Genomic DNA, 72,089 nt, shown 5'->3' on the forward strand with positions numbered 1-72,089 from the left:
GGAAGTGCGCGGACGCATGCTGGCGGAGTTGGCGTCCACACTGGGCCTCACCCTCCACACCGACCCGGCATTTCCTACTCGCGTAGGCAACTCGGTGACCCGAGACACATGCCTGGACCTCACCTTCACTCGCAACATAAGACACGCAGACTGGATCAACACCGAGGATACCCTCGGCAGCGACCACTGCATCATCAACACCACTGTTTATACACGCCCCTAAAGCGCCCTACCACACTAGCACGCATCCCCAATTGGACCACCTTTCGCCAAAATTTCCCGTCCGACACCAACACGAACATCACAGAGCAGGGATACGCAAACTGGTCCCGGTCAGTCATATCGCACCTTCGCTCCCACGAGAAGCAGATACAGCTCACCGAGGTGGTCACGGACGTGGACAACCACCTCCTCCACCTCTGGGAAGCGCGCCGCGGCCTCACGCGCCGCTGGAAGCGCCAGAAACACAACAAGAAGCTCAAAGCGCGCATTGCGGACCTCACCCGGCAGGCAGCAGAGTACGCGGCCCAACTCGCTGACTCAAACTGGGTAGACCGCTGCAACACGGCGGCGAGGCAGATGTCGAGCCGCAACACGTGGCGGCTCTTCCGAGCCCTCATCAACCCAACACATACCCGTACAGAAACGCAGAAGCAACTACACAAAGCCATTCACTCATTCCAAGGAAATACAACGCAGTTGGCACAGGCGCTCCGGGATCGCTACCTGTGCACAACTCAGGACGCCCGCAGATCGGCCTACTCCTACGCTGGCAGAGAAAACTCGGAGTTGAATAAGCCTTTCCAGCTTCACGATCTGCGGGCGGGTCTGGCCAAAATGAAGAGGGGCACCACACCGGGCCGGGACAAGGTCACCGTCAAACTTTTGGCGAACCTTCCTGATTCAGCATACCAGTGCCTTCTAGAACACATCAATGCGATATGGACGGGGGAAACCCCGCTCCCCATTGACTGGAAAACGGCCCTTGTCACCTTCATACCGAAGGCCGGCAAACCGATCGACACGGACAACCTCCGCCCCATCTCTCTCACCTCGTGTGTGGGCAAATTGATGGAGACGATGGTGCGGGATCGGCTGTCCGAGTACCTCGAACAACACAACACCTTCGCGGACACAATGTTCGGATTTCGCCCACATAGATCCGCACAGGATGTCCTGCTTCAACTCGACCGCGAAATCTTGAACCCCATTACACACCCCCAAAACGACAAAATAGTCCTTGCGCTCGACCTGAAAGGAGCGTTCGATAGCGTAACTCACGAGATCATACTCACACATTTGAGTCAAACTCACTGCGGCACCAATACCTTCAATTACGTTAAACAATTTCTCACGGACAGACTATCCTACATCAGAATACAGGACGAAGAGCACGGACCTTTCCTGCTCGGCACGAGGGGGACTCCACAAGGCGCGGTGCTGTCCCCTCTGCTATTCAACATTGCCATGATGTGCCTACCCGCCCTACTGGGTGCGGTCGAAGGGGTCCAGCACGCGCTGTACGCCGACGACATCACCATCTGGGCTACGCAAGGGCGCCTGGGGGATATGGAGACCAGCCTTCAAACGGCCGCCAGCATAGTGGACCGCTATGCTCGAGACTGTGGTCTGCAATGCTCCCCGCAGAAATCGGAATTCGTGCATTTGCGTCCCTCGCGCACATGCTCGACCCAAATCAATCTCTCGTTGCAAAGCGGTCCCATTCGCGAATCCAAGGAAATCAGAGTCCTCGGACTTTTCATACACAACCAGCGACGCTGCGACACAACACTCGCCAAGCTCCGGCAGGTGGGGGACCAGGTGGGCCGCATGGTCCGCCGGGTTTCCAACAAGCGCGGTGGGTTACGATGCAAAGACGCCTTGCGGCTGGCGAACGCATTCGTGACCAGTCGAATCTTGCATTCGACTCCCTATCTCCACCTGCGGAAACAGGAGGAGGATGCCCTCGAGGTCATCCTCCGCAAAATCATGAAACGAGCGCTGGACCTCCCGGTCTCTACCTCTACCAGCCGCCTTTTGGCACTGGGGATGGTTAACACTTTTAGGGAGCTTCGGGAGGCCCACCTCAACAACCAATACACTCGTCTCACAAAGACAGGGTCGGGTCGCCGCCTTTTAGCCCGACTTCACATCCAGCACACTCAATTCACAGAGGAGAGATGCCGCCTTCCCGTACACTGGAGACGCGCCCTCCACGTGCGGCCTTTCCCCACCAATATGTCCAAAGAGGATCATAATGGCAGGCGCCTGGCGCGGGCGGAAGCCTTGGACCGCCATTTTCGGAGCAAACCAGGAGTCTTCTACGTGGACGCGTCCGGCCCGGACCCCAGGGGATGGTACACGGCCGCGGTTGTCCACGAGGGTAAAACAGTAGACGCCCTTACTTTCAAAGCCCAGTCAGCAATTCACGCAGAAGAGGTTGCCATTGCTTTGGCAGCCTCTCACACCTCCTCCAAATACATAATCACCGACTCGCGAGGGGCTTGCCGTAACGTCACGCAAGGGTGGGTTACTCCCCTAGCTTATCGCATTTACCAAAATTGTAGCCGAGACTCGGATCCCGCGCACCGATCTCTCGTTTGGGCTCCAGGTCACCAAGGCGTCCACGGAAATGAGGCAGCCGACGCCGCCGCCCGCGCGCTCTCTCTCCGGGCATTTCCCACGGGACCCGACGCCGACCAGGACACTGATTTCAATCCGATTTATACTTTTAAAGAAATATGCGAGTATTACAAATCCACGCACCAAACTCTTCCCACCCCGTGCAAAGGGCTGGGGAAGGTCAACGAGCGGGTACTCCTGCGCCTGCTCACCAACACGATGTTGTGCCCGGCAACTCTGCAACATTTCGATCCTCAATTCGACGGGCGGTGCTCACACTGTGGGGAGGTGTCTGACACTTACCACATGGTGTGGGCCTGCCAGCAGAACCCATCCCTACCCCCTATCCCAAACCCCACCCGAGAGGACTGGGAGGCGACCCTGTCCGGTTGCTGCACCCTCGAGGCCCAAAGGGCCTTAACGCAGCGCGCCCGGGCTGCGGCAAACGCCAATGGGGTACCTGTCTAGGCATCCCACCTAGTGGTTGTAATGGCGTGACCCTTCAGGTCACGACCCCCAACACCTCTCCCTATGATTTAATAAATGTTTTCACCACCACCACCACCACCACACTTATAATTGGCCGTACGCCGCAGAGCCGTCGCGTAGCCGTTGTGTTGTGTCGCCATCTAGTGACAAACACTGAAAGCGCTGTAGCGCTCGGCTGAACATTTTTCATTTTCTGACAATATGAATAGTATATTATTGTTTTTAATGAAGGAAAAAATGTATTATGTTTAAGGAAGCGCAAAAGTAGGCACATGACTAAAAAACATTATTCGACAGCTGCGGTTGATATGACGATAAACGTACACAACCTTAGTTAGGCTTAAAAGGTCAAAAATCTCCTCATTATCTGATAAACAAGGGGCATTTGTCCCTAATATTTTGGCGTGTGGGTGAGAGTAGACAAAATAAAAGCTAACAGCACAGTTTAGAGCGAGCCATCGCATTGAAGAAAGCAGCGGCGAAGTGAAATCGGTCCGAAGCGGGCGAGATGGTCGCCGCCATGTTCTCTACGCAGCACGTAGCGTCCCGCGTTGCGTACGCTACGTTATGCTTTACAGCGGGCGGGCGTACGCAACGCGCGGCTAGATACGTTGCGTTCTGCGCATGCGCATTCGTTACCCGCGGTGTCGTTGCGTACGCAAGCTCACTGCGTACGTCCAACTAAAAGTGTCTAATGTCTTCTTTCCCGATGCGGGGCGTGTGCTGCGGCCGCCACCGGGGCTGTTTGGCTTGTTGCACGGCTGAGCACGGCGCGTTCTCGCCCTGCGCGTGCGCAGAGCGGCCCGCCACCAATTTCTGGCCGGCGTCCGCGTTGGCTCCCCTGAAGGCCTTCGTCTACTTCCGTCCACGCCATGCGCAAACCATATCTTGAAGACATTCTTCCTCGCTTTGAAGAGGCTCCTCAATCTTCGCAGTTTCCATGTTTATGAACCTTAGAGAGGGAGGATCGTAGCCGGTGACTTGGCCTGGGACCGCCATAGCCGGGGAATTACCGAACGCGGCCGGCGCAGGCCTTGCACCGTTAGGCTTAGCGCCGCACAGGCATGGCGAAGTTTTCAAGACGCTGAAAATTGCCCAAACTTCAGCGCACCTTGCCAAATATGGTGTCTACGGATGCCGCTTACGTTGCCGAAGACGATGGTGACAAGTTTATTTGGGGAAAACGTTGGTGGCCTGCAAATAACAGCGATCATTGGGACAACGACGTGGCATAGGACTGCTCCTGCTGCCGACCACCCGGCGTCCTGCCTCAGACCTGCTTTCAGAGAAGGGGCAAGGTGAGAATGAAATAATATAGAAAGAAAGAGGTGGTACATTGGAGGACTCCTGAATACTTGCGACCACCTGAGAATATTTGAAGTGCACTGACATCGCGCAACATACGGCCGTTTTTTGCGTTCCGCCTCCATCGAAACGCGGCCGCCGCGGCCGGGTTCACGCCCACGTACTCCTTCTCACTAGCCGAGCACACTAGCCCTGAGCAACCGCGCTGGGTCGGCCGAGATTGAAAGCTATCATTGCCGCGAGCAGTCTGAAGGAAGGTGAAATAGAAGTAGGGCCTAATTTAAAGGCACCCGCGGCGGAAACCGCGTCCACTGAGTCGCCCACGACAGCTCCTTCAGCAGGGAATACCCTAATTCCCCCTGCCCTGTGGAATGGTGGTGGTGGTGAAAACTTTTAATTACTGAAATAGAGTTTGGGAGCCAGAGTGGCCCCGCTACATGGTCGGCGTCCCTAGTCCGGGACACCGCATGACAATGCCCCGTCTCTAGCCCGTTTCACCAGAGCCCTTTGGGACTCAAGCGAGGAGCAGTTGAGAAGGGCAGTCTCCCATGCCTCTCTGGAAGGGGTAGGGGAAGGGGGGAGGTGGGGATTTTGAGTACATGCCCACACCATGTGGAAGATATCACAGGTCTCCCCACAGTGTGGGCATCGCCCATCCGTGTTAGGATCGTAATGCTTTAAGATTGCAGGACAGAGTAGAGTACCTGTCTGCAGGCGCCTTAAAGTTCGCTCCTCCGTCTTACTCAGCCCCTTTGCAGGGGCCGGGAAAAGGCGGTGGATGTCGCTATAATGCGTGATAATTTCCTTGAATCGCAGCAGCGGCTGGTTAGTCTCCGAACCAGAAGAGCTGGGATGAGGAGCCCGGTGAGTAAGCGAGCTGCATTCCACAGTACCGCTTACACATCCAACACTCCAGTACTGTGGAATGCAGCTGTATGTTAAAAAACCTCTGGCAGCCGAAGTCGCGGCCGGTCAGACCGGAAAGAAGAGGAAATTGTGGCGTTATCGCTCCTCGTGTCATAGTATTAAGGCGGAAGCCTTTAATGCCTCATCGTTGCAAGCAGGAGTTGTCGACAGAAATGTCACGCTTTTCAATTAACCTAATTAACCATTCTAGTCAGACCAGAAAGATAAATAAAACCGAGTACGAAATTTTTCGAGTTGGGGAATCGAACCAGGGTCCCCGGAGTGCGAGACAAGCACGCTAACCACTCCGCCATGCCAGCACGATGGTTTTGAATGAACAAAAGCGCGTCTAGTGAATACGGTGTCTTCGTTCACTCCCATCTTCCTTCCTTACCTTACGGCGAGGTTCAGGTGTCCACCGAGATATGCGAGACAGATACATTTCCTTTCCTCAAAAACCAATTTACCGACGAGCAAGGCGTAGAGCCGAACGGGCGTTCGGTTTGGTTTGGTTTATGGGGTTTAAAGTCCCAAAGCGACTAAGGCTATCAGAGACGCCGTAGTGGAGGGCTCCGGAAATTTCGACCACCTGGGGTTCTTTAACGTGCACTGACATCGCACAGTACACGGGCCTCTTGAGAATTTCTTTTCCAAAGAAATTCTAGCCGCCGCGGCCGGGATCGAACCCGCGTCTTTTGGGTCAGCAGCCGAGCACCATAACCACTGAGCCACCGCGGCGGCCGAACGGGCGTTCTGTGGACTCCCTGGCATTGTTGCTAGACGCTGTCGAGTTCCACTCTTAGAGGCGAAGCTTGACATCTTAACCACACATCAGTGACACAAGCAGCAACACCGCGCTTAAGGCTTCCGCTTCACCGCAATTTAGGTCAACAAAGTGCTCCCTGAATTTTTTATCGTAACAAGTGCCCGTGTATTCTTGTGATGCTCGGCGCACGCGTAACGTACTCAGTGTCTGTATATATACTTGTCATGTTTCAATAAAGGAGGCTTTTTCCTTTGTACGTGGGCCTGGGGGCCACGCACGAGTCTTCATCGATGTGTCGTCCTGCGAAACACCACATGGTGTAAGAAGTGGTTGTCCAGCTTATACGGGACCCACGGCAGACTTCAGGCTACCGCCTGTTGCCAGCCGCCAGCAGCATCGTATACCAGCCGGATAACAGCCGCCAGCGAGCTTCAACTTTGACAAGACGTCCGAGTGGCCTCAGTGGACACAAGAATTCGATGACCACCGATTCGCCTCTGAACTTAATGAGCGAACTCAAGAGGTCCAGGTGCGTACGTTGCTGTACACGATGGGATGACAGGCACGCAACATTTTCAAGACTTTCAACTTGTCCGATGAAGACTCGAAGAAATACGACGTGGTGAAGACACGGTTCGATACCCATTTTGTCGCCACAAGGAACTTAGTCTACGAACGTTCCTGCTTCCATCGCCACCACCAAAAACCAGGTGAGTCTGTAGATCAGTATGATACAGAGTTACATGCGCTGGCCGATAGATGCGACTACGGGGAGATGAAAGAGCGGATGATTCTCGGCTGGTTTGTGGTTTGACAACGGGACGCAAGGTTGTCGGAAGCTCTTCAGATGTATGCGGTGCTGACTCTAAAAAGTGCTCTCACCAAGGCACGCCTGAAAGAAGCTGTGCAGCGACAGCATCAGAATCTTCACAGCATTGCGGACCATGAAGAGCATGAATCCCTGACGAGGGCTGAAGTCGACACTGTTCAAAGGCGGACATCGAACCATAGACGCCCGGATCACCAGACATAGGCCGCTTGCGGGTAGGGACCCTCATTCGAGGTCGTCGTGCCCTGCCAGAGGAACACTGTGCTAAGTCTGCCAGCGCCGGGGTCATTTCGCGGCCTTCTGCTCACGGACACACAGGACCACATAACCCGAAGCTGGCCTTCAGAGGTATAGCATTCGCAGTCCTCGGGGAAAGCAACCGAACGTGACCTGTGTGACATTTTCCGAGGGAGATTTGGCTATGTCATCTGCAAAGGCTCGCTTTGTTCACATTGCTATTAATGGTGCAGTTGTTTCGGCGAATGTTGGCACGGCAGCCGAGGTAATTGTTGTTCCAGGGTCGTTTCCAGTGCTGCCGAAGGTACTACAGCCTACTGATGGGACTAGACGGTGACAGGTTGAACTAGAAGGGAAAGTTTACTGCTGACATTCTGTGGAAACGTGCTTCGGTTAGACAGGATGTTTTCGTTGTCGATTCCGTGAGCAATGCGATTCTTGGCTTACCCACAATAGAAGCCCTGGGAATAGTTAAATTTGTAGACGAAGCATCAGTTCATCAGGTAGTGCCGTCGCGATTTCGTTCCTTGTTCCGCGGTCTGGGGACCATGAAAGGCGAATACTGTATTCGTCTTAAACCAGATGCTGCGCCCTATGCCATTGACACTTCTCGTCGCATACCCATCCCGCTGCGCGACGGCGTAAAACAAGAGCTGGAAGAAATGGAAAACAATGGGGTCATTAGTAAAGTTCAAGGGCCTACGGAGTGGTGTGCTGGCATAGTGCCGGTCTTGACGCCGTCAGGACAAGTGCCAATATGCGTTGACCTGGCTCAACTGAACAAATCGGTGTAACGCGAACGGTTTGTGCTCCCCGCTGTTGATGAGACAGTCGGGTTGCTCAGCGGTGCCTTCAAGTTTTCCAAACTCGACGCAAACTCGGGTTTCCATCAAGTGAGGTTAGCAGAGGAACGTCAACCGCTCACAACCTTCATTACTCCGTTTGGCCGTTATTGCTTTGAGAGGCTACCCTTTGGCATAACTTCGGCTCCGGAGCATTTCCAAAGACAAATGTGCAAGATTCTTGAGGGAATTCTGGGCGTCGTGAAATTAATGGACGATGTTCTTGTCTTTGGCTCTACTCAGAAGGAACACGACGAACGGTTGTTTCGCACCTTGGAACGCTTGGCCGAAAACGGCGTGACCCTAAACAAAGAAAAATGCCAGTTCAGTTAAAAGAGCTTTTTTTTTAGTGCCGCGTGAGCCAAGATGGCATACGCCCAGATCCAGCGAAGGTTCTCGCAAATGCAGATTTAAAGCCGCCATCGAACGTTCCAGAAATACGCAGATTTTTAGGTCTTGCTAATCATTGTTCACTATTCATTCCAGACTAGGCTGAACAAACGACGCTTTTGCGTGAACGGCTGCAAAAGGACACTGAGTGGGTCTGGGCAGCGCCTCAGCAGATGGCTTTTGATAGCGTGAAGAGTGCTATCTGCCCAGATAGGTGCATGGCTAAGTTTGACGCACAACGTCCAACGATTATTTCTGCAGATGCTTCTTCGTACGGCCTAGGAGCAGTTTTACTGCAAGTACAACCGGATAAAGAAAAGTGGCCAGTTGTTTTTCTCCGAAGGTCTTTGACGCCAACTGAGATGCGCTATGCTCACATCGAAAAGGAGACATTAGCTATACCATGGGCTGCGGAACGTCTCGAAAGATATGTGCGTGGCCTGCACATTACTGTAGAAACAGACCACAAACCATTGGTTACTTTGCTAGGAAAGACGCCACTTGAGCTGGTTCCGCCTCGCATTCAAAGGTTCAGAATGCGGCTAATACGGTTCAGCTTTGAGGTGCAGTATGTCCCGGGAAAAAAATCTCGAAATAGCTGATGCACTCTCCAGAGCGCCAGTGCCAGGCCAAAAGACGAAGAACTTTCTTTCGGGCGATGAAGTGAACTGTTACGTTGCCGGCATGTTATCTGAGTTGAGCGAGTCGCAGCACGTGGGCTAGTAGCCGAAGAACAGGCGAAGGACGAGACTTGTCGTACGTTCTGTCGCTATGTATGTGAGGGGTGGCCTAGTCTACCTTCGTTATCGGCCGTTTTGAGGCCTATTGGCAGGATCGCGCCGTTTTGAGCGTATGTGAAGGCGTCCTCATGCACGACACTCGCATTGTTGTGCCACACTGCCTTAGAAGCAGAATGTTAAAACTGCTTCATGAGGGCCACCAGGGTGTTGTAAGGTGTAGAGCAAGGGCAATGGAGTCCGTGTGGTGGGCCGGTTTAAGCGCTCAGCTTGCGTTATACAAACACGCAGGTATACGGTATACCAAATACCAACACGCAGTTAAGTTCGGTTTCACCTTACAAGGCATTGAAGGTGTCGTTGTCTTATCCACAACGAAATCAGAAGTTGTACCTCCAGGAGAAGAGATTTCGCTGTGGTAATGGTGAAACTTTATTATCACCAGACACATGGGAGCGATCGGACGTCGCCCCCCGCTTAAACGACGGCCGCTATCCCTTGGGCAGCGGCGGCGTCTTTAGCCAGCTGAAGTAGCATGATCTGTGTCCCTGGGTCGGGGCTGAGCATATCCACCTCCCAATAATTAGTGTCGACAACAAAGTGACTCACGGGTAGGGACTGCGGGCAGTTCCAGATCATATGATTTAGAGCAGCTTGTCTATCAAAATTTTTGCATTTGTCTTAGTACAGTGCTTCCGAATATAAGCAACACATTTGGGGATTTGGGCACGTTTTGGAAATATTACGCCAGGCTTCAGGCTGTCTATTGGAGAATGCGTTATTTGCTGGAGGGAATCTGAGTCTTGCAAGCCTGTAGTGCTGCAGAGGTTCTCTGCAAGAAAACAACCTCTCCTTGCCGAAGTATACGGTGGGCGGGCTGCACGACCCAGCTCTGCGAGACAGTTCTCGAGCTAGGTTATGAGCCGCCTCATTACCAACAAGCGAGGCATGAACACGTGTCCAGATTAGGTGAATGCGCCGTGCGGGCTGATAATTTTGCAGAATACATGCTGCTTGTGGAGAGATTCTTCCCAATGCATAGTTTTTTTAAAGCGTTGTTGATTGCCTGAGGGCATAAAATCGCATGTAATGATAGATGAGGATGCCTGAATAAATGAGAAAAGGTTGCTGATCTAATGAAATCGAGCAGTGAACGACGATGAGGTCCTTGTGTCCAAGCTGTGTATAAAGCACTATTGGCGGGCGAAAGACCCGCTGCCGCCAGGTACCCAATTCTTGCCGGCTTCAGCGCCGGGCAAGCCCACAGCAGGTGGTGAATGTCAGCCTCAAGATTTCGGTTCTTGCAGACTGGACACCCGGGGTGGGGATGTAAACCTTCGAATTGCGGCCACTTTGGTGTAACGGCTGGAGTTAGGGCAACCCCGACCCGGATCCTCCCAATCGCAACGTCCTCTGCACCACTAAGACCATGGGGGAGGGTTTTCGTACACGGAGGGATTATAGCACGTGTGCAGCGCCGGAGGTGTTCCTTTTTTGTTAAAAGGAGGGTGGTGTCATCCAGAGTGAGGACTCGAGGCGAAGAAGGGGTTGGGGTCACAAGGCGGATCGCAGAATCTGCACGGCTTTGCGAGCTCAGGAGGCCTCGTGAGGCCCACTCAATTCGGATTGGCTGCGGGATGCGTGCCGCAAGACGAAAGATGTCCTGGCAAATGTCTGTGGTGCGACTGACGCGTCGTAGTAGGCGTATGACGTGAAGGGCGTCGGTGCGGATGACAATGCGAGCCGTAGGTAGCCGGGGAATGGCAGCCGCAGAGCAAAGTGCCTCTTGAACGGCAGGAGGAAGGACGCTCTGGGAAGCGAAACCTGGACGTTTTGTTCAGGGCAGGCTTGCAAGGGCAGTAAATTGCAATAGTGGTTTCACTGGCCTGGATGCTTGCATCAACGTATCAAACAATGCAGCCATGCGGCAGATGGGCGTCTTGTTCTGTAAATCCTTCACGAAACGACGCCGCCGCGAGGGTAGATTATGGCCGACGTAGATCAGCTGGTTTGTTGTCGCCTAGATGCAAACAATTCCAGAGAGGGAGAACTGGCGGAGGCGGCTGTAGAATGGAGTGTGATGAAGCATATGCCCTGTTTGCGCGCGTTGCGTGTGTAAGGTTAGACTTAAGCCGGCGAGTCTTGGCTGCACAAGCTGTCGGCGATTATGTATTTGGAGGAGGAGTCGGAGGCTCCCAGGGCGATGGCAACCTCTTCTGCGTGAATGGCTGACCGGGCCTTGAAAGTAAGGACGTCTACTGGTTTGCCCTCGTGGACGACGGCGGCCGTGTACCATCCCATGGGGTCCGGACCGAACGCTAAAGGCGCCCGTGTGCTGTGCGATGTCAGTGCACTTATAGGATCTCCATGTGATCGAAATTTTTCCGGAGCCCTCCACTACAGCATTTATTTCTTCCCTCCGTCTTTCACTCCATTCTTTATCCCTTCCCTTAGCCTGTGGGTCAGGTCTCCGCCGAGATTTGAGAGAGATACTGCATCGTTTCCTTTCCTCAAAGACCAAAAAACGATTAGACTTTTGGGGATATTTTGTAAAAGCAAGCCAAAATGAAACAAGACCGTGGCGCTAAAGGAATTGGCAAAGTTTACCACTTAGCCACTGCAACAGCTGTCGACGCTGTTTCGGCGACGACAAAGTTCTCTGCTCATAACACGTACCTTTGCTGTTTCCTCTTCGTTTGTTATTTGCCTTAACCTCTACTCCGGCCTTTTGCTTTCACGGCTTCCTGCGGTGTGGCTTGCCGACAGCTTTTGCTATCTTACTGCCGGTTACTGAAATTCGCTCGCTAGGTGTTGCGTTTTCCTGTTGACCGAGCTGTTAGCGAGCACAGCCACAAAAGGCGGGGCACATCCTGCGTGCTCGTAAAGGAAACATGACCCGGTCTGCACTTGTTTTTCCCGGGTTGCTCAGATTGGGTTAAGCGAGGCAGAGAAGCGCTCGTAAACAGCGAGGACATTCGGGACGGCGGCACAAGGATACAAAAGGACAAAACAGGGAGGACACCGGATTATTGAATTTCTCTCCACAGTGCGGTCGGCTCGCATCTGCTGCCGGGAAAGAAAGGTAGTGCTTGGCCAGCCCAATCTTTTCTGTTCTGAAGTATTCCTTGCGGGATGACGGTGAACTTGAAGCAGGTGCTGCCACTTTTGTTGCTATGAGGGGCGTCCACTTCGCGTGATTGTGGTAAATAGTTAGTAAATAGTATTATGCCGACGATAAGACTTTCATCCAAGTAGGCCCGAGCCAACAGGGGCTCAAACAAGCGGACATCAGCCGTCACGGAATCCGGGTAGAACTGGAAATCGGCGCACTCTACACATAGTTGATAACAAGGACTTGGGGCTACTATATTTCTTTCTGTCTTTTCTCTTTCGTAACATCAATCCAATTTCAAATTATTTTTATTAAACACAGACTGAACATGCAGCGGGTGATAACTTTAATCTGAAGAAAGCTGCAATCGAGAAGCAAAAACCTTTCGGATGTGGCTTCCTTTCTTGACTTGTACCAAATCATGACTTCAGCCCATTGGATCCGTTGCTTACAGAGAATCGATAGCAAACATGCTTAGCATTTGCTCCGCCACCTAAGCGCCAGTTCTGTCAGAGAGCCAATCAACTGAGTTTTATTACAGCTAGGAGTTATCACACTAGAATTCGGAACATGAACTCCTTCATGCACATGCGCTAGTTTAGTGGATGTGATAAATAACTTTTTCTGCTATTGTTTTCCCTCTATACAGAGGTCGCTAGTCTTCCATATTTTGCTATCGCAGAGGTCTCAAAGGCACATCCGACATACATTTTCTGCTACACATTGTTTTTTTTGAAGTGCTGACACGCTGTGGACGCCCGCCACTAGAAAGCTTTAGGCGCAGCGACATCCCAGTGTATTTACTTATTTCAGATTTTTTCCTGGCCCGCAGGCATTGCAGTAAGGAGTGGTGAATCAGAAAAATAATTATGCACAGTAGAAATAATAATAATTTCATAAAATGGCAGATAACAGAGCAGTGTCGAAGTTTTTAACTTCGCAGATGGTTGCGATAGAGGAAGGAAGAAGGTTCTAGTGAGTGCTAGCTCTCGGAATAAAAGGATCTGATACATTTGAGCTGGTAGACAAAGATTAAACATGTGATCAGAAACGAATGAAATGTAAAAAGGGCGAGGAAAAGCAATGCTTTGAGGGAAGATTATGAAGATAATTTCAGTAAATAAGACAGAGCCGTAGATAAGACAGAGTGGAGCCTTTGTGGCTTGTCTAGAGATAAAAAGGTGTTGGAAGGTAAGAAGACCCCCAGTCCTTCACTTTAACGACCATTTCAGCTTCAGGGAAACTGTAAGGGCTCCACTGTACGAGCTAGAAGCAAACCATGCAGCCTGGTTACTTTTGACAAAGGCTGTACATGTTCCCAAAGCGGTGCTCTTAATAGTCGGTAGATGCAAGTACATACACGCACCCTCGCACCTTTTTTTGTGCACGAGTTGTTGTGCATTGGTCGCTCGTACCATGCATGTTTCTCTGCTTTGTGAAGAGCGCTCATAATAACCCAAAACGGCGCCAGTGCTGCCCTATGAAGGTTACAGCCTTGTTGTGTTAATCGGTTTAGACATCGGAGGTAACGTCGAACGCGAATGTGCCGCTGGAAGGGTGCTCAGCTTCGCTGTCCGAGAATATGAGCGATATTTGTATAAGTCTGGAAATCTTCATCGGGAGTAGGGATGGGGTTTTCTCAAAGCATGATTTCAGGAGAAAAATTCGCGTTGCTCGTTAAAATATGTAACCAACGTACTGAAACCCACGTTGCAACAGTGTGTAAGCGGCCATGCTTCTCTCACGTCAACCGAATATTCCTAGTGGCAGTTGCTGTCCCTGGGAGGAGTTTTGGGGTCTCAATTTCAGTTGCTTAAATTTTTAGGAAGCATAGAGCAGATGCCAGACAGCACATTCACGACACACAAACTTTGAAAAGAGAATTGAGGTCCTGTGATGATGACTGGAATATAAAAAAGAGATGTGTCGAACGACTGTCATGTCCCTTTGGTTAGGCATTTTCTTCTTTTAACCATTCTTTTAGCACAATAATGAGGCCGCAAATCTTACACATTGTGCCGGATTTATCCCTCACACCATTGGCACACGTCTTTATTTCTCCTGGCCAAACGCTTTTACAGCGATAGGAGGGCGGTAGAATATAAACTTTTCATGGAAATTAACAGAACAGCCAAACGGGCGAGTAATAAAAAAAGTATTCTAGTGGGCCCACTGAAAAAAAGAAGTGTCTGACGTTCATTCACTCGTCCTCGTCTTTTGCGTTGCTAGTTTATTATCTTTTATAACCACCGTCAGCCTTAATTATCAGCGAGGACGTAGTGCTTAGCACTTCGCTCATGTTACGGCAATTAGCCGTTTCCTGTGACAGGTTACCGTACGCAAATGTCGAGTAACGTCTTATATGCAAATCAGAATATCTGCTTTACCTTCCGCGCGCCCTGGTTTGTAATCCCTTCATCTCGTGCATAATCGGATCACGGATGCTTGGGGGCGTAATTACGCTTGGGTATACCTGGGACACCGGGACGCTCGACCTCCCCGAGGGAATAAGAGAGAGAGGAGAAAACCTTACTGCCTTAACTATTGATGTGGCATTGTCGCCGCCAGCGCAACGTCGTAAGCAGGCGGTTTGCTTTGAATATGAAAGAGAACGCCTCCACGCACGATTTACCTTGGTGCAAGTGAACGAAATTATGGCCATAATGTTGCGAGAGGCGGTTGTGTGCATACAAAGAAGGTGCCTTGAGGATTTACGTAAATAGAAGCTGCGATATTTTGCCCTACGAGAACCGTGCCTTGTGGATGTGCGTAAACAAAAGCTGCGATATTTTGCCCTGCAAGAGAAGGTAGAACTGGAAGGCAGCTCAAGCCAGCGCGCAAGGCAACCTTGCGCGCTGGCTTGAGTTTCCCGTGTTTGCATATGATCGCTGCGTGTGGTTGGCAGGAGGGCGTTTACCGCATCCAGGAAGCGCATCCTCATTAATTTGCCGACCCGGAATTGCATAAACTCACTAGACACCGCGCTCTCTTTCTGTCCCTGTGCTTCCGCCTGTCTTCTTGGAAGCATTTCATGCGATTTTCGTTCGCGCTGATAAAACATAAACTGTCTTCATTATATCCTTTTACTTGAAGATACGGTGGTATTTGGAAGCCTCTGCAGCTAGCGCCCAGAATTAGGTCGCGCTTTCACACCACTAAGACGGCTATTAGTAAAAAAGGGAATGCCTTCTGAAGCATTCGTTTGCAATTTTATGGTTGGTTTGTTTATGGTTGTAAAAGCTTTAGTAAAGCTGCAGTTCTGGGGGGGGGGGGGGGGGGGGGGGGGGGGGGGGGTACGCATTCATTGTAGAGGAACAGCACAACAGGTGTGGAACATCGACAAGACAAGCGCTGACTGACAACTGAGTTTATTGAGGGACGGAAAGTTAGATATATACAGTGAAAGCCAACAATTAAGCCAATATTAAAAACAGATTTTTCTGCACATTAGATGAAAAGCAAATAGGATATCTTGCCACCCACTTGACATAGTATAGCATTTTTTTGGGGAGGGGGCTGAGTTTTCAAATCCATTTATAATATCTGTTTGTTGACATTCACACTCTATATATCTAGCTTTCCATCTTTGAATAAACACAATTGTTAGTCAGCGCTTTTCTTGCCTTTGTGCCGCCGCTGTTGCGCAGTTCTCCTTTGTAAAAGCTTTATACCTAAGAGTTACGCCGCTGTCTCAGTGTGATTGATTATCTGGTGAAGGAGCAAGTGTGGGACTCAGTCAATTATGAGCAGTAGACGACAAGCGAGAGCAAAGGCACTTCACAAACACCTAGAAAGCGACCGTAAAGCCGTTTACGTAGACATTGGGGCCTACCCCACGCCGGGAAAGTTCTCAGTCGCTGCGATTCAGCACCAACTAAAACCGGCTCTCCAAGCTTCTATCTATGCAGAAAACCCCTCCTCTGCAGATGCTCTGGCAACAGCTATCGCTATCAAACATAAATACCAAAGAGGAGAGTCCTCCCACGTTATAACAGACTCCCAACAAGCCTGCCGAGACTTTCTTAATGGCAGGCTTCCCTCAAGAGCAACACAGCTACTTGGCAATCTCAGCCAAACACACAGACTAACATGGACACCTGGTCACGAAGGACTAGCTGGAAATGAGGTAGCCAACGATCTAGCCCGAGATTTAGCCCACCGGGCGGATCCTCATCCCTACCCCACGCCCATGCCTAGCACCTATGGTGACAGATTAGAACATATTCGGCTGGAGCGCAGAAAATACCCACCCCCTCACATAAAACTAGACTCCTCCGCAGCCATAGACTGGAGGAAAATTCAGACCAACACATTCCCTAACTTGTTCATCCTACACAAGATTAGCCCCACTCAATATCAGAATACATGCCATTGGTGTGGAGCTTGCCCTACGCTCTACCACATATCGTGGGAATGCACAACGAAACCAAAACACTTAACTCTATCCAACCCGACATATGAGCAGTGAGAGGTGGCCCTGACCAGCGAGACCCTGGATCAGCAACTTAAGTTGGTTCAGCAAGTCCGTCAGTCAGCTAAAGCCAGTGGCGCCTTGGACTAGGGGTGCCACCCAATTTGCTCGAGCAACCTTCCTCAATTCAAATAAAAGTTTTCTCTCTCTTTCTCAAGTCATATAGAAAACTACCACGACAGAAAGCTACCAAGAGTGAGATTAGGTTCAACGACCTTGGCTTCAGCAGCTGAATACCGTAGTCATGAAGCTGCTCCGGCCGGATGGCCATGAGAAATTGATGGAACATGCTGAACATTCAAATTGCCGCCGCGATATTGAATTTAAAACAAAGGCAGGAGTATGATACCAAAAACACGTCCACTGATACAGCTGACTTTTGCCTCAGAGAAATTACGTGAGAGTTCTCGGACGAAAAAATGAACTACACATTTAACCTTCTTTATATCACTACCAAAGCACGACCACAGCGTGCATAAGCCTCTCACCCCCACCTCGTTAGCTCCTCGCCTAAGCATCGGCGCTCAGCGTCACATCCAACTGCGAAGACCATGTGTTTGTAATCCAGAGAGCAGATGCAGATGTAGCTATATTGTTTTCTTGTGTCTTTTCATGCATGCACAGTATGCCACTGGAGAAAAAAACACACTGTATTGCAGCGAACAAAACAACCGACTATACAGCACGCCGTCACCTCATCTGGTAGTGGAAGTTGAATCAATCAATGAGCGCTTGTTTCGTGAAGATTTTTTTTGCAAATTTTGCTTTGCCGTTCCAAGAACGAAAGAATTCGCCTAAGGGGACTGCATTGCGCGGTGGAATTTGTCTTTTTCCCTTTTCGGGCGACTAGAGACAATCAGGTTTGTTCTCCGCCTTTCCTCGCTGCCGTGGCGGAAGGATGCGTGCAGCGCACGTTACGCTGAGGTCAGAACTGCGCTCCTGAGGAAGATCCTTCTAGTGCGTGACTTCTCCCCTGCTTCCCTGATAAGTGCCAATTAGGAAGTGCTCTCAGATGAAGCCGCTGGGCTCAAGCGACACCATCTCCATTTTTCGACCATTCCTTGGCGACGAAGCTTAATGGACGTTTAGCTGTTCCAAAACGATATAGATATGATATCCTCTGCGTATGTTACGCCACTGTCGCGAACGATGCAAAGGGGGATTACAAATACCTTGAATTTAGCCAACAAATGGTCTTGTTGCCAGCTAATAAAATAGTTGGGTTTAAAAACGCCGTGCATGCAATTAAGCGCGTTTGTTTGAAGCGTAAGGCCTCTAGGCGGCCAAGCATCTCCGCAGCAGTAGTAGTTCCTACAATAAGTGCAATAAGTGAGACACTTTCCTGCGCCCGCGTGCTTTTGCGATCCTCGGATGGGTGTCACTCAGCGCGTAAAAAAGGCGCATTGCGACTGGCCAACATCAGGCTCCAGATTCCTGTGTTTAATTTTCTGCTCACCTACAGTGTTCTTGCGCGGCCACTGTGTTCCCAGCGAGCTATCTGGGTCAAATAATGACGGCTTCCATGACACCTCACCACAAATCGCTAGCGGCGCATTACTTCCAATTCTGAAATAATGAGAACGGGCACTTTTTCCGCTTCACATATCGCATACATATGCTCCCATTTGCAATCGCGGAACCTAATAAAGTCGCAAGTGCGCATGTGACATCGGCGATGATGGCGTAGCAACTGAAACACCAGCCTCCTCCAAAGCGATGTGCTTCCAAACAAAGTGTGCACAAGTGTACAAATAAAATGTACGCAGTTGATGGTGCAGATACCTTTAGGCAGTAGTGAAGCGTCTAGAGCGGAAACATTGTCTTCATAGATCGATTCGGTAACCTTCCAACATTGTACGCATAGCCCTCAAGTGCCCTCATACTGACTCGCTAATTTCCTTCAACTTAATAAAAAAGCATGCTGTAGCGCTTATTACACAATGGCGTAAAGAGATCGTTGTGCTGAAAACAAGGAGGCATCGTCTGCGTCCTGCGTCAGTTGGAAAAAATTCCATAAGTTTCAAATGAAGCTGACGAATTGGAGAGGGTCGAAATGAAGGCAAAACGGGCGAGGTGTACCTCTAATCGAGGTATTTGACAACATAAAAGTAATTAATTAAAGTAACTTAGCCGCCATTGGGGGGGAGGGGGGGTTCGACCTCAGTTCCTTCGTGTGCCAGGCGGGCATGCAACGCTTAGGGCATAAGGGTCCTTTTTTTAAATTGTAAGGACCGAAGGGTCGTTGGCTTCAGCGTGTTAGAGAGACGCCTAGTCAACGCGTTGTGGTGTGTGACTTAGTAACGTGTGTTTGGGATGTGTGCATGAGTATGCAGTAATGTTGTAGGTCGCGAGTATAACCTAGATAGTGATTGTTAATGTTAATTGGTAATATGTAATGTGATCGGTAATTATTATTGTAATCCACGATCATGATCATTAAAGTGGTTGTGAATTGGTAAACGGTTATTAGCGATTGCTTATTCTTGATCGATAATTGTAATCGGTAATTTTGAATTCGAAAAGTGTTAACTTCTCGTGGCGGCCGCCGGGGGAGCCAGGGGAGGGGTGTAAAGTTTTCTTCCCGAGTGAGTGTCACTAGGGGGCGCCGTCAGTAGGAGCAGCTCGTGGCGACATGCGTGAAAAGTTTACGTGAGAAAGAAGACGAATAAAGAAGTGAAAAAAAGAATAGGTGTTGAAGGCGCTATCGCGTATACTCTCAAGGCGAATCTTGAGCGACTGCGCTTTTTGTTTTCGTTAAAACGGCAACCTTCCAATGCCAAGTTCTGACGGTTATTGCAAGTTCCTTGGCAGCAACGAAGCGCTGTGCTGCCACAAAAGCAGGCGTCCCGCGTCTTGCCTCAGTAGCCCATGGCATTGCACGCATCAGTCGGCGCTTCCACGGAGTGCTGTGCCGTCCCACGGGCGAGTACTCTTGATTCGACCCGGGCACGCCCCCGTCTTTCGTTTACCCAACGAGGGCCCTCGGGAACCGGCGACCAGTGATTCAATGAAAGGGACGCGCTTCTTTTCTCTCAGGGCTGGTTCGCGTGCGCTGCGCTCAAATTATTTGTTATTCATGACTTCCCCGGACCCGTGTGTTCTCGCTAAATGACTGCAAACAACAAGAGGTTGGTAGTAGTAATTGTCCAGTTGAAGCTGGTAGCTGAAGGAACGCACTGGTTGAAGGCACTTCTCCGCCACTTTTTTGAAAACTTCACATGCAGTTGAAATAAACACGAACTGCAACTCCATGGAATTGTTCCTTTCGGCTGTTCGCGCTACCCTTTTCGCTATGGTGTAGGGCAAAGGGGCAAGTAATCCCAATCTACCACAGCTCTTCATGCCAGGAACTTACGAATGCGAAACTATCTGCATGCTCTGAGCACTTAGGTCGTCCTTGGTTATCTCACGAGCCTGGCTGCATTCCCAAATATAAAAGAGAACTCTAAAGGTTTCGCTAGGACTTGCGGCAAAGAAGTTATTGCCGCGCCCAGCACTAATATTTCTACCAACTGCCATACCACCTGTGACCACAGGTTCGAAGATTCGCAGTTCAAAAAGTCACGTCACCGGCGTCCGTCAGCTATGTACAAATTTTCAGTAGGCTAATCCGAACAGCATACATTGTGCTTCCATGAGTACGTTTTCTGACTTTCGGCGAGAGGAAGAGATGGCTGCACAAGGCGTGTCGGGGGGTATAATACGCGTGCAAGGCTTGCGGCTCAAGTAGCGAGTCTGATTATGAACATCGTCCACGTCCGTCCATGTGTAGCGTGCGTTCATGACAACAGATCGGTGATTTCACTCAAGAAAAACAGAACTTGTGTTTACAGCAAAATTTGTACAGGGATTAAAAAGAGCCGACAGATGCGCATCGAGGAACGTCAGAGAGCGATGTGTTAAAAAATTGAGGCAAATATTTATTTCAGCCTTCTAACACCCTAAATTCCTCAGCACAGAGGATTGGCTTCATACGCATTTCACCACGCAGGCTGCCTTCACAAATTTTTGTCCAGCATGGGAGAAAAACGCCAGAAGAGCGATAGTGTCGAAGTGTCGAAGAAAGCGCAGAAGGCAGTGTATATATTTTTTTTTGCCACCTACAAACCCTTCAATTCATTTACCCCAAAGAATTAGCGAACGTGGAACAGCGACTGGTAAACAGCCTGGTAAAGTACGAAGACAGAGAAATGAGTGTCCTTGAATTGCAGCACATATAATACGCAAGCACTGACTTACGAGGAAGAAACGGTGAGGAACCGGACAACGACCATGAACCAAGGTAAAAAAAACCTCCTCACGGATGGAAGCCGAAGAAAGATGTTACTGGCACAGCGCTGTCAGCAAAAATATCGAGCTTGTTCAGACCGCTCGAAAAGTTACTGCAGGCAACATGCTTGAAAACATTGGTCGAGGTAAAGTGGATATAAATCTAAGCTTTAAAGTGCACTAGGCGACCAGCGGCACGGAACTAGTGTAATATTAGAAACGAGGCGGTGTTGTTTTAGAAAGGAAAAGTATTAGAAAACGATGCTTCGTTCATTTTAGCCAGACGTTATCTGAACGCGTAAGAGTACCTTAACCGGCCTATGAGCAGTTGCATTGTGTTCATTTTTAATTCAGAACATAAAAAGAAGATACAACAATATATAACCTTCATGCACCCGCGTTCGTCTTTGCAGTGAAAACGCTGAGCATAGAAATCGAATATCTAAGGCTATATATTGTCACGTAGCAGTTGGTGTTGGTAACTCGCGCATATACGGCCGAGAAGCGCCAACACCTAGAAGCTCTGAGAAGCTGCAACAGCACTGAGGGGCGGCCGGAGCGGAACGTAAGTTTCTTCTTCAGAAGCGAACAGCGTGGCGCACGAGCTGCGTTCCGAACAGCCGCCGAGTGCCTATTGTTGTAGACGGGGCATTACACTCCCTCTCGGAAAGAGCATCAGTCCGATGTTTTAATAAAAACATAGGGAGAAGAAAAAGAAAGCAGAACTGAGTAACGCGCGGCGCTTAGCCAGTGTTTCACGAAGAGCAGGGCTTCATGCGCACGAAAAGGACGATCTCAGATCTCTGCTGACGGTGAGTTGTCCGGGAAACCCCGTCCAGAAGAACTTCACAGTTTACGTCGCTTAGCTGACGGAGAACTCTGTAGGGGCCGAAGTACTGCTTTAGGAGTTCTTTGTCTGAAGTCTGCTTGACCTTGAAAACCGAGCCTAGAACAGACACCAATTTTGAAATCGAAGTGTTGTATCACGCAATCGGGATTTGACCGAACCACGCTAATTCGTCCGCCATTTTTGTTGCGGTGCACAGAAGGTAGAACCAGTGAAAAGAGACAAAGGACAAGAAATAGGCAGCACACACAAAAGATGCTTCTGGTCCTGCGTCTGATTTCGCTGGTTCTACCTTCTGTGCAATATGAACCAACTAGCCCAGCAATTTACGCTTTTATTGCGATATCTCTGCCAGTTCCCGCTCCTACACCAACTTATTTGGGATGGTTATGACCTTGATGCGCTACCGTGAGGCGGCTTCTGGGAATACACGTGTTGTACCGTGGCGTTACTGCAGTTATGCAGCCGCAGTTTCGTGATCTGCAAGCCAGTACTGTCACGGGAACTCCTCCAAGCCCAATCAAGCCAAGTACATTTTCCTACGCACGTCCCACAGCCCACACCATGTCCCATACGCCGGCTACACCGTGCCATGTCTCACAACAACGAAAGCGGTATTTCCATCGGCTCTCTCATGACGAAGAGGCATTTTCGCGTTGGCGAGGACACATTATTACTCTTTCAGGCAAAAGAAGTATAGCCATTTAATGACCCGACAAACTAATGCATGGTGACCTTTAAACTAAATTTCGCGTCAGGTGACGATTTATTCATTCGTTTGGTTATTTTTTACTTTCTTTACAAATATCCTGCAGGTCATTTTTTTGGCCCTATCAGGCCGGACAGTAGAAGAACGACTTAAAGGACATCACTAGATAAGTAGTGTTAACAAAAGAGCAAAATGCGCAACAAAGCAAAGTACGCAAAGCACTGCATAAAAGAGGATCAAATTCTAACCAACAAAGAATAGACGCTCTACTTCAGCCACAAAATTTGTTGACTCGGAAACCGCAGGTGATCGTGAATTCCAATCAGCCACGGTGCAGGAGAAAACACTTTTTTTTAATTATTCTGTAGAAGCAAAAATAGGTGTTAAAGGTCATTTATGACTATATGGTGCAGTACTGGAATTGAGGGGCATCACATGTTTAGGGAGAACTACTTTCAATGTCACAGTCACACAGTCACGTAAGAATGAAAATCTGCTATTCTGTCTGCGTATGCCTATTGTGGGGATATTGTTAAGTTTCATCAGTGATGTCTGAAAATCTTGCCCCATATTTTTAAAATAAATCTGACAGCTTTCCTCTGAACTTTTTAGTTGCTCTATATCTTTTTTTTAAGTCAGGTTCCCACACGACTGCCGCGTATTCCTGTTTCGATCCTGTATATGTCTTGTATTCGAGAAAGTTGGTATTTATAGAGCAATTTTTTATTTCCTCTTAATAAACCAGAACTTACTTAGGGCATAATTTGAATTATAAGCTTTGTGATCGGACCAGTTGAGCTTATTTGTAAACGCGACACCTAAATATTTCCGTTTGGTTACTTCAGAAATAGGTACTATCGCGCTCAATATGAGTTGCAACGCGCGGTCATTGACCGGGGCTCGTTCCGTGGTGCGCCTCCTCCAAACAGTCGCTCGGAATTCTGGGAGAAACTTTTTCCTGGGCGGGGGTTCTGTTGTTTCCTGGAACAGCAGTTTCTCCCAGAATTCCGAGCGACTGTTTGGAGGAGGCACACCACGGAACGAGCCCCGGTCGATGACCGCGAGTTGCAACTCATATTGAGCGCGATAGTACGTAGTGTAGAAAATTTGTAAACGTACTAGGACATTTCCTCCTAGTTACTCTTAGAAACTCTGTTTTGTAAGCATTAAGGAACATGCCCAAACGTGACCACTATCCAATAGTACAAACAAGGGTGTTGTGTAATCGTCGCGGCTAGATCGATAGCGGCGGCGCGACGCAAAGCAATATGTGTATCCTCTGCCAATATTTCTCTAAAAAGAACACAATCATCTGCAAACAACCTAATGTTGACATCTTCGCGCACAGCATCAACTAAATCATTTCCGTAAATCAGACACAAAAGTGGCCCCAGTACATTGCCCTGGGGCACTCTACAGGTCACTGGAAGCGCTCCTTATGCGCATTTTTGTAGCGCGAGCTACATTGCCCGCAGTATCGCCATTTCGCGTGCTCTCTTGCACGACTATACTACGCATGCGCGAGGAACAAGTGACGTCACTACGCACAGCTGGAGTGCCTCGCCTCGAGTGCTCGCCTTCCTTTCCTCAAAATTATCGAGGCCGCCGCGGTGGTTCAGTGGTTATGGTGCTCGGCTGCTGACCCGAAAGACGCGGGTTCGATTCCGACTGCGGCAGTTGAATTTCTTTGGAGGAGAAATTCTAGAGGCCCGTGTACTGTGCGATGTCAGTGCACGTTAGAGAACCCCAGGTGGTCGAAATTTCCGGGGCCCCCACACTACGGCGTCTCTCATAGCCTTAGTCGCTTTGGGACGTTAAGCCCCATAAACCAAACCATCAAAATTATCGGAGTGTAAAATGTTGACGACGCCAACGCCAGTGAACACAATGAACGCCGAGTGCCTATGGCTTCAGCGCCGTGTTTCTGGCACAACCTTGTCAATGTCTGCAGCCCACTTCTCTCTATATAACCCACGTACCTATAAGCACGATTCAGGCGTCCACTGAACCAGGCAGCCATTATGCGCACTTCCTTTCCTTAAATTGATCGGAGTGTAAAACGTTGTGAATGCCAACGCCAATGAACACAACGAACTCCGACGGCTTCATGGCTTCAGCGCCACGTTTCTGGCACAGCCTTGTCAATGCCAAGGCATGCAGCTCTCACCTGTCACTACCGCCACTTAGCTTAAAGCACGATTGAGGTGTACACTTCACTTCACTTCACTTCACTTTATTCACCTTAAAGACCCCCTTCAGGGGGTATTACATAAGGGGTGGGTTAATATATTCAACAATAATAAATACATGTCATTGCAGTACGATACAAGTGGTTACAGCGGATAAGAATGAAGATGGGCACGTGATGGCGGCTACATCGGCGGGGAGGGCATTCCAGTCAACAATGGTGCGGGGAAGAAAGGAACCTGAAAAAGTTGCAGTGCGCGATAGAGGCCGGGCGATCTGAGACGGGTGTGCAGTGCGGTGAGAAATGTAAGGTGATTGATTCAGAGTGCTATGGAAAAATTTGTGGAGCAAACACATGCAGGCGACGCGACGGCGAGATTCAAGGCTTTCGAGACCGTAATTATTCTTTAGAAATGAAACGCTGATCGTATATGAATATGCAGAATGAACGAAGCGAATGGCGCGGTTTTGAACTGATTCGAGTGCATTTGTTAGGTATATTTGGTGTGGATTCCAGATGGGACTGGCGTATTCGAGTTTAGGTCTGATAAGGGTTTTATAAGCTAGAAGTTTCACGTGTTGCGGTGCATGACGAAGATGACGTTTTAGGAATCCTAGAGATCTGTTACCAGATGATATGATTGTGGTAATGTGTGTTCGCCAAGAAAGATCGCTACAGAGTGTTACACCGAGGTACTTGAACGATTGGACGATTTCTATAGATGAGTTGGCAGCTGTATAGGAGAAAATAAGTGGGTTGCGTTGACGGTGAAATGATGATGATGAAAACTTTATTTGTAACAAGGGAGTTTTGGACACGTCGGTCCTTGGGCCCCCGCACGGCCCCACTGCACTCAAACGTTCATGTCCCGGAGGCTCATGACGCTGGCAGCCCGGCCGGTGGCGATGGCTTGCTTGGCGGGGTCCTCGGAGCGCAGTAGGGTCTCCCAAGCCTCCCATGAGGTAAGGTGCTCCAGGCCCCGCGGGGGAGGATACGCCGGGCAGAGGAAAAGAATATGGTCGAGGGTGGCTTTGGGGTGGTGGCAGAGGGTACGGGAAGGGTTCATGTGGACTGGGTGATATCGCGAGCGTATATAAGGGGAGGGCAAAGTGCGTGTTTGGAGCCGCCTCCAAAGTGTCTGATGGTAATTGTCGAGGGAAGGATGAGGTGGGGGGTAGAGCCGACGCTCGGCTTTGTAGGCCTGCGTCATTTCACTGAATGAGTGCATGCGCTCCCGCGAGAACCCCAGGTCGGAGGCCGCCGGTGCCCGGTTGAGAGAAGCTCGGGCTAAAGCGTTGGCGGCCTCGTTTCCGGGATTCCCGGAGTGGGCAGGCACCCATATCAGCTCCACATGGCGGGGCGGGTGCGCGGCGAGGGAGTCCAGTATGCGAAATGCAGGGACGTGAACTCTCCCGCGAGCAAAATTTAGTATGGCAGTTTTGGAATCCGACAGTATATATCGCGCCTCCGTGCGGGTGATGGCCAGGGCAATGGCGGCCTCTTCGGCCTCCTCCGAAGTGGCAGTAGGGGTTATGTGAAGTGTGGCAATGGGTTGGAGGGAGGGGTTCGTGATGGCGACAACCGCGTCCTCGCCCGTGCATGCGGCATCCACCCAAACGGCATACGGTTCCGTGCCATAGTATTTGTGGAGTGCCCGTGCGCGAGCTCTGCGGCGGGGTTCGTGGTAGGTGGGATGCATGTTTTTGGGAGGACGTTTAATAAATAAATCGCGGTGAATGAGGCGGGGGACCTGGAGCTGTGTGGGATCGGTAACTGGTAGGCGTATACCGAGGGTGTGTAGGATGTGTCTCCCGGTGGTGGTTCTCGCGAGACGTATGTATTGTGTCGGTCGGTGGGCCTCAATAAGCTCCCCTATCGTATTGTGCAGGCCTAGTTGAAAGAGTTTTTCGGTTGAGGTATTTTGGGGTAGGTGTAATGCTGTCTTAAATGCTGTTCGAATCATGGCATCCAGGGTGGAGATTTCCCTAGCCTGGAGTTTCAGGTAGGGGAGCGTGAAGATAAAGCGGCTGAGGACGAAGGCATGAATGAGACGACATAGGTCATGCTCCTTCATGCCCCGGTGGTGTGCAGAAACGCGGCGGATTAGGTGTGATATCGACACAGTTGTCTGCTTGAGTTTCCGTATGGTGAGTGTGTTTTTCCCGTTGTTCTGGATGTGGAGGCCAAGTACCCTGAGAGTGTTTACCTCCGGGATGGGCCGGTTTTCCAGTGTCACGGTGATGGGGGCTGTGGGACAGTTTCGTGTTGTGGGGCGGATTATGAGGAGCTCCGACTTCTCCGGTGAGCAGGAGAGTCCGATACTCCGCGCATGCGTTTGGGTGAGGATAGCCGCGGACTGTAGGGTGTTCTCTATGTCTCCATCACTGCCATGGGTGGTCCATAGCGTGATATCATCGGCATAGAGTGTATGCCGAAGGTGAGGGATGGTTTGTAGCTTGTGGGCAAGGGGAATGAGAGTGACATTGAAGAGGAAAGGGGAGAGGACGGACCCCTGGGGGGTTCCGACCCCACTAAGGGTGTATGGGGGGGAGATGTGGGGACCGAAGTGAATTTCGGCCGTGCGGTTAGTAAGGAATGTTTGAATATAGGTGTACATACGTTCACCTATGTTCAAGGGGGAGAGAGCCGCCATGATCGCTTGATGGTCCAGGCGATCAAAGGCCTTGGAGAGATCCAAGGCTAAGACAGCTTTTGTGTGACCCGGAATGAGGGGGTCGAAAATGTCCTGCGTGAGTTGGAGCATGGCGTCCTGTGCTGACAGATGGGGACGGAAGCCCACCATGCTGTGCGGGTAGAGGTCTTGCTCCGCCATGTGTTGGGTGAGTCGAGCGAGTGCGACGTGTTCGAAAAGCTTGCCTAGGCATGAGGTTAGTGAAATGGGACGGAGATTTGAGGGTGTAAGTGGTTTGTGGGGCTTTGGTATGAATATGATTTTGGCGTGACGCCATGATTGGGGAAGAGTGCCCTCCTGCCAGCATTTGTTGAAGTACTCCGTGAGCTGGGCGATCGATTGATCGTCCAAATTGCGGAGCATGGCATTAGAGATCCGGTCAGCTCCTGGGGTGGAGTTAGAACGGAGAGTCAGGAGGGCCGCTCTGACTTCTGTCTCCGTGATCTCTGCGTCGAGGTTGCCATTCGGGGCGCCTGTATAGGGGGGCAGGGGGTTTGAGGTACCGGGAGTTGTATGTGTGTTTCTAAGTATATTAATGAGTGCGTCAGGAGAAAGGCCGGTCTTGCTTATAAGGCGTGTGACGTGGTGTTGTGTGGCTGTTTTGGATTGCGTGGGGTCAATTAGGTGACGGAGGAGTTGCCAGCTACGTTTGGAGGACAGATTGCCAGCCAAACTGTCGCAAATCTGACCCCAGTTTGATCGGCAGAGCTCCTCAGCGTGCTCAGTAATTTGTGTTTGCAGCGCGGCCAGCCGCTTTTTAAGGGTCCGATTGAGCTTTTGCCCTTTCCAGCGCTCTAGGATGCTATGGTGAGCCTCCCAAAGGTGGGCCAGGTGAGTGTCGAGGGTGGGCGTATCTGATGTTGTGACAAGGGTTCGCGTGTGTGTGGAGACATCGTTCATGAGTGATGCCACCCACTGGTCGATGTCTATAATGGAAGCGTCAGGGAGGGCCGCCCGTGCGGAGCGTACAGCATCCCAGTTGGTGATTTTGTGTGTTAGGTGACGGGCCTGTCTTTGCTTGTACGGTACTGTAACGGAGAGGATGTAATGATCGCTTCCTAATGTATGACGCGTTGTGGCCCACGTAATACCAACAAGGTTGCGGCTCAGTGTCAAATCCGGGCTGGTGTCCGCGCTGACACTGTTACCAATCCTCGTGGGGGTGTTAAAGTTGTTGTGTATTGTGAGGCGGAGCTCTTGTACCAAGGACCAGAGACGCCGGCCTCGTCCAGTGGTGGTGCGGTAGCCCCAGTCAGTATGCTGACTGTTGAAGTCTCCTCCGATAATCAATGGATGCTTGCCTGCAAGACGGTGGAGATCTCGCAGTAGCGTTTCCAATGAAGCCATCGGGTGAGATGGTGGGTGGTATATATTGGCGACAAACATCGATGGTAGTGAGTGTGTATCTTGTATGATTTCTGTAATTACGCAGGGCGTCTCGGAGGTGATGTAATGGGTTTGGTGTGTAATGAAGCGATGTATGAGTGTGGACGCCCTGGGTGTATTCGTGGCGTCCGAGTGAACAGATGTGTAGCTAGGAAGTGTGGCAGGGCTATGTGTGTCCTGAAGGAGAAGGATGTGGGGCGTGGGAAGTGTGGGGAGGAGGAGTTGGAGGGGTGCGCGCTTGCCCCGGAAGCGGCGGCAGTTCCACTGAAGAATTGATAAGGAATTAGGAGGGAGCCCCGCCATACTGGAGCTTTGGTGGGGTGAGGGCAAGTGGGTTGGTTGGGGAGTTCTGTGGGGTAGGTGGGCTGGATTGATGCGGCGGATTGAGGTGTAGCGAGGGAAGGGCCTGCTCTATTGTTTGGAGGCGGGCGTCGTACTGTCCCTCCCGCCCAGCACACTCCACTACCTCAAACAACAACAGAAAACATGGAAGAGTCCGTCTCCCAATCCCCACCCTCACCCCCACCCAAGAAAAAACGAACAACAGAGCCCCCACCCGTTACCCTGACATCCCTCGAGGCCCGCCTGGATGCTAAACTCGCTGAGATGGACGCGCGTCTAGAGGCAAAATTCAATCACCTCATCGACCACCTCTCCCAGCGGTTCGAGCAACAAATTGAAGCGGCATTTACGCGCATGGTGCACACGGTGAAATGATACAAGTTTGCATTTTTTAGCGTTTAGTGTCATTAGCAAGAGGTCACACCATTCATGGACGCGGTTGAGGTCATTTTGAAGAGCCATTTGATCAGAAATGTTAGTAATGGTACGATAAATTACACAGTCGTCGGCGAATATGCGAATGTTACACGATACTTGTGGCGCCAGATCGTTAATATATATTAAGAATAAAAGCGGGCCGAGAACAGATCCCTGCGGAACGCCGGATGTTATAGGGAGAGTGCTTGAGTTATGATTGTTAATACAAACAAACTGAGAACGGTTAGCTAGGAATTCTTTAATCCAGTCTAGAATATTAGGGTGCAAATTTAAAAAGGATAGTTTAAGTAATAGGCGTTGGTGTGGTACCTTGTCAAAAGCCTTCGCGAAATCTAAAAATAATGCATCGGTCTGTAGGTTACGGTCGAGGTTAGCCTGCAGATCGAAAGTGAAGATTGCCAATTCGGTCTCGCAGGAGAGTCCCCTACGAAACCCGTGCTGAGCTGGATGAAAAAAGTTGTTAGAATCTAGGAAGTTTATGACATGGGAATAGATGACATGTTCCATGATTTTGCAAGGCACACTGGTTAAGAAGATGGGGCGGTAATTCAGTGGAGAGTCCTTTAGACCTGATTTGTGGACCGGAATGACCCTCCCAACCTTCCAGTCATCCGGTAGCATTCCTGCTGAAAGCGATTGCGAATACAATAATGAAAGGTATATGGCTGAAATGTGTTTGGTGTTTTTCAGTATTTTGGAGTTGATTTCGTCCACTCCAGCAGCTGATGAAAGTTTTATTCTGTCAATATAGTTAGTTATGCCTTGCACTGTGATGTCAAGGGGTGGCATTGTTGGTAGTGTTACAGTAGGCGGAGTGGGTAGTGATGAGTTTGTTTCGTCTGTGAAGACGGTCGCAAAAGCACGGTTAAATATTTCAGCACCTTCATCATCAGTGGCTTCCTCACCCGCGGCGTTTGTAATGGGTGTGTTGCATGTTGCTTGGGGGTTTATTATTTCCCAAAACCTCTTGGGGCTATTGGTTAGGATTTTTGGCAGATATTTTTCAAAAAAGGCACGTTTGGCGGATCGAAGTGCAGCATAATATGTTTCTTCAGCTGTATAGTAGCGTTCCCATGCATCGGCACTTCGATTACATTTCGCAGTATTATAAAGTCGTTTTTTTTTTTCTTTCTAATCTTTTAAGATCGTGTGAGAACCATGGTTTTTGGCGGTTTGCACGAAAGCTGATACAGGGAATGAATTTGTGTGATAGTTCGTTTATCTTGTTTTTGAAAACTGACCAGTTATCAATTAGAGTCCGGTGATGAAATACTGATTGAAAACAAGGCAGAAAAGCTTCTAGTTCGCTATTGATTGCTTCGTAGTTTCCTTTATCGTATAAGCGGATGGTTTTCGTGAACGTTTGGCGGGAGGTGGGGGAAAACTTGAACGTGGCATGAATAACCTTATGATCACTGACTTCGCGCAGGTATGTGATTGATGACAAGCTTTCAGGGTCGTTGGTGAGTATTAAATCTAGGATATTTGAAGATTCGTGCGTAACGCGAGTCGGTTCAAGCACCATTTGCCTCAAGTTAAAATTTAAACAAACATTTACAAAATCTCTAGCTTCAGAGTTACCTGCTGTTAGTGGGCCTACATTTTGCCAATCTATACTCGGGAAGTTAGTCTCCAAAGAGAACAACTTGTGCAGTGGGGTATTTCTTTGTAATTTGATCTAAAGAATCGTTTAGTTTAGGAGCGAATAACGGGTTGGTGTTAGGGGCCCTGTAGCACACGCCAAGCAGAACGGTTTCCGGTGAAGCGCTGCATTTTATCCATAATATTTCTAGATCTGAAGTTATGTTAACAAGGGAACACGAAATTTGGTTGTTAATAGCAATAAGAACACCTCCTCCGCGTTTGCCCTGACGATCTTTACGATAAACGGTAAAATTCGGTGTCGTCTAAAACTTCATTATCACTGACGTCGCTTGATAGCCACGTTTCCGTTAGGATTAATATGTTGCTGCCAGAAGATAAAAGGAGAGTAGACAAGGCCTCGCGCTTTGGAAGGAAACTGCGCGCATTGGTGTAGATTATAGAAAAGGAAAGATTAACTCGACAGTTAGTCGGCAGCTGCTTGCGCGATTTCCGACAGCGAAAAGATTCCTATGGGATTTCTTTGACTGACTGCGTAGCTTGGTCAAAGATATACCGTTTCGGCCCCATGTGCAGCGTTTTGTAACGGAGGGAAAAGGGTGCAGACTTGGTCCTAGCAAAGGCCACAAGGTGTTTTCGTGCGTTTCGAACGGGTAGAGAAAAATCTTCGCCAATGCTGAAACCAGTGTCTTTAAGCTGAGTGCCTTTCGAGAGTATGATCTCTTTTGTTTTGAATGATGACAGCTTCACTATTATTGGCCTTTTGCGGTCATTGCTGTGGCGGCCGAGGCGGTGTGCGCGCTCTATTTCTATAGGTTCTATCACCAGGTTAAGGGTGTCAAGGCAGTGTCGAATGATTGTTTTTTCTGATTGGTCATAAGACTCTTTTTCATTTGGGACCGGAAGGCCGTAGAATACCAGGTTGTCTCTTTTCGAGCGGTTCTCGAGATCGTCCAGACGCGTGTTCAAATCAAAAAGCTGCTCTGTCGTTCTATCAGCGTTTGCTTGAAGTGTTTCCACATCGGCTCGAAGGGTGGTAAGGCACTCGCATTGGGTTTCGAGGTCAGCAATCCGTTTGCTTAGGGCAGATATTGATTTATCAGTTGCTACCAGTTGACTTTTAAGGCCCTGCACTTCAGTGATAAGTTGTAACTGTCTGGAGGACAGCTTTTGTAATTCAGTCATAATATCATCAAGATTAAGTGGTCCCGGATTCGTTTCAACGTCGCCCGACAGTAGTAGTAGAGCGCGAACGACATCTACACATTCAACAGCAAGTTCAAGGCAACACTGCGAGCTCGGCAGCTGTACCAGGCAATAGTTGCTAGTTTTCTTAGCGAAAAGGTAATCACCCACCTGCATAGCGAAGGTAAGCAGATTAGCGGCCCGTGCAGTGGCACGGCCGCAGAGCCCACAGTGTGCCGAAGGTGGGTGTCGCGCTTTTATAGATCACGTGTATGATGCTGTCGGTGACGATGGTGACGCCGATGCAGCCTCGTTGGTCCGGCATACGAGCGGTGGCGCTGCCAGGGGTTCCGTATCGTTGGTGGCGACCAGTTGCAACGTACACAATTCATCTTGTTGATATGGTGTCCGGTTGTCAGCTGCGTAGCCGGGTGTCCCGATCGTCAATATCGGCAGGAGAGCAAAAGTGACGACTTGAGCAAGGACCTGCATAGCGAAGGTAAGCGGATTAGCGGCCCGTGCAGTGGCACAGCCGCAGAGCCCACAGTGTGCCGAAGGTGGGTGTCGCGCTTTTATAGATCACGTGTATGATGCTGTCGGTGACGATGGTGACGCCGATGCAGCCTCGTTGGTCCGGCATACGAGCGGTGGCGCTGCCAGGGGTTCCGTATTGTTGGTGGCGACCAGTTGCAACGTACACAATTCATCTTGTTGATATGGTGTCCGGTTGTCAGCTGCGTAGCCGGGTGTCCCGATCGTCAATATCGGCAGGAGAGCAAAAGTGACGACTTGAGCAAGGACCTGCATAGCGAAGGTAAGCGGATTAGCGGCCCGTGCAGTGGCACAGCCGCAGAGCCCACAGTGTGCCGAAGGTGGGTGTCGCGCTTTTATAGATCACGTGTATGATGCTGTCGGTGACGATGGTGACGCCGATGCAGCCTCGTTGGTCCGGCATACGAGCGGTGGCGCTGCCAGGGGTTCCGTATCGTTGGTGGCGACCAGTTGCAACGTACACAGTTCATCTTGTTGATATGGTGTCCGGTTGTCAGCTGCGTAGCCGGGTGTCCCGGTCGTCAATATCGGCAGGAGAGCAAAAGTGACGACTTGAGGAAGGACCTGCATAGCGAAGGTAAGCGGATTAGCGGCCCGTGCAGTGGCACAGCCGCAGAGCCCACAGTGTGCCGAAGGTGGGTGTCGCGCTTTTATAGATCACGTGTATGATGCTGTCGGTGACGATGGTGACGCCGATGCAGCCTCGTTGGTCCGGCATACGAGCGGTGGCGCTGCCAGGGGTTCCGTATCGTTGGTGGCGACCAGTTGCAACGTACACAGTTCATCTTGTTGATATGGTGTCCGGTTGTCAGCTGCGTAGCCGGGTGTCCCGGTCGTCAATATCGGCAGGAGAGCAAAAGTGACGACTTGAGGAAGGACCTGCATAGCGAAGGTAAGCGGATTAGCGGCCCGTGCAGTGGCACAGCCGCAGAGCCCACAGTGTGCCGAAGGTGGGTGTCGCGCTTTTATAGATCACGTGTATGATGCTGTCGGTGACGATGGTGACGCCGATGCAGCCTCGTTGGTCCGGCATACGAGCGGTGGCGCTGCCAGGGGTTCCGTATCGTTGGTGGCGACCAGTTGCAACGTACACAATTCATCTTGTTGATATGGTGTCCGGTTGTCAGCTGCGTAGCCGGGTGTCCCGATCGTCAATATCGGCAGGAGAGCAAAAGTGACGACTTGAGCAAGGACCTGCATAGCGAAGGTAAGCGGATTAGCGGCCCGTGCAGTGGCACAGCCGCAGAGCCCACAGTGTGCCGAAGGTGGGTGTCGCGCTTTTATAGATCACGTGTATGATGCTGTCGGTGACGATGGTGACGCCGATGCAGCCTCGTTGGTCCGGCATACGAGCGGTGGCGCTGCCAGGGGTTCCGTATTGTTGGTGGCGACCAGTTGCAACGTACACAATTCATCTTGTTGATATGGTGTCCGGTTGTCAGCTGCGTAGCCGGGTGTCCCGATCGTCAATATCGGCAGGAGAGCAAAAGTGACGACTTGAGGAAGGACCTGCATAGCGAAGGTAAGCGGATTAGCGGCCCGTGCAGTGGCACAGCCGCAGAGCCCACAGTGTGCCGAAGGTGGGTGTCGCGCTTTTATAGATCACGTGTATGATGCTGTCGGTGACGATGGTGACGCCGATGCAGCCTCGTTGGTCCGGCATACGAGCGGTGGCGCTGCCAGGGGTTCCGTATCGTTGGTGGCGACCAGTTGCAACGTACACAGTTCATCTTGTTGATATGGTGTCCGGTTGTCAGCTGCGTAGCCGGGTGTCCCGGTCGTCAATATCGGCAGGAGAGCAAAAGTGACGACTTGAGGAAGGACCTGCATAGCGAAGGTAAGCGGATTAGCGGCCCGTGCAGTGGCACAGCCGCAGAGCCCACAGTGTGCCGAAGGTGGGTGTCGCGCTTTTATAGATCACGTGTATGATGCTGTCGGTGACGATGGTGACGCCGATGCAGCCTCGTTGGTCCGGCATACGAGCGGTGGCGCTGCCAGGGGTTCCGTATCGTTGGTGGCGACCAGTAGCAACGTACACAGTTCATCTTGTTGATATGGTGTCCGGTTGTCAGCTGCGTAGCCGGGTGTCCCGATCGTCAATATCGGCAGGAGAGCAAAAGTGACGACTTGAGCAAGGACCTGCATAGCGAAGGTAAGCGGATTAGCGGCCCGTGCAGTGGCACAGCCGCAGAGCCCAGCTAGGTCAGTTATGCGCCTTCCAATAAGTCAGTTATGCGCCTTCCCTCTGGTTCAGGTGTCCACCGAGATGTGGACTCCTCGCCCTCACCTCACGCTACGTATATCCTGACATAGCAGAGCTCAGCCACTGCCAATTTTTTTTACTTCAACGAACTCTTCCTGTTTGGCAGTTAACATGTTATCCATCGGACAATAGATGAGGGTAGGGCGAGCAATTCTAGGTTGTGAATCACTTTTGCATGAAGCACCTTGTCGAAGGCCTTTCTGAAATCCAAGAATAACATGTCAATTTGATCAGATGCATCAAGCACTTCGCTAATCTCATATTTACTGTCAGGACAAGCTGTGCGTTCGTAGACATGCCTTTTTGAAAACCATTTCGAAAATGATGACATGGCGCACGGCATTAAAGAATGATTTGACTCATTACATGGGCTCTTAGAAAGCCATCATCTTCACCATCAGTCTTACTACGCTCACTGCAGATAAAGGCCTTTGCCATGCCTCTCCAATACAGAAAGCGCGGGCAGCGAAAATCTCACAAGGCTTATTGAAAGCTCATTTTTCCCGTGATCGAAGGTGGAGGACTCACAGAAAAGTGCTGGAAAAGATTCTGCATGACACTTGCCTCTTTATGAGCAACAGAGTGGAAGGGATATTTTAGAAATTGCTAATTTTACATTTGATTCGAAGGACAAGGGCAAAAACGTCCGCTTCCATTGAACTAAAGCAACTGCGCAGTGCGATGGCCACTCGCAGTCACTCAGCTCGCGCGAAGAGCAGAAGAGACATTCCGCGTCGGAAAAGAAAGCGCAGGCGATGGAATCACGTATCGCTACAAGCATGGATGGATGGAAGAGCGTCCTCACTGAAACGGGGTGGTTGCATTGGCGATCATGTCTTGCTTTCTTTTATGCGAAGCATACTAGCCGCAGAACCGAGCTCTTCCTTGCTGCGCCGCGCGCGGCCGCGTAGCTACCACTTGACCTACATCGGCGCACCACGTGATATGACGTCACAACAGCTGTGAAAGCTGGGGCTCACCCCTTGCGCTCGCTTGCGGACGCGCAGCCTCCACCGGCGGCCTAACTCCCGCTCCTTCCGCTAGGGGCGCTGACGTCACAACAGCTGTGAAAGCTGGGACTCAACTCGTGCGCTAGGCTTAACCATAAGCTAAGCCAGGCCATTTTTTCATTTGTACTGTTTTTGAATGGGTTATTGGTATGAGGAGTCGGTCTATAAATTTGCCATTTTCTTTAAATACAGTTATAATCCAGCACTTGTAATCTTACGTAACCTCCCTGCGCTTGAGCCACTAATCTTTCAATTTTTTCTGTTAACTTCTACCGGCGATTAATTGATACGATCAATTTTATCTCTAAACCCTAAAGCTTCAGGGAGAGTGACTTTGTGTGCATTTACATCCAGGTGGAAAGCGCCATTTTTCGTTAAAAGATGTCCTTATAAGTTGTTATAAGATTTACCACACGCTGCACATTACCTTCATGGTTAAATTTCTTTTTGCAACTTCGCGCTCTAAGACAGCCTAATCTTGCTATGGATAGCACACTGAGCGCCCCTTGTGTCACGAAAAAGGAGTGCTCAGTATTGTGCTTTCCGTCCACTTCCGCATTACCGTGCATTTTGGTGTGGGAGTGGTAATTAGTAGTAGTTTAGCACTGTACTGTATGTATTTCTTCTGATTCTGTGCAGGCTGCACGTAGGTAAGGGAATATTTAGCGTATAAGTGGCAGGTTAACAGGGAAAATTGGTGCAACACGGCCGAAATTTGCGAATGTTCGCCTTGATTCTGTCATTCACACCAACAAAAAAATATTTCCTAACTATTTGACGCTGTCCTGGCACCACGCTCATCATGTGTGAAAAGGCTGGCTGAAGAGGAAGAGGCAAATTTACTGATATTTGAAAATTCAAAACTTCGCAGTTTGTTCAAACCACGGGGCAAAATGCGACAGCGCATGGGACTAAATACACGCTCTTTCAAAATCAAGGTATTACTAGTCCTTGCAGTGAATGCATGCGCATAAAGCTGGCTTCATGGACATCTAGACAGTCTTTTAGACCTGAATCGAATGAATGGTACCGTACCCAGACCAAACCTGGCACTGCTTTCTTCCATGGTCAATACAGCCGCCCTTTTCAAAAGATTTGGCGCCCTCTGGGGAGTGGTGAAAATAGATCTGCTATTGATTGAAACAAATGCATTTGGGAGCCGCAAAGCGATCGCGTTCCACTAATTGATATTGTTTTTTTCATCAATCAACCATTGTAACCACATCTTATAAACTTTTTGTGTTTTTTTTGCACTGCTTCTCTACCTCGTGTTGGACTCATGTTATTTATTTTGATTTACAATGTGCTTAAAATCATCCATATGCATGCACGTTTCATTCCCAGTTCTACATTACTACAAAACTGCATACACGTTCTGCTTGTAACCGTTTTACACGTCTGTCTGTGCTTTGTGTTTAAGTATTTATATTTTTATGTTCCTTTAATTTTATGTTTTCAATATTTGTATGACTTGCCCTGCCTGGAAATACGCTGGGCCCTGGGCATCGTCAAGCTGAAATAAGCAGCTTTTAGCTCAGGTGTCCCACGAGGATGTTTTATGCAAATAAAATGAAATTAATAGCCAGCTGCGCCTGCGAAGTGGCAAGGGTGTGCTTGACAGCTACCGCCATCTGTCGCATGCGCTTGTCATTAGCATGGACCGCACATGCGCAGTTGGAGCGGAGGTTTTTCTTTTCAACCAGTGGAGCTGGAGGAAACGGGGCGCACATGTGCAGAGCAGCTGTGTGAAAATGGCAGATTGCGCATCTCCATTGACCTTGACGCTGCATATGATTCACTAAACGTGGACATCATCTCGCATCTCCAGTCTCTCACCCTTTCTGTAAACCGCTTTCCAAGATTGGAGTCGCTGAACATCTAAATGTACTTACGCCAAGCAGTATCTCCTTGAATCGTATACTTTATAGCCTATTACTCGAAGCGAAAAGTTCAAATCAATTGGAGTAGTTTGTTTTAATATTGGGGACGACAACGAGCTTACTAGACTAACAAAGACCGCACCTGGCCGCATACTCACGATACGGGCTGCATAGCAAAGGTTGAACACAACAAGAATGGGCATTGCGAAGCATTTGCATTGGCCTGAACGGCACTAGTTTCAGAATTCTCATTTTTGGCAAATAATATGACACGCGGTTCGGAGCTACAATATTCAAATATTATTTTTCTCAAAAGTGCAGTAGTACCGGTACCGCGAGAACGGTGCTCGGAAACTACGCCAATTTCGTGCATTCAATTCGTGGTATATAAATATATAACTTCAAATTTGCTCCCTTGCGAGCTATAACAGATGCGGAGGACACATTATTTTTGCGCTAAATTTACAATAGCGTGTCCTTGTCCATCAGGATTCTCACTTTCACGATGTTCTATAAGGGGCCAAATTTTCGCTTTGTTGCTTAAGCCATAGGCTTGCAAAGTGCTTATCCGTACGCTTAATGGCTAGCACTACAGCTTGATCTCGAAAAATATTCCTGGCTCATTTTGTCCTTAATATATAAATAATGCACGTCACCGACTTCCATAAAACGTGTAGAGCTGGCACTGACGCAAGGCACTGACGCTTATGCAAGGCAGATGCTTATGCGTCTAGAACAGACGTGCTCCCTCCTAAAATAAGATGGTTTATGGGGGTTTAACATCCCAAAGCGACTCAGGCTATGAGGGACGCCGTAGTTAAGGGCTCCGAAAATTTCGACTGCGTGTTGTTCTCTAACGTAGACTAACATTGCAGAGTACACTGGCCTCTAGAATGTCGCCTCCATAGAAATTCGACCACCGCGGCCAGGATCGAACGCGCGTTTATGGTCGCCAGCCGGTAGCCATAGCCACTGATCCAACGCGGCGGCTCTTAAAAGAAGATTTAAGCGCTCTGCGTCGTTCTTTGGAATAACACAGAGAAAGTACTCCTGTAGATGCGCTCTGCGGACAATATTGTTAAGAGGTGGCAAGCCTAGGAAAAGCACGACATGATGAAAGATGATAATATGGTTTATTGGCTGTGGGCCTAGCGCGAGCGCTCCGTCCCGAGCCACTGCCCTCTTCTTCTTCTTCGTAACATGACCCAGGTCCTCCGAGCGATCGTCCCGATCGGTGGCTTAAATTCTCGAAGATGAGGTGGCGATGACCATGAACACAAAGGATAGAAGAAGATGAAAGGCTTGCCACCAAGATGAACGAGATGATCCGATGAATGGTTGTCCCTGGAGCTTCAGGTCCAGCGGTCGGTCGCCCACAGCAGAAGGTCAGGGGTGAAGGACACGCCGGACAGCTTGGGCGGGAGTGCCGTCTTGATTCGGGTCGTCGTCGGGTCATGCTGCGTCTGGTCCTGGTCGTCGTGTCTTGTGGTCGGGGCTGGGGACGCGGCGGGGGAAAGCGGCTGGTCGGTTCTGGTCAGGTCGGGCTTGGGTTGAGCCGGCGGCGGAGTCGAGGTCCCCTCGGCCAACGACGAAGGCGAGCAGAAGGTAGCGATGCTCCAGGGACCAGGATGACGAGGAGGAACCCGCACCTCACACCAAATGTTAAGAGGTGGCAAGCCTAGGAAAAGCACGACATGATGAAAGATGATAATATGGTTTAATGGCTGTGGGCCTAGCTCGAGCGCTCCGTCCCGCGTCACTGCCCTCTTCTTCTTCTTCGTAACAATATATAAGGACTTAAGCCCGTTGTATCCATCAACATGGGCAGGAACCATTCTTTCTTAAAATTTCTTCTTAGTCCCCCCAAAAATCTTTTGTATCAGGTGCAAAACGTGCGGCAAAAAATTCCTTTTCTCAGGCCAAATTAAATCTTGCGGCTCTACAGCGGGTGCGGGCGATAGTCCTGAAAACACGGTAGTTCGCTTCGAAGCGCCCGTGGCTAAATCACCGCGTGTTTGCTAGACTGAGTTTGCCCTTAATCAAGCGCGCTCCTCGTCCCCGAAGCAAAAGAAAGCTCTGAAATAAACGCACTACACTGATTCTTAATCAGGCACGTGGAGCAGCTGTTCAGGTTGGCGAAAATTAAAATTCATATAAGAACAGCGCTTTAATTTTACCAGACTGATATCAACTGCGGCAGGGCACCTTTTGATGATTTGCTTCTTGTTCTCTATTTTATTTTCTTTCTCCTATTGGAGAGATGAGGACGCACTCGGTGTTTTCGAAGTGGGTTTCCTAAAATGTGTAAATACTGTAGTTTGGATCACACGGTAGAATGGCCTCTGGGCCCACTTGAATGCGTTAGTTTATTCATTAATTCATTCTGATTTTTCTCTTTGTCCGTTATCTTAATAATTGCCCGCAAAGTTCTGAGAGTCTTCTCGTTGTGACCACCACTTTAAAAAAAGAGTGGAATGTTCACCGCAAACGGAAGGTTCTCTTTTTTTTATCTCCCTTGACAACGCACTGGCTAGGCTAGATACGGCCATATTACTCTGTGGATCTGCCTACTTCTTTATTCTTTCGGTTTTGCCGGCCTTCATGTGAGACCGCAGTGGGGTCAGTTTTAGAGAGAGACTGGGGCAACTTCATGCAGCTACTGTTCTCAGTAAAGCTTGATTCAATGGTTGTTTCCTGGTATATCTGTGTTTGTCCGAGAGGAAATTCCACTTGAGTTTGGGAAAATTAAACCTGAAAATTTTCCCTTCCTCCATTTGAAGTGATGACGTCCACATCGCGAAGGAATGTTTAGCATACTTCTGAAGTGAATGACGTTGTATCTAACCTCTGGGGTACGCACACGAAATTAAGTATCGACGCACGCTTTTACTTACGAAAGCCATCCGTGGTGGAATAAGCTGTACTTTTTTTCCGTCGTCACAACAGTTTTCTACTATTTTGGTGCAATAATTAGTAACGGGAAAATTTTGAGCAATTACAACAGAAGGTATGACAGAACTACAGACTGCGCTATAGTTGTACTGCAAAAACTACATTACTACATAAAAACACTACACACTTTTGACACTGCTCTGTCGTTTCTTTCGACTGTAAAACGCGCGAAGATGGCTTGCGAGCTAAATGGATGACCTTATTAATGCGATCAATGCAAGAAGAGGCGCACAAAATGCGCCAGTGGTCATATAAAAATAAATCTTGTCTGTATAGCGCACTGCCCATCGCAACAAGCAGGACAATGTTGAACAATGTATGCCAGGATATACATATTTCTTATAAGCGATCGTTACTGGTAGGGCAAAATTGACCAACGCATTTCAAGAGGCGTGCTACACTGGGTACCCATCGTGACCGGTGGGACATTATTGGAAAGTGCAGAACAGTGTGTATACATTGTTGGGAATCCATACGAACTACTTGGACTGGGCAGTATTGACCAACTTATAAAAAGGTATGTCTAATGCTCACAGGGCATAAAAACTGGCATGACAACATTGACCAACGGATGATATGATGTATGCCACTCTGGCTAGCCATCGCAACTGCCAGGGACAATATTTGCAAGCGTATTCCAGGTTGTACGCATTGTTGGCGAGCCATTGTTCTTGGCTGACCACCATTGAATGTTGTTTATTTGTGTATGGCAATGTTCGGTAATATAGACCATGACCGGGCCGTTGGAGTATGTGTTCTCGAATCGCTTCGTCACTATTGGTTCGCACTGGCAAGGAAGGGCCACCGTAGGACCACAGATTGCTAACGCATTTCAATATCGCGCCGGTGACATGTGCTGCCTGGGAACCTGCGCATCCGATAGTGAGCGAACTGCCCAGCTTAGCAAGTGGCAGTTAAATTAATGACTGGTCACTCGAGAAGACCAACCTGGGCCACACGAGGCCCACCACAGGGAGCATTTGTCCTCCCAGGGCAGTGGCGCATCGCTTAACCACTGCCCCACTGCGCCAGGTATGAGGACTGCGAGAGATCTATGAACCTAAAATGAAGAATCACCTTCTGCATGTATGGGAACTAATCCTTTACTCTATTAGTGTCCCCTCAAATTTTTAGCTATGAGGCACTCGGAGAAAGAGAATCTTGTACTTGGGATGATGTTACAGTGATCAGTTTTGCATAACAGGCTCTATATACGAATCTTCCTTTCTTCGTAGGATACCATGGTAAGGCCACTAGAGCAATCGAAGTTTTTCTCGCAAACGCGTGATTGCTAAGGATTACCCCTTGCAAATATTGTCGACAAAATTTGAAAACTTCTGTTTGTGCATATCGAACCAGTTATTTCACAAAAGCAAGAATGATGACTAAAAACTAAAAAATTCCCGCACACCCGCAGACTTCCACAGTCCCGGGATGGTAGCCTTATTTTTCTATCAAAGACACTTATGAAGAATCGAATAATTTAATCAATCTCTGAAACATGTTCCGCATCGAAAGGGCATCGCACCGCACTTCAATAAAAGATTACATCGGTCGGAGCAGAAAGAAATGAAAGCATCACAGAGCAATTCTGAGAAACACCTTGTTACTTCACGACATCTATCTTCGTTTCTTGTTATGGAAAAGCCATCATTCTTTCTGGACATAAAATGAGCCTGCCAATTTCTTCAGCGAGAATTTCAAATGTAGCCGACGTCAATGGAAAACAGTTCTAGGCGCAGCGAGAAAAAAAAATGAAAATTCATGCTGACAGTTAGATGGCACACCGCGATCATTTATTATATTGAAGCCTCCATTTACAGTTAAGGTGCCAGTCAATGGCGCACTTTGTTACCTATACAAAGGATATACGCGAAGCCAAGAGACAAAGTCTTTTAGGACCTCTTTCAAAATCAAGATATTTTCGAATGAGATTTCAATCAATTTGTTATCAAATCCCACAATAGTAATGAACCCGAGGTGAATATGAAGGGACGTTTATATATTTTTTAAATATCCTTTGGTGTCATGTAACCACGTAAATTAGTCATGCAGCCATTTTTGCCTGAAAGGCAAGTGATTTAAAAGCAGCAGACAAAAACCACACCCAGGTTACGAATGTGTAACGTGAATGTTTGAACGGTGGCTGTTTGGACATGTGATTGAAAACTGGCAAGCCGGACGCCGGGCTGGGAGACGGTTCCATCCATCCAAGCCAGGCTGTGCGTTTCGAACCAACCACCTCTCTCTCCACTTTGACATTCTTCGTCTCCCATCCTCTCTCTCTTTTTCTCCCATTTGTCCATCTCCCTACTCTGCCCACTTTGCCACCCGTAAACAGAGGGAGGTATCAGGTTCCGCGGTGCACGTCTACGATGGCGCGAGACTGCTAACGAGCTAGTCAGAGCTAACGCCCTAAGACCACAACACGCCGCCGGTGGGATCCAATCCCCCGACACCCGCATGCCACGTGTGGTGCCTTATGAACTGAGCTATAACGGTGTCTTTCCCATCTTCAACTTTTAAGGGTAGTTATGCTGAACGTAACCTAACATTAAAAGTGATCACCAACGCCATTCCCGACCAAAGCAGCGGATTTAGAAAAGTATTGTGATAGTCAAGAAGGTAACTGCGCGAGAGACCTCTTACGCTACCTGTGGCATAAAGAGTGCTACAATGGAGGGCCGAGGGTTGTTTTAAAACGCAGCTCTCAGGCGCCCGTTCCTGCGTTCCGCGGTGTCGCCGTTGTCCCTCGTAACCGGCCCCGCAGCCGGGGCAGCGCGTTGCTCCAGCTGCGCGCGCCCCTGGCGCCATCTCCCTCCGGAACGCCGAAGCCAAAATGCGTAGCCGCCGCCGTTCACCACTGCCTGCGGCTGCATAGACACCGCAGCCGCCGGTCCACCCAGCCGGTCAATCGAAAAGAAATATTGGCTTTCCAGGGTGGCACCGCATAGACAAAGTAGCATTAGCCTCCATATTTTTCTCGCGTGTGGGCAACAAACGACTCTGGAACGGTGGAACCCGCGGTGAAACTCGCCACGTGGATAAAAACACCCCGCTTTACTTCGCCCACGTTTCATTATACGGATATGCCTTTGGGTAAGGTATCTGAAGCGTAATTTTCAATGTTTAACTGCGCACAGTGCGTGCATCTCAAACTTCCATTATTTTGTGTCGGGCAATTCCGTATTCAGAAATCTTATTCTTTTCAAAAAACACGTGTCTGGAAAGACAGCAATGCTGTGAAAAAACTATGCCTAAGTTAATGAGGACGGAAGAAAGAGCTCCCGAGACGCGTACCATCTTTGACAAGAGGCTTCATTTGGGCAAACTGCAAATAAAAACAAAACAAATGCGCACGATAAGCACTCAGTGGTTCAGGTGGTGCATATGCGTCATGTTTTTTACCCTGGTCCTTTTCCGCGCTTGTCTGTTCACATGATAGAATTACATCTGTGTTTTTTCGAGGGCGCTTTGTTGCATATTTCTGCTTGCATCGGCATTGCATTGGTTCCCGTTTTCGTTCCCTTCTCGCCGAATACACGTGCAGGAAATTCTCGGGCTCCAGTGTTCCTCGCACGGAAAACAACCTGGCGGCACTTCTTCAACGGGTCTGAAAAGCGCCTCAGTGTGATGATCACTCCTCTCTCGTGGGAAATCAAGTCGCTTTCAGTGCGGGTGCTGTTAGGCAGAAGTTAAAAACTAGATTAATTCAATTGAAAAGAAGCATATTGTAGAACTATATTGATACTGGAAAAGGCAGATCAGGAACGTATTATTCTATGATAACTCAAGAGGCAGTGCCCTGCTCTTTGAAACTAGGTCAGGGTGTCTTAGAACGCACAGCTGCAAAAAAATTTAACGAAGATAATGACACATCTTCTATGTGTGGTATTATGTAGAAAATATAGAACACCTCATACTCATTGTGGTGATAGCCATCCGGATGTCGATGCAGGCACAGTCACTCTTTTTGAAGCCCTAGGTTTTAGGGATAACAATGGTCCTGTAAAAAGATCTATGGGTTAAGTTAGTAAAAAGCGATTGGAATATTGGTGGCTGAAAAGCAGAGAGGTGACAAAGGGCTAAAAGTGTAGGAAATTGTAGTGAAAAAGAAATGGCGAATTTTAATGACAATTTACAACACAGTTAAACAAAGATACGTGAAAAAAAAAGCCGAGCATGGTGGCAATTGCCACCACCCCATGTCAAAGGGGACGCTCCTAATTTCCATCCATCCATCTATACAACGCAGTTCCTCTTTGTATAGTCTGCTTGAATTTAGATTGTTATGCCGAAAAAGCAGTAAGCGCCAACAATTATTTTTATGTGACTTCCTACTGTGGACGCATTTTCTGCGCTAAAAACAATTTTAAATAAAATCAATTTTGTCCCGAAAACAATTATTAATTGAATTCATCACTGAAACCTTCAACATAAGTGACATGCTGTCAAAACTATTTTCGTGTTGCTTATATAGCGATATGTCATTACCGAACTGCGGCGTATCTGTAAGCCGGAATAGCGAAGAGATTATCGGAAACAGTTCCCTCTGTCATGGCCTGTCAGCGCGCCACTCCAGATAATCGGTGCTCTCGGAAGAGCTGCGATCATAAAAAAAGGAGCCAGAGAATGAAGCATGAAAAGCTAGTTGAAGCCATGAAAGCCAGAGCGCTATTGAAAATTAACCAAACAAAGGACTCAGCTGAGAGTTTGAAATCTCTCTCTTGGCTTTCAGGACCAAATCGGAAAAGTGTTGTCCTGCTCTTTCCTTAAATGGCATCTCTTTGAGAGCCACCTGAATTGGGAAGTTAGGCTACGAAGTTTCGCACTGTGGTGAACTGTCACTTTGTTGATGCATTAGATGGATCTCAAGTGCCAGCTCCAAGTACAAGGCCGGGCAACGATGGTCGATTGACAGAATAAGGAGTTTAAGCTCCGTTACAAAACGTGGAACACAGAAATCTTGCAGAAAACCTAACCACACCATGGAAATGCTAGTTCTCCGACGCGGTAGAATCCAATACGTACGACTGGTGTACTGACCCTTGAATAGGGCGCAGAAAGTCCGGTTTGTAGCCGAGAAACCAATGAACTTAGAGAAATTTTGGTACTCGCGTCGTGGGGGTCAGGGAACAAACGCTAGTTAAAGACATCCTAGTCGAAATCTCCCCGCCGCGGTGGCTCAGTGGTTACGGCGCTCTGCTGCTGACCCGAAAGACGCGGGTTCAATCTCGGCCGCGGCGCCCGAATTTCGATGGAGGCGAAATTCTTGAGGCCCGTGTACTGTGCGATGTCAGTGCACGTTAAAAGAACCCCAGGAGGTCGAAAGTTCCGGAGCCCTTCACTACGGCGTCCCTCATAGCCTGAGTTGCTTTGGGACGTTAAACCTCAATAAACCAATAAACCAAACCTAGTTGAAATCCAAAATAAAGGTGCCTGAGCAGGTCGTGTCACGCGAAGGGAAGCTAACCGATGGCCGTTAAGGGCAAAAACCGGATTACAAGGAAGGCACGTCTAGCCGGAGCGGTGGCATTGAGTTAGGCGGATGAAACAAGGAGGTTTGCAGTGATAAGGTGGCCGCAACTGACATAGGATAAAAATAATTTGAGAAATTAGAGAGAAATTAGATAATTAGAGAGGCTCCTAATGGTGATAATGACGTTATTTTATGCGCACTTACCTAGCGGGACAGTTTTTACCAAAAGTACAACAGTAACCCTCTCCGCTAGAAAGTGTCACAAACTTTTTGTAAGGGTAAAATGGCTGAGGCAAAAATTGCAATTGATTATCCTTGTTTTGTGCCCTTAATTATTTTGCCGTTCGTGCTTTTATAAATATATGTAAGTAGTATTTGGAACTCGCAAGTATTTTGTAGTTTGCTCTCGGTTTAGTTGTGCGCGCCCAAGAAAGCATGAATATCTATCGACTGTTGCGTCGATCAGAGAAATTCGAAAAAAATAATTAACTCGGCCTAACCGATTGCGTATTCGGGCTCCAGTTGCGCACACAAAAGTGGCAGTTGTCAGTCAGTTTGGTTTACATTTCATTTGGATGGGGTACTTGCCTGATTCGGTCAGAATTAATCGGAAATCTCCAGCGTATGCGGTGACGGCGGACCAAAATGGCAAGCTTTCGCTGCAGTGGTAGCCGTAACGCCATCTCTGCCCGTCGGAGGAACGAGCGCCCTGCCATTGAGGCTGTGGCGATACGCAAAAGGGGTGAAAGCGGCAGCGCGGTTGGTTTGAAAGTGCTTTCTCGGCTACTGTATCAAAATTGGGCGCAGAAAACGTTGTTGCACGCAATTGCCTTCCTCCCCGCACCTTGCGCTTCTCCATGAGTTTCTCCGCAGCCTCCCTGCATGGTAGAATGCTCCTTCGTGTGAAGCGCGCATGATGACGCTGCCAGCATCATTTGGGATCCTAATCAAATATCTCGAATTAACACTTTAGACTCCGTTCAGAACCGCGCCGCCCGCCTTATTGTTTCAAATTACTCACGAGCAGCAAGCGTATCTGCACTAAAGTCAACCCTTGGTCTTTCAGCTCTTTCTTTGCGCCGAAAATATTTTCGCTTATGTCTTTTCCAACGGATTTATTATACTAACCCTATTCTCAAAAATCAGTTACTGCTTCCTCCATCTTATATATCCTCGCGCACTGATCATAGTTTTAAGGTAAGAATCCCACACTGCAGAACCACCCTTTGTTTGAATTCATATATTCCTCAAACTGCAAATGACTGGAACCACCTCCCTGCCTTCATCGCTGCAATCACCGACGTCAAACATTTCAAGGAAATTACTTTTCATTTTGTATGCCCCTCCTCTCTGTAATGCCTCCGGGCCTCGAGAGTATTCAAAATAAATAAATAAATAAATTGCTGCGAAAGCTGTCCGTTTTGGTCCAGTTTGGTCAAAGCTGGTCAAGCCAAAAAAACCCATGCCAGAACTAATGGTTATAATGCGACGGGTCGCGAGAGCTGGCCCCGGGTCTGAAAGTGTCAGGTGCATCTGTGACGGAGTCGACGTGGGCGCCCGCTACCAATTGAGCAATAGAAGCCTGCCGGTAAGACGCGTGGTGACGTATTTTTTTTTATTTATTTATTTAGCAAATACTGAAATGTTGAAAGAACATTCGCTCTCGTTGCTTACATCGGACAAGGAGGGGGTTTTGCTGTGATGCCTAATGACCTCTGCAAGGCCAAGGCGTTGGACATCTTTAACAGGCATTAAATGACGATTTTAAGGAATGCAAATTCAGCTGCTAAAAAGCTATGTAATGACCGCAAGTTTGAGCGCGTGCACAGTATCGCAACTAGCAAAAAATCATCCCTTAACCAATTTTTCACTGTGAAAACGCACAAACCGGACTGGCCCCGACGGGTTATGATTTCCGAGCATGGTAACTGGCAGAAGACGATTGCCCTGTTCTTGGAAGAAAAAGTAAAGCTGCTGACCATTGACGAACCTTTCCTAGTGAAATCCTCTGATAATGTAATCAGGTTTTTGCGTGACAATTCTAGCATTGACTTAGCGGCATGCTCTGTAGATGTCAAAGATTTGTATTATTCGATTCCCCAAGACGAGTTACTCGATTGTGTCGAAATATATATCGATACATACATGACAATCGAGTTTCAAAACGCCTGCGGGGGGTCGACTGGTGGTTTCTTGTGAATCCTTTCTGAGTTTTTGAAGTTTCTCTGGGAGGAAAGTGTGTACTTGCACAAAAGCGGCGTGTGCATCGAGTCGTGTATCGCGCCAGTACTTAGTGAGTTGTACCTCGCTCAGAAAAACAGATTCCTAATTAGAGAACACCCTCACTGGGACAACCGTTCGAAGAGTGTTTAGGCACGTTGATGATTAATGAGTACATTGTGGTGGTCATGGCATGAGTTCCCTTGAGGTTGCTTTGGAGGCATTAGCCTGCTTTAGCCATGCTCTTAAGCTACTTGTTATCACTAGAGACCGGATTTTAGGAAAATGCCTATTTTTTTCAAAGCTTCGTAGGCGCACCATTTTTACATATGAGCACGAATTAGGTGTTGACGATATGTTTAATACTCTTTTTATAGTGCCTATAAATGCCTATTTTGGGTGTCAGTGCCTATAAATGCCTATTTCTGATGTCGGTGCCTAAAAATGCCCTATTTTACAGAAAAGGGGCCTGAAATACGCTGTGGTTTTGCTTTCAGATTCTGTTTGCTTTCGAATCCATTTCGGTTTTGAGTAGAACACACACGTGGCAACATTAGATGACCTCGTCAGTTGGCTGTGGTGAACACTGCACCTACGCCGGCTGTGTACAGAATACCAACACGCACAGCCAAAAATATCGAAGCAACCTTTTTCCTTTGAGACAGAAATGGTAATAGCGCTGTAATAAGACATGCACAAGAAACACTGACACAGGACATGCGCTGTCCTGTGTCAGTGTTTCTTGTGCACGTCTTATTACAGCGCGATTACCATTTCTGTCTCAAATAATGAACCTTTTTTCCTATTTTCTGCCATTTTATCGCGGCAACTTGTTGATGACTTTGGCTGTTAAAGTGGTAGTTGACCAGATGGCACCACATTTCGGAAAGTATACGGAGTAAGTTATAGGTTCGTCCAAATAATTCCAGTTGGTTCCAACTGAAACCAACTGTAAAATGTTCCATAAACCTGCTGGAAACAGTTTCACTGATTAAAATTTCCACCTGGGTAACCTGCCTTATTTTCGTTTCTTGTGCCCCAGATGGTGCTTGTCTGCTACTGCTTGCATAGCTTTAGTAGTGATTTCTAGTTGGATGATGTTTACTTTACCATGGATCCTCGTGGATATGCGTAGGCCCGTGCAGAACTATGATTCTTTTCGGCATATTCCGCATCGAGCAGCACTGTGTGTAACATTTTCTAGCATCTCGTATTTATGGTTTCCAGACCCTTATAATGGCAAGCACCATTTGATAGTCGCGTGGCTCCAGACACGTGAAGCCACAAACTATAAAACACTGTTTACACAAACGACAACATATTTAATAATGTTGAAGCATAGTGTATGCCTGCAATAAATAAGTTCAATTCCTGTGTGAGCGAAGACTGAACTCATTTGTCAGATGCTTTGAATTGACAATGTTTCTATCAATTTCTAAATGCATGGCCTCCTGTTAAGGTGTTCATTGTTTCTACTTTTGTACACGACAAGCGAATTGTTTGTTTCGAGGTATACCAAAGTGTTTAAAAATGGTTGGTAACCGTCCCTTTTGCTCTGCTGAAGCATGTGTATTGTACGAAAAGTTGCGCGAAAGCCTTAGAAAAAACGGCTTCTAATGTTCGCACCTTGTTTAAGGTCCCAAATCATTCCTGCTGTGTTTTTGTTTTATTTTACGGCAGATATTCCGCGCTTAAGTTCGGAACTATGTGCAATTTTGATAAAGTTTATGGTGCCTATTTTTCTCCGTTAGGTGCCTAAAATGCAATTTTAGCCGCCTATTTATGGCGCCTAAAACGGGCTTTTTAGTGCCTAAAAATCCGGCCTCTAGTTATCACGCACGAGGTTCCCACGCAGGGATCATTGACATTCCTAGATCTCAAGCTCAAGTTCGCAAGGGGGCAGGTCTGCTGGGCATATGAACCCAGAGGTGACAAGGCTCCACTCCCCTCCCAGTCGGCGCATTCAAAACTTGTTAAAAGAACTATTGCAAACCTTCATTTCTCTAGTGCGGTTAAGTAGTCGTGCATTCACGCAATGGAGTCCAGTCCTCATCGCCAGGTTGACCGCCTTACTCAAGATGGTTCCTCCTTGCACTTTCTTGTATCTGTGTTAGAAAAGTTGAAGAAGAATCTCGAACTCGAGCGTGTCAGTGCTGAACATGGTGGCGAGAGCATTGCAGCGAGAAAAAAAACCCAAGGATTGTGGCGCTGCCATATGTACCCCCTTTGCCAAAAGTAACCGAGCAACAGGTTTTTGCTTCTCAGCCGTAAAACGGAGCCTTCACGGCACCGCTAAAGACCGAAAGGTGTCCGAACGTCAGGACAAGGGTTCACCTTACTTTGCACAGATTCGGAGATTAAAGGCTGCCGTAGGTGCTTCGCTACGACGCTTAGAAACAAACCATACTTGCCGGGTTACTTTTGGCGAAGACTGTACATAACGTACCCCATCGCATCAGAACGATTGGTGGCAAAGCAGGCTTTAATGTCGTTCTAACAGCTCCAGAGAAACTGAAAAGGCTCTGCCGGCGTGTGAATGCATATCAGCCAAAAAAGCAGCGAGACTGCAAAGAAAATCACCAGAATTGCTTCGTAGAATGCGCGGAAGCCTCGGTGTACTCACTACCTTTAAAATGTGGGAAAGAATGTGCTGGGAAGGCGAGCAGGTGCACCCTGGCAACATTGAAATCAGGTTGCTGAACCATTTCCCGTTTGAAGTTCGGTACAAGAGGGGGTATAGCGGGTACTACAGATCTTGCGCTTGCTGTATCAAGTATAGGGGTCTCAGGCGCTCATTTTGTTCGTAGGCTAGCCGGCGGAGTGTTCCGTTGGCTGGTATAAGGACGCGTGCTACATTAAGTTCTCTGCCGAGCGCACAACCACGCTACATGCATGTAGCGCGTGTTTTCGTAAGATAAACATCGGTACTAACCTAACTCTTTGTTCTTTGTTTTCGGGTTTTGTGCGCCCAATTAGGCGCAGCAGTTCCAGTAGATTAGACTGCAAGCATTACCAACGGCGAATCCAGCCCTTAGGAGTCACCCCACTGAAAAGAAAAAGTGAAGCTCAAAACGCATGACCACCGCTTGCAGTGCGAAAGTGGCCTGCGATGCTATATCTGCGCCTTTTGCACAATAGGCAGCGATGTTCACGCTCTACGTAAAAGTTAGAATTGGCTCCTTACTATTCCTTGCTTGTTGTTGACCTTATGGATTTGCGCAGTGCAAGCTTCCATGGCTTGAATGTCGACCCGCTACGCCTGTGTGCTTCGCAGTCTGGCTCCTTGAATTATTCACTAGAGGCTTCGAGCAGGTAACGAACACCGCAGAAAGGAGAGCCGCAAACACTAAAAGGACGGAAGCTGCGCCAGTTCAAACACCGTGTTGAAGATTGCGGAAGTTCTTCCTCTGCAAGCACTTTTTGTTCGCCGCTGGCGTCATCTTCTCCAGGGCTTGTTTACGAACAGAGAACGGGTCTACGGGTGAGGTTAAGGCCGGCAAAAGAACGCACACCAAGCGAAATTTCAACTTATATATTTATTTATTTACAGAAGACTCCTGGCTTTATTGCAAAGCCTTAAGCAGGAGTGGGTGTAAAATACACTTTGACAAAAAGAAAACCTCCTTGAGGTACACGCAACTCAGCACACAATACCGAAAAAAATGAACGACGAAAAGAAACAACATTATACAATATTAGACGACACCTCGCGTCTAAACGAGCACTGGGCGAAAGAGAGGAAAAAAAAGGAAATGTTGAATGCTGCAAAATTGTTAAGAATTCCTAAGCGACGCCGTAAACGACTCCACAGTAGAAGCCTCTACAATATTCGCTTTGAGGACATTCCATTCCCGCACAGTACGGGGGAAGAAATAATTCTTGTATGTTTCAGTGCGGCACGAGTATTCCTTCACTTTTAAAGAATGGTAGGATCGTGTCTAACGACCCGGGACTAGCTCAATGTACTTTCTGCTGTTAATTCCTAATTTGTTGTGAACAATCATATAGGTTTCTATGGAGAGCCCCGATATACTACTAAAACAATAAACTCTCTCTCTCTGAGTATTGCGTGAAAGTATTGTTTTCCAGTATAGTAAATAAAGAGCGAATGTGAAACCACAAGTTTGCCGAGTCAAGGAAAAGAGGTCTGAGGAAGTACGAACCAAAGCAGGGTTTGACCGATGGATGAAAACTTAGAAGCTATTTCGTGGCGCATGTAGTCCTTGCAGAAAGATAACGTGAATTCGGGCTGTAAAGGCACAGAGAACGCACCTGCGACCGCTAGAGGTCGATTTGAGACAACAAGAGAAGATTCAGGAACGACACAAAAAGAATACCTAGTCGGTCTGGCCTTTCTATACTCCACTCTCATCTTTCTTTAGACCGCATGTCATCTTGCAGTTCGTTTCGCTATTATTTCACTCTCAAGGGCATCCTCGAAGGAAGTCCTTTTCTTGGAGGCGAGAGTAAAAGGGAGTGTATTTTGGCGACTGCTCATGAAGTTCTGTCTGGGTGTATGTGAAAACACTATTAAATGTTCAGTTAGATACGCTGCAAAAGAAGAACAAAACTTTCAGTAAGGTGAAGGGCAGTAGGAAACTAGGAAAGAGCAGCAGAAGATCCTATGGTTTGGGAAGCAATGTGTGAGGGCAGTATTCAATTTTCTTCAAGGGAATGCGCCTCAGAGTCAACGAGGCTCTTTGCAGCAAAGAAAGGGAGGACGCTTACTTTCTCTTCTTGCTTTTTCTGTGCCGTACTACAGCCCCACAAGCCCAAAATTCCAATGTTCGTTTATTTACCTATTTCAAGCCGAGAAGCTCCATAACCAAAGAACGGTTTACAACAGACGAGTAATATATTTGTCCTCGTGGCATACGCCCAAATTTAGTGTTGAAGAACTTCTTTCTGCCGTAGTTAGTGCCCGGCCATTGTTAAGAAAGAGTTGCGCTCACTTAAAAGACGAACACGAGAGAGACAACGATGGCGGAGCAAGTGCAAACTATCAAATAGTTTTCTCCGGTTCAATACAGCTTATATAGGCAGTACGTACGTGTGCCTAAAGAGGGAAGCAGAGATAGCAAATCAAGCCTGTGCACAAGTAAAAAAAAAATCCGCGCAAAAAGTATTTTTCCCCATTATACAGTGCAACAGAAGTGTCACGAATGCAGGCCTCGCCCGTTAGCTTAAAAGAAGAACATGGTTGTGTTGTAAATGCCCAAAGTCCCACAAAAACATTATAAGAGTTCCACATCAGCATGGAGTCCGCGTGATTTTTTTACGCGCCGTGAAAGCTTGCCGGTTATGACCGAAGATCTGCAACGAAGGAGCCCGACGAAGCGGACGCGGAATAAAACATGCCGAAACATTCGTGGAATGTGCCACTCGTGTGGTATATCAAATCCAGCTTAAGTGTGGTCGCCTCTGTATTGTCCAAACAGGCCGCTGCGTGAATGAACGCGCAGGTGAGCTTGCACGGTCAATTAGGAACAGAGAAGAGGCGAACTTGCCGGCTCATTGCATTCCATGCAAAGGTTGTCAGCCACGGCTCAAGAGCATTAAGATTAAAAGCAAGAAGCGTCGCAAAGACAAAGTAGCCTGTGAGCTTCCAGAACCGTACCACATCTAGGTAAATGCCGAGTACTGCATTAGTGACACTTCTGTTGCACTTTCTAATGTGTAAAAAAAGATTTCTGTGCGGATTTTGTTGATTTGTGCCCAGGACTGATTCACCGTCTTTTCCTCACTTTTTTAGGCACGTGCGTACACTGCTGATATAAGCTGTATTGAGCCAAATAAAACCAGTTGATAGTTCACTCTGCTTCCCTCTTCATCGTCTTTACAGTTCTCGTCTGTTATGTTTGCGCAACACTTCCTCAACAATAGCTCTAATTTAGGAAAAGCCCACGCGGTCTTGAAGTCGATGCCTTGCAGACACGCTTGCAGACAGGCTCGCGCGAGCGTCGCAACGTCCGTCGACATATCGGCCTGCCGGAGCAATGGGGTCGTCGCGCCTTGCCAGCTGCTGATCTCGTTCACTCACGGCACGGTTGAGCGCAGCACAATCGTGGCGCGCGACTGCGCTAGTCACGTGATTTTTTTTTTGTATTTCGCGGGAACTCTTAAGACCTCAAAAAGAAAGATACACGTGAGGCTTTCTTTGTCGCAAATAAATGGAATGGGTGTTTCTGAAGGTGCTCTCCAACTTTTGCTACTCACATCTGCTGTCTAATGTCAATATTTACGCATTTAGAAAAAATTATATTAATTGCTAATTAATTAATTGCAAAACAAAAAATTGCCTATGATGTGGAAGCCCGTTGGTAGGTGTATGTGAGTGGTTCTTATCTTTTAACCCTTGGCTAAAGTTAGCCTGGACACCCTGTATAGGCATTAACCCACTAAAACCCTCTCGTCTTAGTTGTTACCTCCAATTTTTAATGAGGGGCGCCGGATGATCATGGCGTGTTTTATGAAATACATTCTAAAATAAGAAACTCCAAAGAGACAACCTCAGATAAAGCCCTCATTCAGCAACCAGCATGCAGAGCAGTACAATGCACGTATGTAGCACTTAAAACAAAACACAACCAGGCCTACATAGAAACGAGTCGTGCTACGCATCTAACGTAATGAGTTGAACAGGGCTGCAAAACATAGCAGTGGGCCCTACATATATGCATAAGGAGCTTACCTTTCCTGCATTCATATGCCACATAAAACTATATCGTCTCTCGCCCCCATTGAGAGCAACTGACGCTTGGCAGCTGAGGTTAGATAATCTACCTAACTCGAAAGCTACGGTGGTGCACACTCTAACCTTTAATATACGCGCCAGTTTAAAATTATTCTTTATTACAAGCTCAAGTAGCTCGCTTCATATTAGAAACACGTGATCAACTGGAAAGTTGCTCATGCAGCTGCAACGCCTTTACGCCTGTGCGCATCTGAAGGGTGCACTGGTTAATTACTAGTGCTGATTAACGCAATGCATCCTGTTTAAAAAATAGTCAGAATGTCGCATGAGTTCCTCCAGCAGCGTAATGCCAGAATTGTTTTTCCTTGTAGCTCTTTTGCTGTTTATTAACAGCTCCGTTGTTTTCCGGAAAACGAATGACTAAAGGCATATATGAAGCGTTCACCGAATAGCGTACAGAATTGCCCATGAATATGCATTTTGCACACTGCGGAAAAAAGTTCTTCAGCCTCGGGCTACGAAAAGTCTGCTGCAGTTTGAAGACTGAACACAAACATTGAAAAAAAAATAATAACACAGAATTCTGAATTCAAAACAAAAAGGCGGGTTCTAAATATTGCCTGTCCGGGTCAGGGCGGTTTTATTAGCTGTAGGGCATAAAACCTTCAGCAGATGTCATATTTCACGGCGTTACCCTTCGACGGAAATAATCTGTGCGAAAACCAAACAGAAAACCCATTCCTCGACGGGTTCAATTATTTTCCACCTCCAGGCTGGAGGTAATACGGCGGATCAGCGAACATATTGCCGCCGCTGGTGAGCTGAAACACAAACAAGAATTCGCTATCTTCTAATATCGCTACCTAACAGTGGCTTTATTATGAGATGAAAATATAAACACAGAAAGAATCCTGGGGAACGGGCCACATGCTTTAGCAAACGCACGAAGAACGTTTCTGCAGAAGAAGCCATACTCTTCTGAAAAGTAGAGCTGTCCTTCCTCGAATATGGTATCGTTATAACGAGCCTTTCCTAGATAAAAATAAACGCGACAAAACTTTCAACCGCTGCTTGCTTTATTGATCGCACCGTACAAGAAATAGAGCGGGTCCTTTGCCAGTCGAGGCCACATCAGCTTTCGTCCAGACCACGGTTACCGCAGTGCAGCCATCAAGATACTTATGTGGAGCCACCAAGACTGAATTCTTCTGTAAAATTTTACTAACGCCCTTTTTTTTTATTCCGGCTTAATTCTGCTTCAAGTGGTTTATCCCGGGCCATCCTTCGGCATCAAGCTGTATTTGAACCATAATCATCGCCTTAAGTATGGCGCACAGCTTCAGCGCAACTGTATACTCTGGATGCCGTAGTCACTATTTTGCGCTGGAGGTTACATTTATTGTCTGCGAAAACACGCATAAACAATACGGACGACGAAAAGAATAGGATGACAAAAGTAGAGAAGATACGGTCGGACAAAGGAACAGCACGACACAAGCGCTTATTTCGTGCTGTTCCTTTCTCCGACCGTATCTTCTCTGCGCTCTTTCGTCGACCAACTGCCCGGACATCAGTTTCATGATATTACCTAGGGAACCAAACATGAGGCGGCAGCTGTGAGTTTATTTTGAACTGAACTTCGTTTACACGACTATATCAACCTCCGTCGGAGAGTAGACGAATTTTTCTAGGCAAATAAAAAACAGCGCAAAATCGATCAACCAGACATTTGGGTTTCTGGGCATACGAATTGCGGCTATAGGTGCTGTATTGAGCAGCATGCTGATGCATAGTGATTTCAGTTGGAAGGGGAATGATATATTTTTGTTAGTTTGGTGTAACGATTCCAGTAATTCGGGATATCAGTTGTGTTTATACCGTTTGCCGCGACCCTAAGCGCACGTGTAAACGTCCGGAGAATGGAGGCAGCGTTGGATCGCTGCAGCTGTATAATAATGACATGGCACGACGAGGCTTTGCTTCGCTATCGGCGGCTAGTCGCGTCTCGCCGTGCGTTGCCATTTGTTTACTCCTTCACTCATGGTGAATTCTAAACCCAAATGTGGAGCCTGGCTCAACGTTGTCTGCTCTTATCGGTGCAAGAGAGAGAGAGAGAGAGAAAAGGACGGAAAGGCAGGGAGGTTAACCAGGCGATGCCCAGTTGGCTACCCTACACTTGGGGAGGGGAAAATATCGGTGCAAGAAAATGCCAATGTGTACATATGATTAGCAGGTGGGCGAGACATGCTGCACTAAGCGAGGCGTGTTGCAGTAGTACAGTCAGGCCTTAATTAAACCCGAACAGCGCCTGTAAACGAAACATTATATTTTACTTGCTTACTTTCAGGTGCATTCTGCAACTGGCCTGATTCTTGCGTGTAGGTAAGGGGTCTGCCAAAGTACATGTTCATGAACAGGTTGAAGTTTATATTTTTTCTTCATCGAGGTGAAGAAGTTCCTGGGAGCTGGTAAAGCTCTGTAGCCCTGAAAAAGAATGACAGCATTGCAACCTACTTGAACACCAATACAGTGGAAAGGAGGGGGCTGCACAAAATGCGGGAACGGATTGTAAAAAAAAATATCAAAAAGTATCAATGCATGACAGTGAATATAACAAGATACTACTAAGTTGATAAACACAGCAACAAATTTTCCTTAGCACCACTGTCACTGCAGCTGCAAAGAAAGAGGTTAATTGGAGAGACATGGCAGAGGCCTTTGCCCTGAAGTGGGCGTAGTCAGATTTATGATGATGATGATGGTTCTTTGAGGGGCATTCTTTTTCCGACCATAAAAGACAATCGCATTCATATCTGATTTACATCATTTATACAAAAATTAGAAGGACCGAGAACCGAGGCCTGAGCAACGCCAGCATAAACGGAAAGATTATTAGGAGTTTTAACGAACTGTTTACATGCACTCAGGTAATCTGAATGAGAAGTATTATCCTCGGGATTTTTAAGGAGTTTGTTTGATTTATATACAGGGTCTGTTCTGAAAGTAGTAGGACTGGTTTTTTCCTGGGCGAACGGGTGGACGAGAGGCGGTCTGCGCGTGCAGGATCGTTGAATGGGGATAATGGGAATGCTGGGGAAAATCGGCAGTCGGCTCTCGGCCGTTGAAGAGAGGAGGTCGCTTGTACTCTGAACCCCTGTCGAAACGTCTCGTCACGCAGAATCATAGAGCGTTTATACTGGATCAACGATACGCGACCAAATTTTGTGTAAATCTTAGTAAAACGGGCAAAGAGACTCACGACATGATTAAGGAGGCCTACGGTGAAACTGGCATGGGTAGATCAGATGTTTTTTGAGTGGCACAAGCTGTTCCGAGAAAGTAAGGAAAGAGTGGAAGACGACGACCGCTCCGGACGCCCTTCGAACAGCAAGACCAACGAAAATGTGTAGCGAGGGAAACATTTACTTAACAGTGATTGTACAATGAGTATCAGAATGATTGCTGATGACTTGAGCATTCCTCAAACCCAAGTTTTTGAGATCGTGACAGAAAACTTATCCATGAGGAAAGCGTGCGCGAAGTTGGTGCCGGGAGTGAGGAGGAAAAGGCCAACCGGTAGGATCTTCTTCATCGTCTGAGTCAGGACCCCGATTTTTTGCCCAGCACAAGGCGGCAACGCTGCCTCAGCCCCCCTACAGCCTCGACTTGGCCCCGCCAGACTTTTTTCTATTCCCGAGAATAAAATCGACGCTCGAGGGGAAACATCACGGATCGGTAGAGGTGGTTCAACAGGCCGTGACGAGGGAGCTAAACAGCATTCCGGTCCAGGCGTTCCTGGAGGCGTACGAAAACTGTAAAACTCATTGGCAGCAGCGTGTAGGTGCGGAAGGGTGCTACCTTGAAAAATTGTAATCGTTTGTAGTATTCTTTTGAATAAATTTTGTTTAAAAAAATTAGTCCTACTACTTTCAGAACAGACCATGTAGTAGTTTATATGAGAAACTTTGTTTAAATCTTTAGAAAAATCTATTTATATGGCGCGTAGTTATCACAGAAACCACTGCACAAAAAAACTACAGTATCTCAGAAAAATACTACAAAACAACGCAAAAAGCAGTCGTTACGCAAAACAACAAATTTAGTGGTATTTTTGACACGATTGTACAGTTTTTGTTTCACTTTTTACACACAATTAAAAGGCAGAAATGAAAGTGTCAAACTTAAAAACAAATTCAACACTTTGAAAGTGTGTCTCCACATCACCCACTCCGAAACTGCAAAGCACGAATGACGTTTACACGCGGTGTACGAAAAAGCAGTGCGCCTGCCAAACGCAACACCGCGTCTCATGTCCCTCTATCCACGACATGCTCCTAGAAATCCGGGAGGCACAAAAGCTATTACACGTCTACCGCCTGGCCATCACTCCAACAGAGCAAAGCCTCCTGACCAAGATACATTTCCTAGTACGCTACACGGTTGGCCAAAGAAGAGAAGTTTCAGTATCTATCCGCAAGAACATCTCAATACAAAAACACACAGATATGTCCACCTGACATATAGCGCGGAACGAAGCAATGATGGGCAAGAGCCATCCCAAGAAATGGGACGTTCTACTTGGATGCGGCCGATCCCATCCAAGGGCGAATTATTATCGCCATAACGAATCCCTGGGTCAAACTAATCAACTACGCATCAGTGCATACGTCCAACCTCATTCACGCAGAAGAGGCAGCCATTTCGCTAACGTGAGCTACTAACCGGAATGCTACTGCTCTACCGACAGATTCCAAAAGCACGTGCCGAAATGCTAACAACGGGTAAATTCATCAATAAGGATGCGCACAGTTCGCACAACTTGCCCGTAGTGCAGCCTCAATCATATGGTCGCAACGAGACGTGGAATCAATAAGAAGGAATGATGCCGCCAGCCGGCACGTCCAAGCTCTCTTACACCGGGCTGCCCCCTTAGCGGATGAGACAGAGGAGCCTATTACACAGCTTATAAACGCCTTTGCTGAACACCTCAAGGCCCACAGATAAGCCAGGCAGACATACCCCACACCTCATGAAACTTTAGACACGGCGGAAGAACACGCCCTGCGCCGACTACAGACACTCTTGTACAGACACCCTCAGTGGTATCCCTCAATCTGCGCACCACTGTAGAGAAATAGCTATGGCTTTTCGAATGGCATAGGCAAGCCAATTCAATCCCGCTATTAAAAGACATCTCAACCTGAGGTAGTGGAAGCCCATTCTGCACAGCGAGGACCCCCGACCAGGAGGCCTGGTTCGCAAGGACCACGGCTGCGAGGCAATCCGCCTGGCTGCCCACCTAGACGGACCACCTGAAAACACCCATGCATCCCGTTAGGGTTTCAGTAATTCAATTAGTCAGTGAATGAATGAGTGAATCAGTCAGTCAATCTCACAGAATGCAGCGGCCCGATTCGCGAACAGAATTGCGTGTTTCTCTTCAGCTGGGGGCATCTGTTTGCTCATATAGAAGTCTTCAAAATGCATTTATTTGAAGATTTCTTATCGCGCCATTGCAGGCAATGACCTGAAATCAGGCACGCAGTCTAAACCCGTGTTTTGTCTTGGATCAATACTGCATGCAGAAATTGGTTTCTAACCAGTGCGTAGTGCGTGCTAAAGTTCAGTGCGCAACAAACTCTTCGTCTCGTGCTAATCAGTCAGCAGCTTGGGAGCACACTTTGACCACAACTTCTTTCACCTTAATTCTAGAGTTGCTTCGCCAATAACTAAGACTTCGCGAAAAATTCATACTAGGCCCTAATAATTACTCATTCAAACAAATTTCATCGTGGATTTGTGCGCTGACTGTCATCAGTCCCAGCGCATGGCCTTCCAATGCTTTTTTCCGTGGACATTTGTTGTGCCTTCTCAGAATTCATTGCACCTCTGCGCCACGCACTGTAGAGTCATTGGATCACCGTAAACACCACACTGCTCTCTGTAAATGTCCGTTGTGGCTCTACAGTTCCATGGAAGAAGCGTATCGAGGATCGCACATCGCATTTGACATGAGTCTGTATCAACGGAAGTATATCTCACGGATGCTACCATAGGCCAGGCGCTGGTGGAGCATTCGATAGCGCAGGGAAGAAGGAAACATAAGCTTCAACCGCTATTGCCAGTCTGCATCCCTTTTCACTAGCTTTTTACACAGCAACTTGAACCCTTTATATCCTTACATTCTGGGCCGGCATCCCATATTTAAAGGTGCATTAAAGAGGAATCTGAACTCGTCTTTTCACCGCGGGAACTCGATCTGCACGTTCCGAGCATCCTTAGAAACTTCGAATTATTGTCCTGTGCAGCAGATTTACATAATTTAAATCGGATTAAACGTCCCGGCTCCCGCTTTTCTTTTTTTAACTCACCGCAGACGGTAGGAGGAATCAACCAACCTTTAACCCAGTCCCGTGGCGGCTTGCCGCTCTGCTATCGGCGGAGTGATACGTAGCGATCGGCGAAAGCAAAGAGTTGGCGCGTATTTTTATTTCTATGGGCGTAATTTACGGCAAGGTAGCCTCTTACTGGATCTATTTATACACGGTAAACAAAAAAACAAAACAAAATAAAAGCGAAAGCGAAGCCGCCCCGCGACCGCCTGAAAGGCACTCCACGCGTTAGTTGAATCCTCCTACCGTCTGCGGTGAGATCAGAAAAAGGCGGGAGCCGGGACGTTTAATCCGATCTAAATTGAGGAAATCGGCCGCACAGGAGAATAATTTGAAGTTTCTAAGATTGTTAAGAACGTGTGGATCGAGTTCCGGCGATACAAAGACGAGTTCATATTCATCTCTAGAGCACCTTTAAGGTAAAACTGGTGCTGCACGTCATATTAGAACATCGCGCAACATGCACAACAGATAATATAACCCATTATGCGGAAACGGGAAAAGTTTTCTAGCTTTTGTGCATACATCGCGTGACCTTATTACTTTCTGCAACCCGTGTTCTGCTCATACTTTCAAACGTTCCATATTATGGTGCAATTTCCTAATGTATGTTATTTAAGGTGGCAGTATTTTTAGTATTACACAAGGCAGCATTCGGAAGATGAACATGCAACAAGCAAACAGAACATTCGATACTCGTTAAACAGTTTTTAGGCATTGTAGCTAACGAACGGAGAAAACAACCAGAAACATTAGCTTTGGTATTCTCGTCATTAAAAGGCTTTGAAAAAATTTGCCGTCATGAGCGACGTTTTTTCTCTTTCCGTTTAAATAGGAGAGGAGATGCGAAGCGCGACGTCACGTGACATACGAGCACTTGCTGCTGGCTTCAATGTTCAATTCGGTAGCACGTGACATTCTAGCGCAGCTCACCGTTGTGCTCAGCGTATATTGGTCTTCCGGAAACAACCTCGCTTGTTGCGGGTACATTGGTTAAGGTTCCTGAGAAAACAAACAGAAATATAGGGCAAAGAAGAACTCTTAGACCGAAAAAAGATGTGAGAGTGATCATCTTTTCTCCCATCCTTCTTCCATTTTTAAGCGGGGAAAGAGAAAGGGACCTTCCATACGGGTCTGTCGGTTGCGTGGCACTTCTTCCTTCGTCCTGACATGACTAACCGAACATGCTAGTCTCCTTGGCATTTGCCGAATGAATGGGGATCTGAGCCGCCGTGATAGGAATTCCGACGCTGAGGCTCTCTCCGTGCGCACAGTAATGACAGGTAATAGAGTCCAGCAATGGGCTTTAGGCACCATCGTCTCCGGAGGATTGCCGGCTCGTCTGTGCTCTTTGAATAATCCATACTCCGCTGCTTACCAGAGTAGGCAGTGTCCCAAGCTGCCGATATGACCGATCGAGTCCCAAACAGCTGTCTTTTCCTTCTCGGGGAGAGATCATGGCTGTAAGCTAGAAACGCCCGTGTGGTCAGAACGCCCGTGTGGTCAGTTCGAGGAAAGCGACTGAAAGGTTACCACTGCACAGTAGACAGGGTCGAGGAAACGCTCGAATGCGTCATATAGATGTCCATATTTTTGCGCGTATGTTCTCAATACCGATATATTGCTCACGACGTGTGTCCAAATATCCACATATCCATTACGAGAACCCTCTTTTTCTCCGGCCTGTGTTCCTGCTATATTAAAGCCATCTGATGGGATTTGTGCGCACGGGGGGTACCTACCAGCTACTTCCTTTTATCACTCGCTCATCTCTTTCTTATTCAGTCTTCAGTCAGCTCTGTCCTAACGGTGGAAGAAGTAGTCGGCGTACCGGATTAGAGCTGCAAGAGAATCCGTCTTTTTATTTGGTTTCTTTTCGGCGGACTTCTTCAAACCTGACCGAGCTCACAGAGTCCGGTGACATCGGTACTGCGCAACCTACTGAGCTTTTTGAATAGAAAGCCGCGTTCAGCCCGTCTTACGCCCTGTCGAAGTCGTAACTTGTCAGAACCGCCATTTTATTTCTTTTATTGTAAAACTGAGTTGGTTTCTTCGCTACTTATATACGTCTCACGGAATCAACAGCTGACGCGGAGGTGTAACAGCCGGTGTTCGAACTCATTAGAGCAACAATAGCAAAGCAAACAATAAGAAATATAAGAACATGGACTGAAATTCAATAATCATGGCGCCCGCAATGCTGCCAACATTAGTAAGCGCTAGAGTTCCTGCTCTTGGTGTGTCGCAGAGATGTAGCAAGGAGCTCTCCGGGATCGTCGTTTCCACTTGTAGAAAAATGTAGACGGCCTTGAGGGGAGACTAAGGACGACGGATTACGGAGACAAAACCAGCCTCCCAAGTAGTAGAGCCAGATGCGACAACACGGCGCCCGGTCGGTCTAAGTAGGCGTTCACCCGGCCGGACCAATGTCAAGGATGGTGCTCTTTGCCAGTCTTTGTCTGTGTCTCTCTAAGAACGGGCTCCCCGCTACCTTTTCCCTCTTTCTTTTATATCTTTTCTTTGTCTCCTCTTGAAGCTTTTGTAAATAAAGCAGTTTTGAATCAGTATCGAACGTGTACGCATCGCCCGTTGGAGGATCCTGCGTGCGCGGCCCAACCACTCTATCGTGTCTACGCACAGTCCTGCTGTCAATACGGGTGGGTCAGTGGTTTCATGTCGTAGCTGCCGTAAAGAAAGAAGCAATTACTAACATTTTACTACACTTCTCATTCTTCAACGTGCTCTCGCTTCCGTTCCTCCAAGCTGCCTTTAGGATAGGTCGCATTAGGCTTTTCAATTATTATACAGAGTTTAAATTGCTCTTTTCAAATAATTTACCTTAGATAATCTTCCTATCTCTGTTCCTGTCTTTTCATTTCGTTGCGCTTGCAACCATGTGACGCATTCAATCCTGTCCACTCCCTAGTTTCTTTAGTCGCGTAATTTCCTTTTTCTTCCGGCTGGTTGCAGGTCTTTGATACCTTCCGTAAAGAGAACCGGAAGGGATGCCTTCCTGTACTCGCCCTATAATCCAAGTGGGAAAATTCAATTTGGACGCCACGGTTGCTTAGTGGCTATGATGCTCGGCTGCTGACCCGAAATACGTGGGTTTGGTTCTGGCCGCGGTGGTTTCATTTCGATAGAAGCGAAATGCTAGAGTCCCGTGTGCTCTGCGATGTCAGTGCACGTTAAAGAACCCCAGGTGGTCGAAGTTATCCGGAGCCCTCTACTACGGGGTCCCTCATAGCCCGAATCCCTTTGGGACATTCAAACCACATAAACCAGACCGCACTAAATCAAAATTAGAGTAAGCCATCTACGTAAGCAGTGTCCTTGCGAAATGTCTCACGGAAAGCGTGTTCGTCACAAAAGTACAACGAGACTGACACGTCAGTAAGAAGTAGCACGACTGCTTTGCTGCGGCCTACGTACTCACGGTGCTACTAGATGATGTGCCGAAGAGAACGGGGACTATCCTGTGCTAAAACTGCGGAGCTGTGCCTATTCGCGTGAAGTGTCCTCCATCCATCTCTGTGTATGCGTACGACAAAGTGTTTTCTCAGCTTCGTCCTTTTGTTCGCATCTTAAGCGAGGAAATATTACTCCGATAGAATGAAAGTTTTTGCCTAGCGTGTTTTCGATGAGTAGTGTGCCACGTGCATCGCGTCAAAAGAGGAGGCCGAATATAAAAAAATTAAAACCTCTCTTGCGTGGTGGAAAACACCTTACGCTCTCTGTACACACCGGAGAATCTATTAGGAAGGCCAGACTATTGCTTTGACTACATGCGCCACTTGGATCCAATTACGAATAGCGGAGACAGGGAGAAACGGCGGCGAATGAGAGAACCGGCTAACAACCATTTTAATGCGACAGCAATAAAAGCCTGATTAGCGAAAGCCGATTAGCGAGGAGGTGAGATGTCGAAGGAATAAAAACGCTCGTCAAACGAAATAGCCTTGAGCGGTATTGCAACCAGCAGCGGCGTCAACCTATCTATTTCACTGGTCGCTGCATAAAACCGGCCACTACGCCATCGTCACACTTCTGCTTAGCCTCGTGGAAATAAATCTCGCTACCCTGCCAAATTCTTTTCATACACGAGTGAAATTCCGCGAGGCAGCCAACCATTCCCATGATTCATACACCCCACTCCACCCGCATATTAAAATCGTATGATAAATGTACACGCGTCGAGAATCGGCAGCCATTCAGAAACGACGATCCTGCGCAGCATAAACATCCCGCACGAAGGCGCGCTGTTCTTTGAACAGCGACTTCGCCCCACCCTAAAAAACAGTGTGTTGTTATTGAAAATGTTTATTAATAAAATTCAGCGCAAACCTCGCGGCTGGAGTCCCTATATATTTCAGAATTTATTGGTCGAAGCTGCTAAAACCAGAGTCCATAAAGAGCTCTAGCCGCAACGGCCCTGCCAGCCTATCGCGCTGTGCTTTGGATGTCGTCGTCTTCGTCAACCCCCATCCGTGTGCAAATCACTCCAAAGCAAGAGAACGCAGGAATTTGCGCATTGTAGCCCAAGTTTGAACGCGTGGCCGATTTAGTGGCAACCAATAAAGAGCATGCAAGCGCCATCTGTCAAATCACTCGGATCTGCGGGAGATTTGAACCAAGAACTGTAGTTGTCATTTTTGTGAATGAATTATGTTTAAAAAAAAAGACTAATGTTCTCGTACCGTCAATGGGTAATGGCAATTAAGCGACCTTAAAACTTTTTTTGACAAGCTTAACACACCACTTTAAAGCTTTCAGGTTGTTTGCCATATTTACAAGACGAAATTCGCTCATGGATGCATAAATTTATTTACGAGACCTTTCTTTCTTTCTCCACATAAGAGAGATCATCCCCATCCCACTGTCAAGTCCGCCACGGTGGTTCAGTGGTTATGATGCCCGGCTGCTGACCCGAAAGACACAGGTTCGATCCCGGCCGCGGCGATCGAATTTCGATGGAGGTGAAATTCTTGAGGCCCGTGTACTGTGCGATGTCAGTGCACGTTAAAGAACCCCAGGTGGTCGAAATTATCCGGAGCCCTTCACTATGGCGTTTCTCATAGCCTAAGTTGCTTTGTGGCGTTAAACCCCATAAATCAAACCAAACCATCTCACTGTCTGTCAGAGAGCAATACACAGTGCATTAAGGGAAGTTGCTTGATATGCAACTGGTATGAGTACGCACTTCCTTTTTTTCTTCAATATTTCATGTCGTCCCCGTTCTGTGGTAATCAGTCCGGCATGGTTTTATTAATGAAAATTGCTCTGTATGAGAATCTTGTCCGCTGTTTCTCGCTCCAATGCGCCGTTCGCCCTGCTAACGTTACCTGTTGTCTTGAAAACAAAGCCTGTATTTGCTTTTCACACAATGTGGGTGATGTGCTGGATGTTGCGGCCTTTTCTTAGTTTAGTATAACTCGCGCTGCTACGGATCTCACTGCACTTATAAAGACGTTCCGCGTTTTCGTCATGAAGGAGCGTCACAGATCGGAGCGGAGCGGCATGCCTGTTGATAAAAATTGACAGCTGATTTGTGGGCCGCTGCGACAAAAATGCATAGCTCTAGACTAGCATTCACCTTTGCATGACACACCTTTCTTTCCATTGAACTTATTGTCCACTTTGTCTGGGTACGACTTTACACTTGACTCCATTCCACACTTAGCCTTCGTCGTACGCCTTTACACTTAACTCCATTGCACACTTGGTCTTCTAGTCTATGTTTGATTTCCAGTATCCATCGACACTCGGTTCTGGAAGTGGCTCGCACACAACCACTTCAAAGGAAGACTGGCATACAGCGCCCGCGCGCCACTCTGCCATCTCCGCTCTTGCCATCTCACTTCCCTCCCTGAACGACCGGCTTCCAAGGTAGCTAGCTACCTGCCGGGTTGTTCTCGTAGCATCCACCTTCGGGTTGTGCATTCCTCCGCGCATGTCAGAGCCTCATTAGTCCAAGGTCGCCACCCTCTGGTTTTTAGCCTCTTTCCGCTTTGTCACCTGCCACCAGAGGCAGGCGGTGGCTTCCGAGAACGACGGATGCTTTCTGGGAGTTCCAAAGCTGTCGCATTAATACCACAGTTTTTTACTCGTCTCGCCAGCAGGTGCTCCCAGCAGGGATTCTTCACCGTATCGTTCGCCACCTGTTTTTTCTCGTCATCGTTATCAGCTGCTTTCCTGCCACTGAAGCGATCTGACTATCAGGGGACCTACTTCAAACAAGACAAAACTTTTATACTGGAAAACACCTCTAGAAAATTCCTAATTTCGGCACTTTGTCTTCTTCACCGGTCTAATCAACTCTGATTTTATGAAATGTACTGCTTGTTGAATTTGCTTCCCCGTACTGTATTTTGTGTGTATTGAAGAGGGGTTTATTGGAAAGCTGGTAGGGCTGGCACGGTGGCACGGTGGAACGGTGGCACAGGCTGATCGAGTAGCGGCGGCGCCAGGACGAAACCAAGAGCGAGCTCGAGCTCTCGACGCGCGCGGCCGCCGGTATCCGAGGTCGCACAAATCGCTTCGTCGTTGTTGTTGCTGGCGCACTGTCTTCTCCATTGCAGTATGTCTTGTTCTTGTGTTCTCGCGCTGTGCTTGCTGCCGGAACTGTGGGCACAATGGGCCTCCAAGCTGCATATTGCACCTTCTGCTGTGTCTCTTCTCAAGGATGTCCTCAAGAGAAAGGATATCTTGTTGTGTCACCTCTCACAAGAAATAAAGAATTTGCAATTGAAATTTAAACCTCTCGTATAACCCGTACCTCCAAAACATGCTTCCCACTAATTTTACGCTCCAGTACTCTGCCAATGTCATCTTCGCAACCATTGCACCCGAGAAAAGTCGAGCACCAGGCTGGGGGCAATCTTGTACCCAGTAGAAAACTTGCTGGAACCTGGCGGTAGGTACTTGCCCACGGCTGTTGTCCCCACTCTGGCGTCCTGAAAGAAAAGAGATGGAATAATTGCTACAGCGCTGGACAGGGTGCAAGAAAACTTAAATTTTCTTTCTCTCTCTCTCTGTCATGTACTGTGCGCGGATATTTCAGCCTTAGGACAATAGTTGATTTTTACATCTCTCTACAAAAGGCATCGAAAACAGTATTACTACATTAAATATAGTCTTTTTCTCGTTATGGTTATTGTCTTGTACAGATATGGGGTGGCCTTCCACCCTTCTTTCCGCAAACGGCCCAATCCCTCGCTGAACGCGCAGAGGTCCGTGCTCGAGGGAAAAAGTGTATAACGACGACACTTGTGCACTGTAATGTTATTTACTGCGCATGCAAATAATACACCGAGTGGGGCAGCTAGCCTCTAAACGATATAATCCACGGAAGGAGAAGGCTACGTAAGACGAGCTTCCGACTTATCCGCCAGCATGGCGATGACAAGCATGCCGTCGCTACCGCTAGCATCGCTGCCCTGAACCAGAGAATTGGGGATTGCTAGTTGTCACTACCGTTCGCGTCGCTACACGGATTGGGAAGGCATTCTTGCCTTTCCGCGAGAATTTCCGTAGATGTATAGGTGGCACTACTTCCTCTACGCTGCTTCCGCTTCCTCCATAAAAGAGCTAATTACCCACTCGCCGAACCGGCGCTGCCCTGCCACGTAATAGTCGCCGACGTAGAGACTGAGTGGGAAGTGGTTTATCCACAGTCGATGGGGGAACACAAAAGTTTTGGATGATTCACCATTATTAATAGCGCGCTATTCTGGTCCAAAGCATTTATTACCCAAGACCAGTAGGTAGCTTTGTCTATTGCTAATGCTCAATTCTCAATGCGCAGTGCTCATGCTCAGAGTGTACTCACCTATGCGGAAGAAACCTGGAGGCTAACGAAGAGGGTTCAGCTTAAGTTGACGAAAACGCTGCCATCTGCCTAAAAGAAAATGATGGATGTAACATTAAGAGAGTTTAAAACGGTGGGATGGGTCAGAGGACAAACGCCGGTTAACGACATCCTAGTCGAAATCAAGACGAAAAAATGGGCTTTGGTCGGCATGTAATGCAAAGGCAAGCTAATCGATGATCGTTAATAATAACAGATTGGATTCGAAGAGAACTCAAGCGTAGCAAGTGGCGACAGAAAGTTAGGCGGGCGGATGAGATTAAGAAGTTTGTAGAGTGTAAGCAGCTGGCGAAGGACAGGGTTAATTGGATAGATACGGAAGAGGCCTTTGTGCTACAGTGGGCGTGGTCAGGTATGAAGATGATGAAAGCTCAATTCACGACAATAAAGTAATCAAATATAATTTACTTTTCCAGGTCGCTGTCTGGTATTCTGTGAACCAGAGCTCGCACGCTTTGCGACCCCAGCGAAAGTAGTGCACTTAAGATGACCCGTGTACGCAAACGATTCTTGCTAAAACTGGGCACATATGAAAGACATACGGTTTTCTGTCATCGCTTATTGCACGTTATGTGGCTTCAGTGCAAGTCGCGGAGCTGAGGCCTTTCACATGTCCCGAAGTTCCTCGGCCGAATAAATAAAACACGACAAAGACCATCACGGACAGCTGCTTATTCTAGCCGTTTTATCTGCGTAAATATCCAAAAGACAAAGCTCGGCTTCTCTGCCTTCGGAAACCACTCTATTCGATCATAAGGTCATTGCTTTGCCGCTTGCTGAGGCTTCAGAATACGCTCTTTAAAATGGGTGCAGCTGCATGCTTTTTCATGACCCAATAAATTCTTTCTTCGGCATCATCATTTTTTTTATTTTCATGCTGGTTTCTTTCAAATAATTAAAGAAAATAGTGGCTTTGTTCTAACAGTGCACGAGCCTCTAGAATTCTGCCTGCATCAAAATTCGATCCCGGCGATACTGGCGAAATTCGTTACAGGCGAAATTCTAGAGGCCCGTGTACTGTGCGATGTCAGTGCATGTTAAAGAGCCCCAGGTGGTCGAAATTTCCGGAACCCTTCACTACGGCGTCCCTGAAAGCCAAACCAATAATAAATTCTCAGAACATTTACAGCGTATTACCTCACTTTATAGGCTGTCCACACCGTCGTACGTTTTTGCTTATTACAACACAATGAAAGGATCAAAATTTTCAAGCTGTCCTCCGCCATCTAACGTTTTTAATGCCTGGGTATATTTAACGACAGAAATAACTAAACGCTTGGAAAAGGTCATTCAAGAACATTGGAGGTTCGCTAACTTCGTTCTCTTTCTTGTTCCAGCCTATAACCAAATCAACACCATATATTGCAAAACCTTAAAGATCCAATCGGAATTTCTTCCCTGACTTTAAGTGCTCCTAGGCACTACGCAGTAAGCACAGACAGCTGGTGGCGGCAGATTCTGAACTACTGTTTCCTGTGAAGTTCTTTTGAAGTTTGTGAGACAGCTCAGTGCTTGCGTAGCTGTGCGGGCCACTTTTTTTTGTTTTCATGGCAATTTCAGTTTTTTTTTTTTTGGAGCTGGTTCGAAAACTTTCCTCTACACAATTTTAGAAACTGTTTTGAAGGTACAATGTTCTTATTACGAAGGTGTGTAGCCTATGTGGCTGCTTGATGATCCGTGGCCTCTCGGGCGCCATTCACATTATTTATTTCAAGGACTACAATGTTGTCTGGTGTCTTTTCCTTGGCCTCTTGCTATGCTTATAATTTCCTACTGGACACGAACTTCATCCTTACACTTTTTTCCCTTTTCTTGCTCTGAAAAGGAATTTCTGCTGGTGAAGACAAAGAAGCACCTGTGTTGAAAAAGCAACAATAACAACAAAAAGTTGGAGGACGCTTAAGCTTCGTCTTTAAGAGTGGAACGCTACAGCGTGTCGCAGCATGCCAGGGAGTCCGCGGAACGCCATAGCCCGTTCGGCGCGACCCCTTGCCCGTTGGACAAATTGTTCGGAGTCTCTAGGAGGCCTCTCAACAAACCCAAAATCACGAACGCCAGTATAGCTTCCTCGCCGAACGAACGGGCAGCACACCGCAAGCTTCGTGTTGAACGCGAATCGGATGTGCGCTGCGATGTTCGCCGCTCACCGCGTGATTCCTGCGTCCCCGCACGGCCCCACTGCGCCCGAACGAGGCGAGCGGAAAGCACTGCCGTCGCGCTCTATCTGTTAGGGCTGTGGAGTACATTGCGAGAAGGAGGTTTTAGGAGGCGCCGCCTGATGGCTTACGTGCGTTCTAAGCGAAGAGTAAAAGTAGCGGAAACGTACTTTGCTCCTCGCTTAACTGCGACTTCGGTAATTTCCATGCTCATAATTACTAATATACACCACAGTGCATGTCTCTAAAGCACCCTTCTG

At 48.1% G+C, this 72,089-nt stretch overlaps 1 protein-coding gene across 1 annotated transcript; it reads right to left on the reverse strand.

Annotated features, from left to right (window-relative positions):
- Positions 1 to 31,689: 31,689 nt before the first annotated feature.
- Positions 31,690 to 32,951, reverse strand: LOC149338962 (uncharacterized). Its single transcript, XM_089550839.1, has one exon. The coding sequence runs from the start codon at positions 32,539 to 32,541 to the stop codon at positions 31,690 to 31,692; it is 852 nt and encodes a 283-aa protein (XP_089406965.1). The 5' UTR covers positions 32,542 to 32,951.
- Positions 32,952 to 72,089: the final 39,138 nt, after the last annotated feature.

Source organism: Amblyomma mixtum, chromosome 6, assembly GCF_055824585.1.
Source record: "Amblyomma mixtum isolate Tamu chromosome 6, ASM5582458v1, whole genome shotgun sequence".
Lineage (NCBI taxonomy): Eukaryota > Metazoa > Arthropoda > Arachnida > Ixodida > Ixodidae > Amblyomma > Amblyomma mixtum.

Coding starts and splice junctions, on each gene's coding strand:
- LOC149338962 (XM_089550839.1), bottom strand. CDS start 32,541: ATGCAGGTGGGTGATTACCTTTTCGCTAAGAAAACTAGCAACTATTGC.